This window comes from Bufo bufo, chromosome 3 (assembly GCF_905171765.1).
Source record: "Bufo bufo chromosome 3, aBufBuf1.1, whole genome shotgun sequence".
In the NCBI taxonomy this organism is placed as follows: domain Eukaryota; kingdom Metazoa; phylum Chordata; class Amphibia; order Anura; family Bufonidae; genus Bufo; species Bufo bufo.
In genome coordinates, this window is record NC_053391.1 from 446,942,675 (window position 1) to 447,014,763 (window position 72,089).

Here is a 72,089-nt window from a genome sequence, read left to right on the forward strand (position 1 = left end):
CTCTGAACCTACTGCATACTATATACTAAACTGTGGACATGCTCTGAACCTACTGCATACTATATACTAGACTGTGGACATGCTATACTAACTCTGAACCTACTGCATACTATATACTAAACTGTGGACATGCTCTGAACCTATGGCATACAATATACTAAACTGAGGACATGCTATATACTAACCCTGAACCTATTGCATACTAGATACTAACTCTGAACTGTGTACAAGCTTATACTAACTTGTGATTCCTGTAATACTGGGAGACCTTCCTCTCCAGCAGTAATACTAAATAGATGGATAGCGGTAAATGATTTTGTTACCCCAAACTCTCCGCCCAAGACTGAGAGAGACGCCTGGGGTACATACTGAGTAACCGCGAATCCCACAGCCAAGAACAAGGGCAGTGGGATAATAGTGCATGTCCATTGCTTCCGCAGTTGAGATCCTAACTGATCAACTAGGTGCGTTACAGCAGCCTATCATTTTCTGCACTTTATATATGTTTTCCCCTCTCCAATCAACTTTTTAATCAAGGTACGCTGTTCCTCTGAACAATGTCAGGAACAACCCACTTTTCTCAGAATTTCAGAGAGAAATACACTGTAACCAGCATGTACAACATTTGCAGCCTTCCTTCCTTAAATAAGGGCAATAATTGCCACCTGTTTTTCAAAGAATAAATGACCTCACTCATTAACCTCCACACTGCTATTATTTTGAACATGCCCTTTAATTAAGTGATTGAATTACACAGAATCAGCAGCATGCATGTCATGACTGTTGGATTTCTATTAATTTACTAGCAGGTGTAGTAGAGTATTTGCCATGTAGAAATATCATTTCTACCAAAAACAGTGATTGACCAGGTTAGTGATGTCTGACTGCTATTATTTTGAACACAACTGTATATCCCCTTCTTCTTTGGTCCGGACAATTGCAGGAATTTCTTTAGTAAAACAGGATCATCAATATTCTCAACTAGCTCCCAAGATCTCTCCTCAAAACTAAACCCTTTTAAATTCATCAAGAATAAGGTTTTACCTCTAATCCTTTCCTTGTTCTTAACTTAGTACACACCTTCAGAGCTGATCGCGGAGGCAGTAGAAGCAGCCACTCTGAAAAAACGATCGAAGACAACCGGCTTAAGGAGAGACACATGAAAAGGGTTAGAAACACAAAAGGAAGAAAGGCGGCGCAGCGTATTGCAAACCTGGTTAAACTGCTTCAACAATTCAAAAGGACCAATGAAGTGAGGTGCCAACTTGTACGAGGGTACCTTACATGTAATGTTTTTAGAAGAGAGCCATACCTTACATCCGGGAGAAAACTGCGGTGGAGCACAGGCTACAGGCAGGGATGTTTTTGTTTCTTGCTAGATCTGAGAAAAATTACTGACAGTAGTCATCTGCTAGAAATCCAGACAAGACGGATACTGGAAGAGGGATCATTAAAGAGGACCTTTCATCAGTTTAGCCCTAGTCTAATTATGGTCTTACCTTATAGGGCAGCCCCCACTGAGGTCATGGCACTTTTTTTTCTTCCAAAGACCCCCCTGTTTGTCCGCTGTTGGCCGCGTTGATTTCGGCACCTTATATTATAATGAGCTGACTCGGTTATACTAGGCGGAGACTCGCAGTTTAGCTTGGGGCGGTTCTCTTCTCCCTGGCTGTGAGCGCATCGCTCTTAGCCAGGGAGAATGAGCTCCGAATATAAGGCGCCAAAATCAACGCCGCCAACAGCGGACGAAAGGGGGGGGGCGCTAAAGTGCCATGGCATCAATTGGGGCCACCCTATAAAGGTAAGACCATAATTAGACTAGGGCTAAACTGATGAAAGGTCCTCTTTAAATGACCGCCATAAACAATAAAAAAGGAGTTTTACTTTTACATGCAGCGTTTTCCTGTTGGGCCCTATCAGTGTATACATGCCAGACCTGTGCACTGATGTGCAGTACACATATATCAGTTGTGTCCGGATCCCATACTGAAGTAGTTGGTCGGACATAACTGATATATGTGAAGGGGGCCTTAGAGTTGCACGATGTGCAAGGAAAACCCATGAACATGAAAAATGTGTTCCATAAACAATTTAGCTAGCTGACTGGCCGGTGAAAGACCAGGCAGGAGCAATTAGTAGCCATGAAAGTTTTTCTTCCCCCCCGAGAAAATTTTATGCATCAGTCCAGCTCCATTTGGACCTGGAGCCTTGTTCACATTGAACTTATTTAACTTAGCATGGACCATGTCTACAGTTAGCCAATTGAGTACAGTGCTCCCTCAAGATACAATGGCCTCAGGATACAATATTTTAAACACAGGATGGGTCAGAAAAGACCATTGTAAGTTGAAACTAGACTCAACATACAATGCCTCAGACTCAGACCCAACCAATCAAGGTCACTTCTCTGATAAAATAGCTGTATTAGTTGCTAGTTAGCAGCTATTCATGACTGTTATATGTAAGGACTTGTTTTATCTGTCTTAGTTATTTGCTTATTTTTCATAAATCTTAATTTTCTCTCATCTTGGATGACATTTTAGGGCTTAGGAACAGATTACTCAAGTTGCAATGGTTTCAACGTACAATGGTCATCCTGGAACCATATAATATTGTAACTTGAGGGACCACTGTATATTCCTGGATGTACTAACAGCATTATTTAGGGGACATACCCGCTCTGACCTTGTTTTTTTTTAGTATTTATATTTTAAAAGAATTTTGGGTGATTTGTTTTGCTCTCTTTTGCCACCTGCTGTTTGTTTTGCATTTTTACAGATTTTATCTCCCCTCCCCTCTCCATCCCAATTAGATTCCCATGCTTCTATGGCAGCCCAATGCCTTGCAGAGGCATTGGAGCCCAGGTTGGGTATCTGGGTCTAAGATAACTTGATTTTCACACTAGCATACACTGGGACAGTGGGAAATGGCACATTTTTGGAAAAATTTAAATTTTTCTCTTTGAACCATTTCCTGTGAATTAATTTTGCAAAACACCTGTTGGGTCAAAATGCTCACTACACCCATTGGCAAATACTGTGAGGTGTGGTTTCTAAAATAGGGAAAAAATTTTGAGAGTTTGTTTTTTATCTTTTTAATTTAACCTCAGAGCCTCTGTAGTTATCGGTCAATGCTGTATAAATCACCAAACTAGGCCTCAAATGCACATGGCACTCCTTCCCATCTGAGCCTTGCGGTGTGCCCATACAACACTTTACGACCACATATGGGGTGTTGTCATATACAGGAAAAAATGGGTAACAAATTATGGCTTGATTTTCTCCTGTTACCAATTGTAAAATTGAAAAACTTGGGCCTTTCTTGTAAAAAAAAAAATATATAATTATTTTCCATTTTCACAGCCAAGGCTTTCTAAATTCTATGAAATGCCTGTTGGGCCAAGGTGCTCAATTTCCGAAATGAGGTTACTTTTGGGGGTTTCCATTGTAGGGGTACCTCAGATTCTCTACAAATACAGCATGCCTCCTGAAAATTATTCCAGTAAAATCTGTGATTTAAAAGCCATATGGTGCTCCTTGCCTTCTGAACTTTGTTGTATGCCAAAAAGCAGTTTATTACATGTGGGGAGTTGCTGTATTCAATACAATGGGTAACAAATTTTGAAGTTCTTTTTCTCCTGTTAATCCTTGTGAAAATGAATAAATTGGACCTAAAGCGACATTTTCTTGTAATTGTATATATAAATTCAATGAAACTCCTGTCGGCCAAAGTGCTCACTACACCCCTTGAAAAGTTCCATGGGGGGTGTTAGTTTCCAAAATGGGGTCACTATTTGGGGGGTTTATACTGAAGGGGTGCCTTGGGGGTCTTCAAATGCGACATGGTGCTTGAAAATTATTCCAGTGAAATCTGCCCTCCGAAAGCCATATTGTGCTCATTCCCTGCTGACCCCTGCCATGCGTTAGCACAATAGTTTATAACCACATATGGGGTGTTGCCGTATTCATGAGATAATGGCTAACACAAGGTATTTTATGAAGTATCACTATCAATCCTAAAAGCAGAGAACTTCAGATTTAGAAAATTGCTATTTTTTCAAATTTTCCGTAAATTTTGGATTTGTTTTTTAAATAAATAAGGGCGAAACATATAGACTCAAATTTACCACTATCATGAAGTACAATGTCACGAGAAAATCTCAGAATAGCTTATATAAGTAAAAGTGGTCCAAATTACCATAATTATATAAAGTGGCACATGTCAAATAAAAAAAAAGGTGAAAAATGGCAGGGTCCTGAAGGGGTTAATGAAAGTGCAACCTATGTCTGGATGGTTGACAGCGAAACTGTGGGAGCTGCTTGTGCTTGTCGACAGATCAGACAATCCTGTCTAGTGGGCCGCCTGTTTACCATGTGTATGTGCCCTCACGTAACCACTGCTCACAACACCTCCTAATAGCTAGGTCTGAATGGCTAGATGGCAAGCAATTCGTCAAGATAGCCATCTTGCTACTATCAGTCAACAATCTCTCACCAAGAGGTACACTGCCCAAAAGTAGCCGTTCAGAGCCTTTTTATAGGGCAGTGGGGAAAGCACTTTTGCGCCCTCTTGTGCCTAGTTAGACCACAACTGTAATTATTTACATATGTGACTGAGACATAAATGCATGCTGAGTTTTGCAGCAATCTGACATTTCTATCTGGGTGTATTTTTTTGGTCAGTGGGTGTAGTACCCTCATACTGAGAGTTTGATAAGGAATAACCTGACTATACAGAGCCATGACACTTTTCAAAAAGTTTTTTGTCATATAAAACAAATCATGAATGGCATGAGAATGAGAAAAATACAGTACTTTTCACCCTATAAGACGCACCCCCCTCCCCAAAAGTGGGGGAGTGTGTCTTATGTGGCGAATACTAATGTGGGCTTCCATTCTGGAAACACTCATTAGTACAGGAGGACTGGCAAGCAGTGAATGCAGTGCTCCCCGTGTGAAATCTGTGCTCACCGCTTCCTTGCCTTCCTCGGCCACACGCAGTGTTGTGATCTGCGCAAAGCATGAGAACGTTGGCAAGCTCTCTGACCCCACGCTGTGCGACGTCGGTTCACAGCACCCAGGAAGACCTAGAAGAGAGCTGAATCTCAGAAGTGCCAGTGGCATCTGGAGCGGGAGAGGCAAATTGAATATTTTTCTTTTGTCTGCTCTAAGCAACACGGGGGTCGGATCTAAGGTCTGAATGTGGGTCTTATTAACATTGGGGGTCTGAGCTGACGTCTCATTAGGGATCATTCACCTTGGGGGTCTGAGCTGAAGTCTGTTTGGGGGTCTTATTAACATTGGGGGTCTGAGCTGAGGTCTAATAAAAAATATTTTTTTTCCTCCTCTAAAACCTAGTTGCGTCTTATGAACAGGTGTGTCTTATATGGTGAAATATGTTAAATTATTACTAGATAAAGTAAAATATACACAATATGAAGTACAGTAACTGAGGTTATACATTCACTAAAGTAAAAAAATATATATATATATATTGTCTATCCAAGCATTTATTGTAGACACTGAACAAATTTGGTGCAAATTGTACATTTCAGAGTAAAGCAATTTCACATTATCAAACCAGAGTGGTCTGTGGACAACAAATGCTCTTTCCGATGTAACATATTAAAATATTTTTTTTTTCTACTGGTGATTAATTATACATCAGTGAAATTATAATCATAAAGGCAGTCCACAGTACAATGTTAAAAAAATAAGTGAAATACATTTTACAACACTAAAAAAACGTAAAACCTCTTGAAGGTATCATACTATGAAATAGTTTCCAACAACGGAAACTAGCAGTTCATTGCTCATCATGCATCCCTAGCAATTCTGTGACAAAGCCAAGGCTTCTCTCCCAGTTCAGCCGATAAGTGGAGTGCCAGTTCACTTTCGAATATCTAGATTTCAGGGTGCAAAACGTCTCAAGTAGTACAAGCAGCCTTGGTGCTCTACTACTTATGAGCTGTGGTCAGACATTGAAGTCTCTAGCATCATATCACTTTCATTCATCTCAATCTCAAGAGCTTCTTCCACTGGTGATCTGGCATCAGAGGATTTAGGTAGCAGATGAGTTGTCTCTAAGGCCATGATACCACTTTCATCAAGGGACTGCCGCTCAAGATCAAATTCCCTTTCTTCCCAGGGAGGTGAAATTATGTTCTTCAAGGTTTTCATTGTATGAACGTCAAAGTCATAACATCTTAACTTGTCTTTAATCTCTGTTCCTAGAGAGAATGTAATGATGGTTGAAATTTTAAGGGAACCTGTCACCTCAAAAACGCATATAAAACCGCCAGCATTGCCTCATAGCCCCAAGTCTGTTAATAATCATATGTTTGAGCCGGTAGTCTGATGCTCCATAGATTCAAAAAACAATGTTTTAAGCGCCATCAGCGCCATCTTGCCCGTCAGCTTGAAGTCAAGGGGGCAGTGGCTTCCTTGCTTCAAGTCAAGGTAAGCACGCCCCCTAACTGTCCCCTCTATTGTTAGATTGACAGCCTGCAGTGCGTCCGGGATCGCATAAGCCTCGCGCATGCGCAGTGCGCCGCTGAAACGCGGCCAACAGCGGCAGCCGGAGACAGGATTGCGCTTAACCAAGGAGCGCACCCCGCACATGTGCGAGACTTATGCGATCCCGGCTGTACTGCAGGCTGTCAATTTAACAAAAGAGGGGACCGTTAGGGGCGTGCTACACAGAATAATAACTACTGACAGATACAAATATACAGTAAGTGTGGAATTGCTAGAAAAGCTTTGAGTTGTGGGCACACTACATGAATGTTACCCAGGCTGTATTAAAGGGCCATCTGCACTTCACTGGTGGGAGTTTAGGACAGGTGCAGGTGTTAGAATAGAGGAGGCTAAGAGATGCGTCTGGTCACATAACTCTCCATCATCAGCCATCTTAGGGCTCATTCACACGACCGTGGTTTGCATCCGCATCTGAGGCACATATTTTGCTCGGGTGCAGACCTATTCACTTCAATGGGGCCACAAAAGATGCGGACAGCACTCCGTGTGCTGTCCGCATCCGTTACTCCGTTCCGTGGCCCCGCAAAATTGCGGACCGCAAAACACGGCACGGTCGTGTGAACAAGCCCTTATGGAGAGGACATCTATGCGGACAGCACAGGAGATTTTCCTGACAAGGGGGCACAGCTTATGAAATATGGTAAACAGCACAGAATATAAAAGGCTATATTAGTAAGTGAAATATCGTCATCTTACATTCACATTGGTCACAAGTAGTCAGAAAGTAGCCAACTCCTTTAACTTGGATCATTTTTTACTATCTCCAGTTTTCATAACGGTGAAAGTATCTACAGTTGTAGTGACATACATGTCTTTATACTGAACAGAGCATTAAAGGTATATGTTGACACAACTGAATTCTCACAGATTTCGCACGTATTCTGGGCAAAAATCTAGGTGAAGTCTGCCGGTAATCAAGCTCTCTTATTTACTGCTGAGGACAGGAACTAGCTGCATTGGTCATGTGCCATATACCTGCATGTCACCTCTGCAGTCTGTAATCAAACAACGGCAAGGGGGCTGGTGGTGCCAAAGGCATTCAGGGACACGTCCAAGATTGTTAATTATCTCGGACAACCCCTTTAAATGTCAAATCAACCGCTTTAAATGTTAAATCAGGAACATCCTCATTAACTAAAACCTCTTTCTGATATAAAAACTAAACATTTGGAGCGACTGCATACTGTAATTATAAGAGAAGGGGGGTCCGATTGGAGAAAAAAGTACATTTACATAAATCATCAGAGGGAAGGGAAAAAGACCCAAAACAGGTAAAGTATTTTGGTATTTGGAACATCTTACCAATGTATGCTTCTGAATCACCAATGTACATTTCTATGCAGTGTCCAAGCATTGTAACAGAAAAGGTATCATCTCTTCTTAGACCAAGTGCCTAGGGCGGAAAAAAAGTTCTCAGCACATATATATAGATTGATATAATTTTATATATGATCTGCACAAAATTAGCCTGGACAGATCTATACAAAAGCACTGGCTTTTGACAAGAGAAAATATTGTAGGTTATGGGGCTGTCTCAGGACATTACACTATCAATATAAGATTAGCATGGGGACAACCTCTGCTAATCAATAGGACAAAGTGCTTAAACATGAGCCAAATTTAACAAATGCCCAACATTTGTTAAATTTGCCGCAAAGTACTCCAATGCCAACTCAAGAACAACTGACTTCAAATATTATCTACCTGCCTGAAAACAAGCATTTAAAGGGACTCTGTCACCACTTTCTAACCCCCCCTTTTCAAAGTATTGTTATCTGCATGGCGCCCCTGTGATTATAAATGTGTTGTTAGAAGTTAAATTCGCCGTCTCCTTTTGATAAAAAGAGCTTTTATCTAACCTGTCAATCTTCTTGATAAGGTGCCCAGGGCGTTTCTTTTCGTCTCAATCTGCCGCCCGCCGCCGCCACCGTTGGTGCCCAGCTCCTCCCCTCATGCTTTCAGCGCCGCCTGAATGTAATCAAATACGCCTCCGGCTCTCTCTCAGTGCCCCCTCCTCCTTTTCAAAGATCCCGCGCGTGCGCACAGGGCTGTGCCTGATGCGCCCGTGCGGACATTTACAATCAGCCTCATTGAGCGAAGTGCGCATGCGCGCACTTCGCTCAACCTCCTCATCAGACGAGCACTGCAGCCAGCCGGCTGCAGTGCTCGTCTGATGAGGAGGTTGAGCGAAGTGCGCGCATGCGCACTTCGCTCAATGAGGCTGATTGTAAATGTCCGCACGGGCGCATCAGGCACAGCCCTGTGCGCACGCGCGGGATCTTTGAAAAGGAGGAGGGGGCACTGAGAGAGAGCCGGAGGCGTATTTGATTACATTCAGGCGGCGCTGAAAGCATGAGGGGAGGAGCTGGGCACCAACGGTGGCGGCGGCGGGCGGCAGATTGAGACGAAAAGAAACGCCCTGGGCACCTTATCAAGAAGATTGACAGGTTAGATAAAAGCTCTTTTTATCAAAAGGAGACGGCGAATTTAACTTCTAACAACACATTTATAATCACAGGGGCGCCATGCAGATAACAATACTTTGAAAAGGGGGGGTTAGAAAGTGGTGACAGAGTCCCTTTAAAATAAACACATTCACTTATCTCACATCAGGTGGAGGTGACTGGGGGGATAAAGTATTGGGAATACATATAGTCTCCTATCCCTCCAGTAATATACAGGAGAGATCTCGCTTGTGTCTCTCAGCAGTAGACCGCTCTGCATGTATAGTTCAGTATGCAGCACTGCGTCGCTCAGCATAACACATTTTCTGGAGTTGAATCACACCAGTGTACTACTTCAATTATCACCTTTCTCTTAATCCGCTGATATCTCTCTGCGTCATAATACTAAGTATAATCTGGACACTGGCACTGTTTGCAACCAGCGCCCTAATACTCTCTATGTCTCCCTGCACTTTGTCTGCTGATATGCCTTGGGGTTATTACCCCCGGCATTGTAAACAATCAGCGTACTTCTTATTCATCTCCCTGCACCCCCACCATATATTGGCTCATCGTTTTATCCAATACTTATCATGCCCTACTAGACGCATTTCTATTCCGCATAAACCCAGATAACGTTTTTCTGTCAACCCTGACTTCAAACCCTCATGATAAATTTCCTTATTGCCTTTAAAGGAAAATTTGACTTACAATAACCAGGGCCCTTTAGTCTTTTGGGTTATATGCTTCTAATATTGACACTTGTGAAATAATTCCCAAACAAAAGACCCTAAGATTGATCTCTTGTATGTTTTTGGTTACAGCGCAGGGTGGATAAAAATCAATGATATGAAAAAAATAATAATAATCTGATTTCTTTTAATTAAATCAGATTTTTTTTTTAGCTGCGTCCGCTACTTTTGCTTTATATTTGTCTTAAAAAAATTAATAAAAAACTATTGGATTTAAAATGCTTTTTGAGGAAAATATATTACCATCCAAAGATTATTCCATCATGAAATGAAGATTAGTTTTTTAATTATGTAGAATAAGGCTGTACGTGGACTCCCATATTGTTGAATGGATTAGGCAGTGGCTGAGGGACAGACAACAGAGGGTTGTAGTCAATGGAGTATATTCAGACCATGGTCTTGTTACCAGTGGGGTTCCTCAGGGATCTGTTCTGGGACCCATATTGTTTAATATAAATTGCAGAAGGCCTCGATGGTAAGGTGTGTCTTTTTGCTGATGACACAAAGATTTGTAACAGGGTTGATGTTCCTATAGGGATACACCAAATGGAAAAGGATTTAGGAAAACTAGAGGAATGGTCAAAAATCTGGCAACTAAAATTTTATGTTGATAAGTGCAAGATAATGCACCTGGGGGGGTAAAAACCCAAGAGCAGAATATAAAATCAGTGATACAGTCCTAACCTCAGTATCTGAGGAAAGGGATTTAGGGGTCATTATTTCAGAAGACTTAAAGGTAGGCAGACAATGTCATAGAGCAGCAGGAAATGCTAGCAGAATGCTTGGGTGTATAGGGAGAGGAATTACCAGTAGAAAGAGGGAGGTGCTCATGCCGCTCTACAGAGCACTAGTGAGACCTCATTTGGAGTATTGTGCGCAGTACTGGAGGCCATATCTCCAGAAGGATATTGATACTTTGGAGAGAGTTCGGAGAAGAGCTACTAAACTGGTACATGGATTGCAGGATAAAACTTACCAGGAAAGATTAAAGGACCTTAACATGTATAGCTTGGAAGAAAGACGAGACAGAGGGGATATGATAGAAACTTTTAAATACATAAATGGAATCAACAAGGTAAAAGAGGAGAGAATATTTAAAAGAAGAAAAACTGCTACAAGAGGACATAGTTTTAAATTAGAGGGGCAAAGGTTTAAAAGTAATATCAGGAAGTATTACTTTACTGAGAGAGTAGTGGATGCATGGAATAGCCTTCCTGCAGAAGTGGTAGCTGAAAATACAGTGAAGGGGTTTAAGCATGCATGGGATAGGCATACGGCCATCCTTCATATAAGATAGGGACAGGGGCTATTCATAGTATTCAGTATATTGGGCAGACTAGATGGGTCAAATGGTTCTTATCTGACGACACATTCTATGTTTCTATATGTGTAATTTTTTTGGTAAATAAATTCCATTAATCCATTCACAATGTCATGCTCTTCCAGAGGTTTTTGTAAGATTATTGGGCAGTTTCTCTGCCTACAAGATATTATGACAGATGTTTGGTTTACTTTTGCAGTTCTCAAAACTGAATTTGACTCAGCAGAGATCACATGCCTCTTCTTCACAGCAAAAATGTGTTAAGAAAAATACCTTAATCCTAACTTCTACAAACCTATAAATGCAGATTCAACCTAATCAAACTAATATGAAAAGTTGTTATTCTAAAAATCTTCATCTACTTGCATATTATAAGTTATATGAGCAAGATTTAGTCTTTATGTAGAAAACTATGATTTAAATCAAATCCACCCTGGTTACAGGTCAAGCTGCATACATAGCTATCAACCTGTAGAAGCAAGACATCACTATGTGAAGACCACCTCCACAGCTGCGATATCGGATATGGGATTCTCAAAAGAACAAACCATTAAAGCGGCTGTCCCAAATCTTGGGCAGCCTTTATAACTAGTCTAAAATAACTAACTAAAGAAGTATCCCTTTTCTTCCCTGCCACTTCCAGCGTTGTGCTCTGGTCCTGCATTGCGGACATCGTCTTCTTGGCTGCAGTGGTGATATTCTGTGCACACAGGTCACTGTGCAGACAATCAAAGGCCTCATCAGTATACGGGACATCACTACTGAGGCCAGTGATTGGCTGTATAGAATGCCAGTGCTGCAGCCAGGAAAAGTGAGCGGTGGGGAGGACAGAAGCACAGTGCAAGAAAAAGCAGGGGAGAAAAGGGGTAGGATTCATTTTTGTTATTTTAGACCATTTACATCAGCTGCCCTGGTTAATATTTAACTCCGACAACCCCTTTAATACTTCTCATGCCTAGCACAACGAGTCCTGGTGGTGAAAAATGAAAATCCAATTTAATATTTTAAATTACCATTTTTTAAAATATATCTAATCTGCTACAACTATTTGAACATATGAACCTTTATTTTACATGGACGTGTGTGTTGTACATCGGTTACCTCCTATCCGTTCCTGGTTTAAAGAGATATCCCAACAAATTATATTTATTAGGGGTGCACCGAAATGAAAATTCTGGTCCGAAACCGAAAATTCAGGATGCCCTTGACCGAAAACCAAAACCGAAACTGCCTTTTTGCCCAAATACTTTTAAAATACTTTTTTTTTAATGATTTTATTAATAATTCTTTTTCATGAATGAAATTCATCTGTGGGTGGCGCTGTTATGGAGAGGGGGATCTGTGGGTGGCGCTGTTATGGAGAGGGGGATCTGTGGGTGGCGCTATGGAGAGGGGGATCTGTGGGTGGCGCTGTTATGGAGAGGGGGATCTGTGGGTGGCGCTGTTATGGAGAGGGGGATCTGTGGGTGGCGCTGTTATGGAGAGGGGGATCTGTGGGTGGCGCTGTTATGGAGAGGGGGATCTGTGGGTGGCGCTGTTATGGAGAGGGGGATCTGTGGGTGGCGCTGTTATGGAGAGGGGGATCTGTGGGTGGCGCTGTTATGGAGAGGGGGATCTGTGGGTGGCGCTGTTATGGAGAGGGGGATCTGTGGGTGGCGCTGTTATGGAGAGGGGGATCTGTGGGTGGCGCTGTTATGGAGAGGGGGATCTGTGGGTGGCGCTGTTATGGAGAGGGGGATCTGTGGGTGGCGCTGTTATGGAGAGGGGGATCTGTGGGTGGCGCTGTTATGGAGAGGGGGATCTGTGGGTGGCGCTGTTATGGAGAGGGGGATCTGTGGGTGGCGCTGTTATGGAGAGGGGGATCTGTGGGTGGCGCTGTTATGGAGAGGGGGATCTGTGGGTGGCGCTGTTATGGAGAGGGGGATCTGTGGGTGGCGCTGTTATGGAGAGGGGGATCTGTGCACTGTTATGGAAAGGGGATATGTGCACTGTTATGGGCATAACAGTGCACAGATCCCTTTCCCCATAACAGTGCACAGATCCCTTTCCCCATAACAGTGCACAGATCCCCCCTCCCCATAGCAGTGCCATAGACCGATCCCCCTATCCATAACAGCCCCGGCCCTGCTGCTCACAGCATCACTCACTGCATCTTTATTTTACCTTACAATCGTGACGCTCCGGTAACAACTCTGCAGGCAGAGCGGAGGGCGGCGTAACGTCACTTACTCACGTGACGCACCTGCTCCGCCCACTTTATGAATGAAGGAGGCGGAGCAGGCGCGTCACGTGAGTAAGTGACGTTACGCCGGCCTCCGCTCTGCCTGCAGAGTTGTTAGTTACTGGAGCGTCACGATTGTAAGGTAAAATAAAGATGCAGTGACAAAGTAAACCGCCCGCCCGCAGATGGTGGGTGACAAATCCCACACCCCATATTTTCGGCCGATATGTAACAATATCGGCCGAAGTGGATTAGGTGCATTTTCGGCCGATATTTTCGGCTGCCGGAATTTCGGTGCACCCCTAATATTTATCCTTTATCCACAGGACTGCTGGGGGTCAGACCCCCATAATACTCTCTGTGATATAACCCCTTTAAAAAAACAAAACACTTTCATCGCAACATTTTTATCGCATATGAACGACCTGTATGTGAATATTCTATCCTGAGATTAGGTCATCAATATAAAAAGGACCAGAAAACCCCTTTATATGTTTAAACTGGTTTTCCGAGGTTTATTAAAAGTGCTCTGTCAACATAAAGCAAAAATACCAAACTTTTTGAGTGTGAGTAGAAGAGTTAGGTGCCAATAGGAAATAAGTAGCAATAGCTACCTGGCTGTAGGCACTTTTAGGGTCCTGAAGTAAACTGATACGATTTATATATTTTTTTTCTTACTAAAAATGTAAATGCTAAAATCTTACCGTGTGAAAGTAATCAATGGCGCTTTCAAAGTTTCCCATTAAACTATGTATGTATCCAATGGCAGAATAAGTGGATGCATTTTGTGGTATTAGAACCAGGGCCTGGCGATGATATTCCAACGCATCCTCGTACTTTCTACAGTTAAGGGGAAAAACAAATTACACATTCAGATTACATTTAACTTAATATTTACAGTCATGTCACCACTGAGACCAGTGAACGGCTGCAGCGGTGCATGTGATGACAGACAGGACATCACACTTCCAGCCCACAGAGGACAGGAAGCTGCAAGCACAGGGCCTTTGTCCCTGGAAACAAAGCGCAGGTAGATATGTAAGTGGCTTTGTTTTCTTAGCCTGAGCACTGTGGGGGCCATAACTAAAAGTGCTATGACTGTCTGACAATGCCTTTAAAGGGCACAGCATGTGTTTTTTTTTTGTTTTACAACATAAAGGGATTTGTACCATCATTCTATTAAATCTTGTGGGCCAGGGTGTAATAGAGGCAGTAACATGGCAGACCTAGAGGCCTTCAGAAGGCCCCTAGCTGCTCTGTTCTTTCATTTCTAATGTGTTTTTTTCCAATCTTCCATGACACCATCTATAGTTAAAATACTTTGTAGCTTTTACAATGTCCATAGAGCCTTATAATAAGCTGTCACTTCCTGATATGTAGAGATCACTTTTCAACAGTCATCTCATTATCAACACAGGACAAGATTGCAATGGTATTATCTCTACTATAAAGCTGGAGGCAGATAAAACACAGGATCCATCTTTGATAAAAGGTTATGTGGAACACCTACACCCCTCCCTGCCCAGGTCATAGAGTATCTCCAGACTCCAGTTTATGTCCATGTGGCTGCTATAAAGCATAACTCTGAACAGCTGTTAACAGAGCACAGCAGCTCAGACAAGATGGCCGCCTCGTATTAAAAATTGAAGAAAGGTAACCATAGAAAATAACCAGATTCAAATAAAAAAAATGTTTCTGTGTCAGTATCTGTTTCTAATTAGTAAAAATGAGAGGTGATACAAGTCATTTACTGTCAGAAAAGTCAGAGCCGACATCGTTCTGCTACAGAGTATTCTTCTATAGTGAATGAACAGAACATGCATTGTAACATTATAATGGAAAGTTCTTGTGCACCCAGCTTACAGTCGCCCCAACATAAAGCTTACATGATTAAGCATTTGGTTCCAATTTGATACAGCTATAAAGCCCCATCTGAACTGCAACTCCAAAAACCAAGATACGCACTCGCAAGGCAGTCACCGAATTTACTCACTTAAGTTTTCGTCGGACATGACCCAAGTTGTTCAGCAAAGGTTCCCATTTGTCAACTGTAACCTGTAAAAATACATTGTATACTGTGATTCAACGTGATATAAATGCGTCTTATCAACACAAGCTTCCCAATTGTCTGTGCAGGGACTCACATCGACACCATTCTGACTGCCTTTATAGTTATACTATATAGTTTACCTCGTTGCCAATTGCTCTGATTTTTTCTAGTGCTTCCAGGAACCATTTCTCAGCAGTTTTCCAGCTGGAAAGCAGAAATGGGGGTGAAAATCCAGAAGTACAATCCAAAAGTGAACATTCTAAGGGTGACCTGAAACTCTCACACTTACTCTCCATTTTGAAATGCCACCACGCCAACTTCATGCATCACAAATGGATCTTCTGGTGCGATACTCAATGCTTGGCTGAAAAATCTTTCTGCTAACTTTGAATTATTAGTAAGCCCATACTCCAGACCAATATACAACATTGGCAAATGACATCTAAAATATGGAAAAAATTTAATTTTTTATTTTATATTATAACACAAATATATGAACACCAATCTTAAAGGAAAAATGTATTGATCTGCATTAATCACATATTATTATATATACACACACACAATACATTAAAGGAGTTTTCCAGCCTTCTTTAGATGATGGCCTATCCTCAGGATAGGCTTATCATTAGGTGATCGGCCAGAATCCAACACCCCGTATCCCCACTGATCAGTTGTTCTGTGTAGCTCCATCACCAGAAGTCGGCACAGGAACTACCCAGCACAGTTATTATTGTTGTGGACAGTATAGCAATCCAACCAGCTAGTAATGGCCTATCCTGAAAATGGACCATTACCTAAAAATGCTGGACAACCTCTTTAGGGTCCATTCACACGTCTGTAGTGTATTGTGGATCCGCAATACACCCGGCCGGCACCCCCCATAGAACTGCCTATTATTGTCCGCAATTGCGGACAAGAATAGGACATGTTCTATTATTATGCGGACCTGCGGCCCGGAAGTTCGGGCTGAAGCTTCGGAAATGCGGATGCAGAGAGCACACAGTGTGCTCTCCGCATCTCTTCCGGCCCCATAAGGAATAAATAGGTTCACACTAGGGCTGCACGATATATCGCAAAAATATTCGAATCGCGATAATCGGCAAATGCGACATGGCGATTCGGCCGACCCGAAAATGCTGCAATTTTATATGAAGGGGCCCCTATTGATAAAATGTCCTCTGTCCTATTGATAAAATGGCCAGCCTCTGTACTTACTTTCGCGATGAATGCACTGCAGCGAGCGGGAGCGAGCGAGGCGGCCGGCCGGCGCGTGACTGACGTCACTTAGTCACGTTCCTGCTTCCTTAATTAAGTGGGAGGAGCGTGACATTGACGTCAGTCACGCGCCGGCCGGCTCGCTCGCTGCCGCTCTCTGCTGCCACATAACAGCGCCATCCGCAGATCCCCCACATAACAGCGCCATCCACAGATCCCCCACATAACAGTGCCATCCACATATGGGAAAATCCAAGCAAATAGACCTCTAGCACAATTTTTAGGGCCCTAATCGCAATCGCACAAAATTCCCATATCGTGCAGCCCTAGTTCACACCCGTTCCCGATATTGCGGAACGGATGTGGACCCAATTGTGGACGTGTGGATGGACCCTTAAGGTGGTTTTAAAACTGAAGGGATTATCCAGGACTTTGATACTGATGATCTATCCTAAGGATGTATCAGATGGTGAAGGTCTGACACTGATCAGCCGTACTGATCAGCTGCTAGCAAGCCATGCTAGTAGCTAATTGGAGGGGATGCCAGACCCACACCAATCTGATAACAATGACCTAACCCCCTTAAACTATAGGCTGAATCTCACAAGTAACATACCCTTTCATCAGTTGTGCAGCTGTGAAGTAAGCAGCCATTGCCTGGTCATGTTCACTCTCCACTGCAAATGAGTGACCGTAAGCAATCCATGCAGGACCGTAGCTTCTCTCCAGTGTGGTGGCTTTGCTACAATACAGCACACAGCATTATTTCATTATTAAAGTGTATCATTAATGAGAATAATTAGAGTGAAATATATTAAAGGCACACTAAAACTCTCTCTTCTATTTATACAAGTGAGGCTACATGCACACGACCGTATGTGTTTTGCGGTCCGTATGCCATCCATTTTTTTTTGGCGGATCCATTGTAACAATACCTAAAACGGACAAATATAGGACATGTTCTATTTTTTTTGCGGGGCTATGGAACGGATATACTGATGCGGACAGCACACGGTGTGCTGTCCGCATTTTTTACGGACCCGTTGAAATGAATGGGTCCCCATCTTATCGGCAAAAAAAACGGAACGGACACGGAAACAAACGTTCGTGTGCATGTAGCCTGAATGAACTCTTTTGTTCTCCGTTATCTGCCATGTTAGCCTTGAGAAAAAGTTACTGGTGAGGTTCTTTAATGGAAATCATGTCCGGAAAAATGTACCTTAGGTATCGTCTGGCATGTTCATTTTTATGCCCAACCATAAGATAGTAGCATCCTACAGCAAACCAGGAAACCTGAAGCAGTGAAAAAAATAAAATAATAGTTACCATACAAAAACATTACAGAACAAATACATGATGGGAAGAATAATCCAATGATATTATGGCATAACGCTAGGATGTGCTATAACATTATCAGCTGTGGATAAAACCTCTGGGATAATGAGAATGAAGGCTTATTTTCTGCACTGGAACGGTGTTGCCTAAAAGAGGAACAGTTTAACCTGCAGATCCTGTCATTCTCAGTTTATGGTGAAAATTCAGCTTTTTGTCACCGAGTGGCTGAAATCACAGTGATAACAGAGTCATCTGATGGTCTCACAACTTGGCCACAATCAAGATCTCAACTTCCAAACTTGCTACCATGCATACTTAAAGGGGTTCTATGGGCTAAAGACATTGATGACCTATCCTCAAGACAGACAGTGTATGGAGCTGGAGACACAGCTCTTTACACTGTGTAGTGGCTGTGCTAGGGGTAATGCAGCTTAGCTCCCATTCATTATGCTGGCATTGGAATCTACACAATGTATGGAGCCTTCTACTTCCGTCCAGTACACTGTTCTGAAACAGCTTATCGGTAGGGATGCTGGGTGTAGGACTCCGACAAATCTGATATTGATGACCTATCCTGCGGATAGGTCATCAATATCTGTAGCCGGACAACCCCTTTAATGTAGATATAAGAAAGCTGTAGACAAAAGGTCACTCCACAGATACAGAGCTGAAATAGGTATTATACAAGAGAAAAAGAACATTATCATAGCTAGAGAACGCCACTTAATAAGTGAAAAGTAAATACTTACTGGGTTATTAGGATATAAATCAACCAGTTTGTGAGAAAGATAAAAAAGTTCTGGAAGATAAACCATAGTTTAGTATACCAACTTCAACTAAGAAAATACTTCATTCATTTGGCAAGTGTAACGCATTCTCACATGTGATTATAAAGCTTACCATTGGCTTTGTTCAGCTCAACTAGAGTGCCTATATGTACAGGTAAACAATTTGCATGGAAGGGATCTTTCTCCATTACTCTGAAAAAGCAAAGAACATAATAAGACAACGCAAGACTGAAAATGCCACACAAGCTTTATGGAAATTCTATAAATGATATTCAACATTCAAACAAGAATCCCATAGCCTTCAGTAAGGGTGCATTCAAAAACATAAGACATACCATAAATGCAAACAATACAAATACAATCTAATATTTATCTTTTTACATTATGGGCACTTCATGCTGCTATCCGTATTCATTTCTATAGCTCAAAGCGAAGAAAAAAAAAAACACCTCTAGTCTATGAACACCATGTGCTTTTTTGGACAAAATGTGCACCTCGATTAAAAATGGACATGTATTCATATTTAACATCATCATCACAAGAAACTGTTGCCCCCTGAAACATAGCTATATTTCACAAGCATTATGACATGGATGGCTAGGCAAGTAATGTGATAGATATTCTTCTAAAGTGGCAGCATTAAAGGGGTTGTCTCGCTTCAGCAAATCGCATTCATCGAGTAGGCAAAGTTAATACAAGGCACTTACTAATTAATGTGTTGCGATTGTCCATATTGTCTCCTTTTCTGGCTTGACTCATTTTTTCATTGCATTACACACTGCTCGTTTCCATGGTCATGACCGCCCTGCAATCCAGCAGCAGTGGATTGCAGGGTGGTCGTAACCATGGAAATATAAATCAAGAAAAGGAAGCAATATGGACAATAACAATACATTAGTAAGTGCCTTGTATTAACTTTCTCTACATGACAAATGCCATTTGCTGAAGTCAGACAACCCCTTTAAAGGCAGCATGGGGGTTGGTTGTCTCCCTAAAGTGAGTTTACATATCAAAAATGACCATTAGTCCTTGGTGCAAAACCAATGGATTTACTTACGCAGATGTAAGTTTATAGCACATCTTGAAGTCACAATTGTAGTAATGTCGTTCTGCTAAAGAAACTACTACATCAAGGTTATCCTGAAGACCATCTACAGATTCTGGTATCACTGTTTCACTTGGCTTGTTGTACTGAAAAAACAGGAAGTTTTAATGATTAGAATATGCATACATTTATATGAAACTCTGCATATCCAAAGCTATTACATCTATCTATCTAGTAGACAGAACAGCTACCTTTTTCAGCTTGTTTTCAAAGAGGAAACGAAGGAGTTCTTGATCTTCTGGACATTTCTTACTAAGAGGTAGAGAATCAAGAAGCTCTTTCTCTGTGTAAAGAAGAAAAACATGTTCAGGATATGTGAGCTGCCCTTATCATGCCTTACAGGACTGCTAAAACTTAAAGGGACACTGACAGGCGAAATCAGCATATATAGTTAGATATATCACATTACAGGTCTTATACAGTCTTTTAAAAGCATATAACTATCCCCCCTGTCCACCTTATAAAGAGCGAAATATAAAGTTTTATAACCTGCTTCTCCGTTCAGCAATCTGCCCAAGGGGCGGCGTTTCATGTGAAAATGCGCCCAGCCAGCCTTCCCAACTGCCGTTCTTAAGCCCCTCCCAGCTCATCATTATTCACTTCGCTGGGCGGCGGCTAGAACTCTCCCCAGTCCCGATCCTGCGCCTGCGCAATTCAATCCTCCCGGCATCGTTCATGCCCAATCTTCTGCGCCTGCGCCCCACCGTGCCGTTAGATCGCGCCTGCGTACACACACCAGCCTGCGTCTTCGAGGCAGCTGCAGCCTCAGCCATGCACTGTTCAGAGCAGCGCTTCAGAGCGCTGCTCACTCACATCATATAAGGGGTTAATTATAGTGCGTCCGACGGCACGGCGGGGCGCAGAAGATTGGGCATGAACGATGCCCGGAGGATTGAATTGCGCAGGATCGGGACTGGGGAGAGTTCTAGCCGCCGCCCAGCGAAGTGAATAATGATGAGCTGGGCGGGGGTTAAGAACGGCAGTTGGGAAGGCTGGCTGGGCGCATTTTCACATGAAACGCCGCCCCTTGGGCAGATTGCTGAACGGAGAAGCAGGTTATAAAACTTTATATTTCGCTCTTTATAAGGTGGACAGGGGGGATAGTTATATGCTTTTAAAAGACTCTATAAGACCTGTAATGTGATATATCTAACTATATATGCTGATTTCGCCTGTCAGTGTCCCTTTAAGTACTAAGCAGCTTAAAGGCTATGCGCACCATCTGAGGCAATTTTTTTTATAATTGCATTTTTGCCTAAAAATCATTTTTTCAATTGGCCTTTACTAAAAATAATATTGAGCTGTTCTGTCACAAAGGGTTAACTGGCTTTCTACCAGCGTGACTGGTACTTTTACTTTGTGCAGTCATCTAATAAACCTTATCTCTAAACTACTAAGAGGTCATAAACACTTATTTAAGCCACATTCTTATCAGTAAGGTAAGAACTGAGCTATGATGAGTGTTTATGAGATCAGAGGGCAGAAATAAGGAGTCCCTCTGTTCCCCAGGTGACGGAAAAGACAGAAAACTCACAGACTGCCACTACAGCATCTCAGCTATGTACAGAAAAAAGGATGCCATATTTTTGATAAAGACCAAATTTAATTTTCAGCTTAAAATGAGTGCAGTGCAATAATTAAAAAAGTTGTTCCTAAAAGGTATACATAGCCTTTAAATTATATGGGTAAAGTTTTCACTGTACATAGTAACAGACTTGGTCATAAACTGAGTTTATAATCTGTCTAATGTCTAGAATTAATTTTTCTTCAAGAGATACCATTTTTGTAATTCTATTTTAAAAACCTGTAAAACATAATGTTTGACTATTTTTCCTCCCTAGGCCACGATCACATCTACACAAGTCATTGCCATTATCCAGCAAATAACTGAAACAAATGGAGCCAAACAGACCCCAATGACTATGATCTGTCTCTGTTTTTTTTAAGCAGGAATTTTGTGAGCCTAAGCCAGAATTAGATCTAACTCGAAGGAGAAGTCCTTCCTTTATATTTCACATTTCCTCCCAACACACTTCTGGCTTTGGTTCAAAAAAACTGCCACAAAAATCTGCATGTGACACCATCCTAAAATATAAATGGTAACCGCAGATGAAATGATTTGTCACATGAACTCCAGGAGCAATATAAGAAGCACGTGGCTGGTACTCAATGAACTCTGAAGTGATGAAGGAAGAAGCCTTTGCCTTCTCTGTAGGGTGTCTGGCTGTGTTTTGCCATCTAAAGCCCCTGCATGATAATTTGTGCAGGAACTTTAAAGTTTTTCAGAGGAGGATTTGAAACATAATTTTACTGCAGGTTTTTCTGACAAATATAGAAGTGGATTAGAAAGGAATGAAAAATATAAAGGAAGGACATATACTTCTATTTCCTGCTGGATCCATTTTTGGTGTTGGCTGAAGAACCTGCAGGAAAATCTTCCTCAAGTCCTTGTCCATAAAACTGCAAATCTAACCAGCCTGTAAATTTACAATGCTAATTGTTTAAAGCAAAGAACCACAGAACGCAAATTTACACTGCATCTTATGGTTCTTAAGGGTACATGCACACGTTCAGGATTCATGTGCGGAGAATCCGCAGGTGTTCGCAGGCAAATCTGTGCGGTCAATCCGCATTAATTGGTGCGGATTTGCATACGGATTTGCGTGCGGATTTGGTGCGGATTCGGTGCGGATTTTCCGCATGCGGATTTCACTAAGTGAATGAAGAAAATCCGGTCAGGAAAAAAAAAATTTATTGACATGTCGCGGATTTTAAAATCCGCACCGCAGGTCAAAATCCGCGCGGAAAAAATCCGCATTGTGTGCATTGAGAATTTCAAATTCTCATAGAATACAATGGACATGACCTACGGTGCGGATTTTCCGCACGCAAATCCGCGCGGAAAATCCGCACGCAATCCTGATCGTGTGCAGGGGGCCTAACTGGTATGAAAAACTGAGGTTGTATTCACATAAAGGGATTTCTTCCAGCTGACCTGCTATCTTCAAATTGCCGTGTCTGCTAAAGATACTGTAAAAGCACTTGTTAATTATTTAGATGCAAAGGTTTGAATGCCTTTGGAAATACAGTATGTGCTTCGTCAGCTGCTCTAATGTATAATGCACTACAACATTAAATATCAGAAAAGACACTACATGTAGACACAAAAGACAGGTCCATGCCCAACCTTCCTGAGCGGTCAGCATATGGTGCGCTGTTAGTAGGTCAAATGCTTCAAAGCAGTAAACATCAAACTTCAAGGCCTCTTTGTAGCTATAGGTTGCCAGGGTTCGGTTATCCAGAGCATCATAGATCTTTCCACGTAAAAGGCAAATAGAGCTTTTGATCTGTAACAAAGGAATTCAGGCATCCCATTATTCCCAATGTGACACTCTCGATATACCACAAATTAGGGATCGACCGATATTGATTTTTTAGGGCCGATACTGATAATTTGTGAACTTTCAGGCCGATAGCCGATAATTTATACCGATATTGTGTGAAATTTCTTCTTTTTTAAAAAAAATCCTACACAAATCTGCTGAAAATGAATATTTTTATTGTTAATATGTATTTTATTTATTTTTTTTGTAAATCTTTCTTTTTTATTTATACTTAATATTTTGGTGTTTTTTTTTTTACTAACCTTTAGCCCCCTTAGGGACTAGAGCCCTTGTCCTATTCACCCTGATAGATCTCTATCAGGGTGAATAGGATCTCACACTGTCCCTGCTGCTCTGTGCATAGTGCACACAGCAGCATGGAGCTTAGCATGGCAGCCAGGGCTTCAATAGCGTTCTGGCTGCCATGGTAACCGATCGGAGCCCCAGGCTTACACTGCTGGGGCTCCGATCGGAGGAGGAGGGGAGAGGGGACCCTGTGGCCACTGCCACCAATGATTACAACTGGGGGGGGCTTGGGTGGGGGGGGCACACTGCGCCACCAATGTTTTGAATACTGGGGTGGGGGGGGACGCTGCGGCACCAATGTTTTTAATACGGGGGTGGGGGGCACACTGCGCCACCAATGAACATAAATCTCTCATTTATTCATATACAGGAGGTGGGAGCTGGCTGCAGAATCACATAGCCGGCTCCCGACCTCTGAGCGGTAGCTGCGATCCACGGCACCTGAGGGGTTAACTACCGCGGATCGCAGCTACCACTCATAGAGGTCGGGAGCCGGCTATGTGATTCTGCAGCCAGCTCCCGCCTCCTGTATATGAATTAATGAAAGGCTTATCTTCATTGGTGGCGCAGTGGCCACAGCCCCTCCCCTCCTCTTCTCTCCTCTCATTGGGGGCAGTGGCAGCAGCAGCACAGGGGGAGGGAAGACACTGCTTCCTTCTCCCCTGTGCTGCTGAGGGAACACAAGAGAGCGCTGTCAGCAGCGCAAAATAGATGCCGATACCGATAACTGTCAAAATCCTGAATATCGGCCGATAATCGGTCGATCCCTACCACAAATATTCTGTTTTCTATTGGTTCACTGAAACGTTCAGTAGATACACAAAGGTAACAGCAGGAAAGAAACACCAGAACCATGAAAGAAGAAAGGCGAGGAAATCAGGTGGCCAGTGAACTGTCGAGGACGTATGCCTGTCACTAAATATATAAAACAGTTTCGGATTTATGGCAGTGGAGAACTTTATGTATCTAACACTTTCATGAAACTGGTGGTTCCTCTATGTTTTTCTATTTCAGAATTTGTACAGAAATGTTTCCATTAGAGCTCAAAGGAAGTTGTCCGGTTCCCATAATTCTGATGGGCAGAATAGCATAGTCTGCTTCTCTAGAAACTGAAAGAAGCTCCTGTAAAATGTACAATTCAAAACCTAGTTTCATATAGTATATGAATAACACAAAACGTTACCGAGGACTGCGAAATCTGCCATTCCTCAGAACCATCTTTTAATAATTTTTCATCCTTTGCACTCTTCTCAAACAGCTTTTTACTAATCGGTTCTTCCATGTCCAGGATATCTAGGGCTTGCTGGTACTCTTTGGCAGCATACTTCATAGAAAAAAGAAAGAAAATGACGTCATCCATCTGAATGCAGTGGAGCTGCAGTACACAATGCAGCTGTAAAGGGGTTATACCACAATTAATGTCAAAAATAAAAATCTGACATCATATGCTACATGACAACCTCTTTCTAAGGGGTCAGGCACAAAAATATGGGTGACATCCGTGTTGCATCCATTTTTTTCCGGATCCATTGTAACAATGCCTGTCCATGTCTGCAAAACAGACAAGAATAGGACACGTTTTATCTTTTTTGAGGAACAGACATGCGGACATACAGACACGGAACGCACACTGAGTAATTTCCGTTTTTTCCCCAAGCCCCATTGTATGGTTCCGCATATGGACCTGTAAAAAAAACGGAAGGAAAGAAAAATACGTTCGTGTGCGTGAGCCCTTACAGAGCTAGAACCAGCCATGTACCTCACATGGATCCAGAGCTCCCCCTATTCATTGCTCCAGTTGCTCCGCTAGATTTATCTCAAGTCGGCAGCTCAGGTGGCATGAACTTTTCAGGGGGTATGTTAGTTTTAGTTTTTTTTTTAGCTCTTTCACTGTAGCTTTCATAGCTTCTAACAGAACATATGTCTAGTGCCAGTTAAAGATTTACACTGAGCGTGTGCATCCACCAAAGTGAGGTGGATGGGGAAATAAGCAAAACAATAAACAGCAGGTGGCGCTATTCAGATACCACGACCTCTACTGATCCCACAATGATAACGTATCCAAAAAGTAAGCAATTACACTGACTGCAAGGAAAGCTATACAATCTAATAAATAATGCATGTCTGTAGCAGTGATCTATACTATGCTCACCTCATAATGTAGACTCTCTGATAATCTGGCACCTATGTAGTCCTAATGATAATGTCTTACAGTTGTTTTAAAAGACTTTTACAGTAAAAAGAATGGAAATCAGTCTGTACTTTGTGCCAGATTATAAAAATAAAAAAAATCTAATGTGTGGGGCATTAATAGAAAGGATTGTATGATTCATTTATGATTTTAAAGCCCACATTGTATCATAGCCCTGAGATGGAAATTAATGCATGAAAATGATACTTTCTGAAATACTGAATGCAGGATTACTATTGTATATTAGCGTTAGGGTACTTTCACACTAGCGTTTTTGTTTTCCGGTATTGAGTTCCGTCACAGGAGCTCAATACCGGGAAAAAACTGATCAGTTTTATCCTAATGCATTCTGAATGGAGAGCATTCTGTTCAGTCCCTCTTACGTTTTTTGGACGGAGAAAATACCGCAGAATGCTGCAGTTTTCTCTCCGGACAAAAATACTGATTACTTGCCGGAATGCCAGATCCGGCATTAATTTACATTGAAGTGTATTAGTACCGGCATTAAGTGTTCAAGCACAACGGATCCAGCTTTCTGGTCTGCGCATGTGCAGACCTTTAAAAATGCAAAAAAACATTAATACCGGATCCGTTTTTCCGGATGACACCGGAGAGACGGATCCGGTATTTCAATGCATTTGTCAAACGGATCCGCATCCAGATCCGTCTGACAAATGCCATCAGTTTGCGTCCGGATTGCCGAATCTGGCAGACAGTTCCGGCGAAGGAACTGCCCCCCGGAATCCTCTGCCGCAAGTGTGAAAGTAGCCTTATATACCATTTACTTGCAGTCAGCATGGTGGATATTCAGAAGACATGATTCACTAAAGAGGGTCACAGACATAAAATAACTTGACCTCCCCATAAACACGACCACCTTGCTGAGTCGGTATGTTTGCCTAAATGGGAAGAAACCCTGCTGCCAACTGGGCATTGAGGTCAACCGTGAGTCAAAGGCCAACAGGCACATCGTCACTTACACATACAGTTCAGTCCCAAAAAAAAACAGATGTGGCACCATCTTTTTTGAATCACCCTCTCCAAAGCTCTGATCTGATACTACTTACATGACATCGAGCTGCCAGGTATCGACATGCCTCATACGCCTATTGAAGGAAAAGTACACAATTTAAGGGCAAAAAAACACAACCAGCATCAAGTACTACCAGTATACTAGCTACAAAGAAAACGTTAATTTTGTATAGCAGAGAAAACAAATGAAATCGTCAATCTCATAAACTGTAATCCTTAGGCCTCTTTCACACGGGCGAGATTCCAGCACGGGTGCGATGCAGGAGGTGAACGCATTGCACCCACACTGAATCCGGACCCATTCATTTCTATGCGGCTGTGCACACGAGCGGTGATTTTCACGCATCACTTGTGCATTGCATGAAAATCGCAGCATGTTCTATATTCTGCGTTTTCCACGCAACGCAGGCCCCATAGAAGTGAATGGGGCTGCGTGAAAATCGCAAACATCCGCAAGCAAATGCGGATGCAGTGCGATTTTCACACACGGTTGCTAGGAGACTATCGGGATGGGGACCTGATTGCTATTATTTTCCCTTATAACATGGTTATAAGGGAAAATAATAGCATTCCTAATACAGAATGCATAGTACAATAGGGCTGGAGGGGTTAAAAAATAATAATAATTTAACTCCCCTTAATCCACTTGTTCGCGCAGCCCGGCTTCTCGTCTGTCTTCATCTTTGCTGTGCACAGGAAAAGGACCTGTGGTGACGTCACTGCACTCATCACATGGCCCGTCACATGATCCATGACCATGGTAAAAAAGATCATGTGATGGACCATGTGATGAGCGCAGTGACATCCTCAAAGGTCCTATTCCTCAAAGAAGAAGACAGAAGAGAAGCCGGGCTGCGCGAACAAGTGGATTAAGGTGAGTTAAATTATTTTTTTTTAACCCCTCCAGCCCTATTGTACTAAGCATTCTGTATTAAGAATGCTATTATTTTCCCTTATAACCATGTTATAAGGGAAAATAATACAATCTACACAACCCCAAACCCGAACTTCTGTGAAGAAGTTTGGGTACCAAACATGCCGATTTTTCTCACGCGTGTGCAAAACGCATTACAATGTTTTGCACTCGTGCGGAAAAATCCCGCATGTTCCTGCAACGCACGTGTGAAACAAGCATTTAAGGTTTTATGATCTCACACGCATTGGGGCAGATTTACCATACCTTAACTCCAGAATTCTGGCTTCAAAAAGTCACTCACCCCAGTTTTAAAATGTGGTGGGAAAGTGGGCGTGGTTAGTTATGTTAATGAGTTTCACTCCAGATTTATCTTTTTAAAAAGCCGCAATCTCACTCCGGGAGGAGGGTGGAGTAGGAAAACTGGAGGTGCTTCTCTAGACAAAAGTGTTAGGTTTAGGCCTTATTCACACGTCCGTTGTTTCTTTCCTGATCTGTTCCGTTTTTTGCGGAACAGATCTGGACCCATTCATTTTCAATGTGTCCTGAAAAAAAAAAAAAATCTGACATTGAGCTGTCTGTTTTTTTTCAGGACCCATTCAAAATGAATGGGTCCAGATCTGGTCCAGATCTGTTCCGCAAAAAACGGAACAGATCAGGAAAGAAACAACGGACGTGTGAATGGACCCTTAAGGAGAAGACAAATTTATCAAACAACAGACTTCATATATTCTTCTCCTGATAAATTCCCCCCATAGGCTACTAACAAACTATTAATCTAATACCAGCACAATCAAGTCCTCTGCATGACTACATTTCAACAACTGAATAATAGATGGGATTTACAGGAGTGTCCTTGTGTGCAAAAATCTGTTAGCAAATAGTGTAACTTAGGTAGAGTCCTGCGGCTTGTACTCAGTATAACTTGTATTTCATTCTTATATCTGTGCTTATTTTGGACTTTGAAGTCCAGGAGGTGGTCCTATCAGTGATTGACAGCTATCTCTGTATACACAGTCATAGAGGGAAGGCTGTCAATCACTGATAGGACCTCCTCCTGGACTTCAAATCCCAGAATGAGATGGGATATAAATGTATAAACAACAGGTTTTATCTAATCTTTTCCCAAAAAACTATATATATCAATCTGCTCAGCTCTTCCTGCTCTAAAATATGCTGCTGGCAGATTGCCTTTAACAACCACATTAAAAGAACACTAAACCAAGAAATCAATGTTAAAAGTAGACAGGAAATATAGATGCCGCCGCTGTTTGTGTCAGGCAGAAAATGCTGCAGACTCACAAATACCGTATTTTTCGCCCCATAAGATGCACTCCCCCCCCCCCCCCCCCAAAAAAAAATGGGGGAAAAATGCCCCTGCGTCTTATGGGGTGAATGCTGACATTTTTACATCGCAGGCTGCGATGTATATGCGAGCGGGGAGGTACTGGGAGGAGGAGCTGGGGGCCGGTGCAGTCACTGTAGTCCAGCCCCGCCGCTCCAGTATACAAATATAAAATGTCTCATTCAATTAAAAGTGATTAAACATGCCCCCCCACTTTTAATATTACCATACATCCTAACCGCTTCAGTAGAATGCAGGCAGGCAGGCCTGATGTCACGTGCCTGCGCTGCCTACTTTATGAATGAAGCAGGCAGCGCAGGCAAGTGACGTCAGTGAGTGACGTGCCGGCCGTCCGGCCTGCCTGCATTGTACAGAAGCTGTTAGGATGTACGTTAATATTAGGAGTGAGGGGGCATGTTTAATCACTTTTAATTGAATGAGACATTTTATATTTGTATACTGGAGCGGCGGGGGGGGGGGGGGGGGGGATCTGTGGATGACACTTTTATGGGGAACATCTGTGGAAGGCACTGTTATGGGGTGGGGGGTCTGTAACAGTGCCACCCACAGATCCCCCCTGTAACAGCAGATCCCCCCCCGTAACACTGTGCGTCATCCACAGATCCCCCATAACAGTGTGTCATCAACAGATCCCCCATAACAGTGTGTCATCAACAGATCCCCCATAAAACAGTGTGTCATCCACAGATCCCCCATAAAACAGTGTGTCATCCACAGATCCCCCATAAAACAGTGTGTCATCCACAGATCCCCCATAACAGTGTGTCATCCACAGATCCCCCATAAAACAGTGTGTCATCCACAGATCCCCCATAACAGTGTGTCATCCACAGATCCCCCATAACAGTGTGTCATCCACAGATCCCCCATAAAACAGTGTGCCATCCACAGATCCCCCCATAACAGTGCCATCCACAGATCCCCAGTATTAGTGCCATCCACAGACCACCATTAGTTCCAAACCCACCAAAAGCACACCTTTTGGTTAAAAATATTTTTTTTCTTATTTTCCTCCCCAAAAACCTAGGTGCGTCTTATGGGCCGGTGCGTCTTATAGGGCGAAAAATACGGTAGTTTTTTTAGAAATCCTGCAGAGAACAAAGGGGTTTATCTCCTGCTGATTGGCTCCATCTTTGGCTGACTGGAGGGGCGGGGCTTAGGCAAGGGGGCAGTGCTTAACAAACTTTTGTTCTTCAGACAGGACACAGCAGGGAGGCTCCTGTTCCAGCCAGCTGTCCTACAGCTAGTCACGGGACTGTGAGGAAGACAGCAGTGAGGCATGAGTAAGCTTTTGGGACACAGATTTATTTTCATATTTCATCCATGGAAAAGGAGAAGATAATGGAGGAAGTGCTGGGATATTTTTGGGGGCATTTTGCTGTGTTTAGTAATCCTTTAAGATAAGTTTCTAGGGAGCTAATTAACCAAACAGCATGTTTTTAGAATGTGGGAGGAAACCAGCTTACCCAGAGCAGACCCACACAAACACGTGAGAACATACAAGCTTCAAGCAACTGTTGTCCTTGGTCAGATTCAAAACTAGGACCACAGCTCAGCAAGGTGACAGTTCTAAGCACTGTAGGATCATATGTCATTTTGGCACAGATTTCCAGTAACTGCAATGTAGTCTTATAAGAAACCAATTTCCTGACAATTAGGCCTCATTCACACATCAGTGTTTGGTCAGTGTTTTCCATCAGTGATTGTGAGTCAAAACCAGAAGTTGAGCCTCCACAGACATAAGGTATAAGGGAAAGATCTGCACCTGTTCTGTGGTTAGACCCGCACCTGGTTATGGCTCAAAATCAGTGATAGAAATAACTGACCAAACACTGACTGTGTGAATGAAGCCTTAGAAAGCCATCAACGTGATGCATAAACTTGCCTTGTCCAGTTTTCTTGACCTCAGGGCATGTGAAGCTCTGTGATACTGAGCAGTCAGATACAGACATTGTGCAAGCCAATAAACATCTTGTGGTTCCTCTGCAAACAGAAAAAAAGAGTTTTCAAAATGAATCCAGTTACATTGTGGATCCAGCAGATAATACAAATTAAGTATCCAAAAGCCAAGAGAAACTAAGCACATGCTTGTAACGTAGACCAGTTCAGGTTGCTGCTGAAAGGGACTATACAACACACTGCCCAAAACACGCTTTTATATAGCCCATCTTATGTCACCTGGCTATATGGTCCCACAATAAAAAATACCTATCTACAAATGTTGGCACAGGGGGGCATAAGGGGTGGAGAGGGAGCCTACATATATAAGGGCAAGTTCACATCTGCATTGGAGGCTCCATTTGAGGCCCCCTTTACAGATTCCATCCAAAAGACCAGATGAAAAAGTCCTGTGTTCAGGACTTTTTGTCCGGTAAAAAACAAACAAAAAAAAAAACAGGATTCGGAACGGAAACTGCTCAGCTAAGTTTCGGTTAGTTATGTGCAGAATCCGTCACTTCCATTATTTCCGTTGTTCTGCTTCTCTAACAGAGCTGAACAATGGAAATATAAACCATTGGTCTGAAAGGGGTCCTAAGCTGCCCATACACATAAGAACGTGATGGATCAACTGTGTTGAAGGTTCCAATTCATCCAATCTATTGCCATTTGCCCTTGAAACCATTAATAATTATGTAATTGCTGATTCACACTACCACACTGGAAGGCAGAAGCAACATTTCTGGTGAGTTACCCCCACTCTTCAGGGAGGAGGCAGAACCCAGCAGACCGTATTCTAAGTCATTGGGATGTCAGGTGCCAGTGGGGTCTGTCATGCAATGGATCCAGCTCTGTGCCAGTTTATAATGGAAATCATTCTATATTTTAGGCCTCATAGACACGACCATACTTTGTATCCGTGTCCAAAAAGCTTTTTCTATTTTGCAGATTGCACACGGACTCCACAAAAAACACGGATAGCACACAGATGTTATCCATGTTCTGTCCGCAAATTATAGAACATGTCCTATTAGGGCTCATGCGCACAAACGTGTGTCGGCCTTGCGGTGCATTGGGGACTGCAAATTGCGGTTCCCAATGCACGGGGCACCGTCCGTGTAGCCTGCGCTGGCAGAAGCAGACCCAATAAACTTGAATGAGTCCGTGTTCCGTCCGCACGGCAAAAAATAAAGCATGTTCTATTTTGTTTTGCGGTGCGAAGGCACAGACCGAAATGCCATGGAAGTGCACCATAGTGCTTCCATGGGCTTCCGTTCTGTATCTTCTGGATTGCAAGTGTCTGTTTGCGGGCTGCATACGTTCATGTGGATGAGCCCTTATTATCTATAATGCAGACCAGAATAGTTATTTCTAGTAATAGGAGTGAGAAAAATGCATGACAATGAATGGGGACAAAACTGAAGCGTTTTCTTCCGCTATTGAGATCCTTTGACGGATGTCAATAGCGGAACTGAAAACACTAGTGTGAAAGTAGCCTTACTGTAAGACAACGGGACCTTGGTCACAGTGTACTACCCAAATATACCAGGATGGGCTGTAAAGGACTGGTAAAGCGTAATAGATTTACTAACATAACAGACACAATAGCGAACATCCTTACCACGTGATAACGAAGCAACCTTATCCGCCCAAAATAAGGCACTCTGGTACTGTTGCTGCAAGACACAAAAGGATGCGACATGTTCACCCGTGAAGATACAGTCCATGATACGCACATTTCATCCATGTAGGGAGCAGCACTAGAAGTAATTCACAAAGATATCCCGGGTTTTCAGGGAATATAGGCAGATAGCCTATGACCCAAGACCCCCGCTGATCGGGGTACAGCGCTCATTGCATTCAAGGTTTTTCCACACAGAGGCTTGTCTTAACGCAGTTTGTCATCTCCAAAATCAGTTTCGGGCCATGTTCACATGGCAGAAGAAAATTCAGTAGCTAACAGCGGGTGCTTTTTGGTGGCAGCTTTGTAATTTGGTGCTGGTTTCAGATACGTTTTTACAGGAGGTTTTTCTGCTTCCTCATTGACTTCTACAGATATCCACAATCAAATCCATGACAAAGAAGTGACCTGCCACTTTGAAATCAGCGGTGGAAAGAATCGCCATCATGTGTTACCCACTGCAATCAGTGGGAAGCCGTTGGGTGACGTTCTGATTACACCATGAAAACCAACCATTTTTGGCTGCAGATCTGGGTTTATCTGTGTGAACGTAGCCTCAAAGTAAACACACCTCCATGTTGGGTAGGCTATTCTGAAACATAACCAGAACCCAGTCCTCTAACCCCGAGAAAAGCTTATTTTTATGAAAATAAGGTGTTCAGTGCACCGTGGGCAGGGCCACTTCATTTGGTGCACCAGGCATGCCCTGTGTCGTCTCTGGGACTGCCAATCAAACAAGAGGAGCGGTGCAAGATTATGTTACTGGTGGAGCAACGGTGCAACAAATGGACCGGTACTGCCCACAGTGCACCGAAAACCTTACTTGCATAAAAATAAAAGGAAACATTTCTGAGAGCACCGGATTTCACAAGAAAGGTATGTTAAAGGGTTTGTCCGGGCTTTTACTATTAATGACCTATCCTCAGGATAGGTCATCAATATCAGATCGGCGGGGGTCCGGCCGATCAGCTGTATGAGGAGCGCGCAGGGTGCACGTGCCGACTCTCTTCCTGTCCCATAGACATACAGCGGAGAGCAGGAAGAGAGAAGGCAGACGGCACGTGAACACAGGCTATAGGCTATCCTGAGGATAAGTCATCAATAGTGAAAGCCTGGAGAACCTCTTTAATGTCTTGGGGAAACCGACTGTAGACTACACGACTGTCTGCTTACTTTGAAACTGATTTTGGAGGCAAGAGACTCCCTAGCAATCAATGCTTTCCCCCATCAACCCTCATACCAGAAAAGCTTAGGTATACAGAAGAGCTCCGACCAGAGGACCCTGCAAGGATGGCTACTGAGATGTCTCCTAGGAGTCCAGACTCTGCAGTGAACTGTAATCACCTCTCAGCTGTATTAGATTCATGAGAGGTTTCCTGCCCTTCAATGTAGGAATGATGCTATTCACACGCAGCAAGCAGAGATCATCCATAAGATGAGGAATGGAAGCCAAGTATCTTACAAAGTCGGACTTTCATACAGTCACTGCTCTGTATCTGCTCATCACGGCAGCCTGTCATCTGCACACAGGCAGAATACAAGCTGCAGGCTGTGGATGATCCCAGCTAATAATGGGTAGGGGTTCAATAACTGGACCCCACATGTCAATGAGATGTCAGATCATACAGATGACCCCAGTACACGCTGTGAAATGCTGCTTTCACTATGCAGGTCATATGCCATGTGCACAGGTATGCAGGGCTGACAGGATCCACTGCCATGTGCACACACTGGCATAAAGTGATGCCCTGTCACGTGACGGGGCAGCGATCACGTGCTCCTCTTACCTGCTCTATATACTGCTGTACTCTCTTCCTCAGCCGATCTAAATTCATGATTTCTGTATTAGTAATGGAGACGGCCAGGCGCGCCCACGATGCAGGAGCGCGCTCCCGGCCCCCGCTGCTCAGTGGGTGCCCGTGCCCCCCCAATCTGCAGCACCGGTTTCACCTCCTATTCCTCCCGGGTGCGCCGCGGCTGAAACAGAGCTGTATTAGGGTGGGTGTTACACACATCATCCGCCGGGCGGAAACAAAGCGAGAACACGGAGGTTCCGGGTCAACTACTGACTGCGGGAAATGTACAGTGTGGGACTGCTGTATGCTAGATATCGTTCAGCAAAATATAAAACGAAGCTTGTCCTGTCCCTTGTGTGGTCAGACAGGATTGTATCGTCCTTCCAGGAAATCACTGCCAGGAGAAATGGCTGACATTTATTTCACAGATTTCATATGGGATCCTTTAAAAATATTTGGATAAATAGGTGTGCATGATCACAGTATCTTTTGTCATATAATATTTGGTTGAAGAGATTGTTTTAGGTTGAGTTCACAAGCGTCTCAAAATCCAACAGAAAAATCCGCTGGGGATGTATTACATGCGGTTTTCATCACGGAAAAGCCAGGAGATTTCATCATCTCCATTGGGTGAAATCCACGAGAGAAATTCGCTGTATAGGGCCTCATGCACACGACCGTTGTTTTGGTCCGCATCCGAGCCCATTCACTTCAATGGGGCCGCAAAAGATGCGGACAGCACTCCGTGTGCTGTCCGCATCCGTTGCTCCGTTCCGTGGCCCCTCAAAAAAAATATAGCATGTCCTATTCTTGTCTGTTTTGCGGACAAGAATAGGCATGTCTACAATGGGCCTTCCGTTTTTTGCGGATCCGCGGTTTGCGGACCTCAAAAAACAGCACGGTCGTGTGCATGTATCCTAAATTGACATGCTGAGGATTTCAAATCCACAATCTCGCACTTTTTCTGCTGCTTTTTTTGGACACATCATGAGGATGAGAATCCAGAAATTCTCATCCACCTTGCTGGTGGGGTACTGAGGAAACCATCTTTCCTCCACAGCTCAGAAGGCTGCTGGATTTTAATTCCACACCATTTTTTTCAGTTCGTATATATAGAGACGCCTGGAGGTGTATAAACTCCAATTTAAATGTGCCTGCTTTCCATCCACAGGCTACATTTAGGTGCACATGTGAGGCCTGGGCCATATCAGCCAGTCTTGAGTGGGACTCGCAGACTCCTCTCTCCTCCCATTGCTAGCATAGTTACATGCTGGAGGTAACTGGTGAGTTGTTTGTGAGTCGGACCTCACGATCCTGTAATTTGCCCACTGGCTCCTGGTATTGCCCATACGGCCCAGTTAGGAGAGTGTTAGGTCCCGAGCTACTTGAGAAACCTTTGCGCGGTGCTCGGGCTCAGATATGTCCTCCTAGTAGGACATGTTGGCTAATCTCTCAATTTTATCATCAGTTTGAGGGGTTTAGCAAGTCTGCAGAGTGCACCTGTGTTTGCTATTATTATATTGTTATATTGATTATCACATCCACATAATTGCCATCCTGTGTAGGATGTCTATTGTGGTACTTGTGGTTCGCTGCGGGCATCCTCCACTGTATGCATTTTTGCTGGGGATCGCCATTAGCAACAGGCCACAAGTGCAGGATTTGCTCCCCTATATATATGCACAACTGCATGTGGGTTGTTTGAGCACTTCCTGCCTGTTTAACACCATGCCTTTTTTTTTTCATTTGTTTTCATGTTTTTTTTGCCTTCAACATAGCCATAATAAGCGTTTCTTTTGATTGGACCGCGCTACCTCAGAAATCACAGAGAATCCACAATCGAAGCCAGCAAGATAATCACAAGCATGGGGAAGCAAACAGGCCAGTCAAAACCTCTCCTCCTCTCCTTTCCAGGCTGTGTGAACTGTACCCACTTCACCGTCGGGACCTGCGACACCACCAAGCAACGTACTTTTTGAGGCTTATTTATTTATTTTTTATAAATAGCCATAATAAGGGCTTTTTTTTTGCAGGAGTACTGTACATCTAATCTATCGCGTAACAAAAAAAAATTGCAATTCCACAATTGTTTTTAGGGCTTAGTTTTTACTGTTCACTTTGTGGTAACAATGACATACTAACTTTTTTCTGCGGGTCAGTGCGGTTATGGAGATACTAGATTTGGGCTATGTTGGCATATGGGTGGGAAGCTCTGTTAAGGGCCTCTATTGCGGACTCCGATAACCCACCTTAGCCAGTGATTGGCTAAAGAGCAATCCCAGCCACTTCCTGCTATGTCGAGGATATGGAATAACTATTAGATAGGTGGGGGTCCTACCAATAGGACCCCCACCGATCACGAGAACAGGCGGACCGTACCCGCTGCAGCCACCCTGAATTGATCAGAGCAGCCGATCGCACATGCGCGTGGACGCTGTATTCGTTTCTATGGAAGTTCCAGAGATAGCCAAGGACAGGGGATAACTTGAAACAACCAGAATACCCCTTTAACGATTTGAAAGCCATGCCCAAACTTTTTATTGTGCTGGAATACCCTAGTTATATCCGATCGAGGCAGTGAGAGAAGGGTGGCAGCTGTATAATACAACTAGCACCCACAAGTGATGGCACAGGCACAGTGCCAGCCTATTACATCATGTCACGTTAACTAGGTACTTGAAGCAAATTAATATTAGATCGTAAAGAGGTTAAAGGGGTTGTCCGGTTCTTGCTTTGGAGGACCTCTCCTGACCTGAAGACAACCCATTAATTATAATGGGTTTTGTGAAGAAGGTGACAGGACGAACATTGTTATATACAGTAGCTAATCTAATACTCAGCCTGAGCAGCACGACCAGGAGTGCCCCCACCACAGACAGCATAGTTGAGCCCCGCCATTCAAGTTCCTGTTTGATAAAGTCAATGTCTGGCATCCACTGGTTTCTCAAATCTCCAGCATTTGGACCATGGTTGTCTCAGAACACTTCTGTGCAGTGCCTGCTTTTTGATGCAAAGAACTTGTCTCTGACCCCCAATGGGGCTATTCCTTTTACTAAAATAAATAATATGGGCCCAACTGCAGCAGTCATAGATGGGCCCATAGAGTGCGAGCTCATTTTTAAAATTTCTTCTAGGGCCCGTGATGACAATGTCATCAGTATCCCTGTGTCACTGATCTGTCACACAACTGCCCTCCCATCTGACCAGCCTACCGGGATATCTGTCGGTAGAGCCAGTGCCTAATCCATCATAGTATGGAGATATACTTCCCTAGAAGAATATCGCATCTCACAAGGACATCTTCCAATAGCACATAGAGTGCCACTACACAGTCCGTACAAATGGTATGATGCCTGAGGCTCTTTCACACTGGTATCCTTCCTTCACTTCTTTTTGTACAGGAGACATGACAGATCTGTTCAGTTTTCTAACATATTCTAACATTTTCTGGTGATTTATAATGGGCCTGTCAGATCTTTCCTTTTCTTTATATGATAGCACAGGTCAGCATTTAACCATAAAGTGACAGTAAAAAAGAGCCTTAGCCACTTGAAACAATAGTCCCGTAAAAGCAAGAATGTATAAAATGCTCATTGTTAGAGTTGAGCGGACACCTGGATGTTCGGCAGGTTAGGCCGAACTTGAAAAAAAGTCAATGGGGACCCGAACTTTTGGCCACTAAAATAGCTCTAAAATAGCCCTGGAAAGAGCTAGAGGGCTGCAAAAGGCAGCAAAATGTGCTTAAGAGCATGACAAATGCTCTGCAAACAAATGTGGATAGGGAAATGAATAAAAAAAACATAAAAGACCTTAAAAAAATAAAAATTAGGAATGATGTAGGAGGAAGAGGTTGAGGAGGCGGTGAATGGGTGGATGTGGCTGTGTAGGCTCACGCGGCGGTCTAGGTAGAAGCGGCGTTGAAGGAGGAATAGGTAGCCAACACAGATGTGTGTTATTTAGCATTTTTACATAGGGGTATCCCCCAAAATATTGGGACATATAAAAAAAAAAAGGAATAAGTGCACTTGAGTACAAGGATGGATGGTTGAGGCTGTTAGAACTGTCTTTTCTGCACAAGGTACAGACAAGTCTTGTGGGATCCAGGCCTGGTTCATTTTAATGAACGTGAGCTTGTCCACGTTGGCTGTGGACAGGCGGCTGCGTCTGTCTGTAATGACGCCTCCTGCCGTGCTAAATACACATTCAGAGAGTACACTGGCTGCAGGGCAGGCCAGCACCTCCAAGGCATACAGGGCAAGCTCTGGCCATGTGCCCAATTTGGAGACCCAGAAGTTGAATGGGGCAGAACCATCAGTCAGTACGTGTAGTCGTGTGCACAGGTACTGTTCCACCATGTTGTTCAAATCCTGCCTCCTGCTAACACGCTCCATATCAGCAGTTGGGGCCGGTTGTTGCGGCGAAGTGACAAAGCTTTTCCACATGTCAGCCATGCTAACCCTGCCTTCTGAGGTGCTGGCGCTGACACAGCTGCGTTGGCGACCTCTTCCTCCTCCCCTGCCTTCGCCTTGTGCTACCACTTGTCCGACTTGGCGCCAGTCGGGAATGCTCTCAGGAGCGCCTCTACCAGCATGCGCCTGTAGTCGCGCATGTTCCGATCATGCTCCAGTGAGGCAATTAAGGACGGCACATTGTCTTTGTAACGGGGATCCAGCAGGGTGGCCAGCCAGTAGTCAGCACACGTTAAAATGTGGGCAACTCTGCTGTCGTTGCGCAGGCACTGCAGCTTGTAGTCGCTCATGTGTGCCAGGCTGCCCAGAGGTAAGGACAAGCTGTCCTCTGTGGGAGGCGTATTGTCTGCGTCCTCCGTATCCCCCCAGGCACGCACCAGTAATGGGCCTGAGCTGCGTTGGGTGCCACCCCGCTGTGAACATGCTTCATCCTCATCCTCTTCGTCCTCCAGTAGTGGGCCCTGGCTGGCCAAATTTGTACCTGGCCTCTGCTGTTGCAAAAAACCTCCCTCTGAGCCACTTCTAAAAAACTGGCCTGAAAGTGTTAGAGATGACCCAGCTTCCTCGTCCCGGGCCACATCGTCTTCCATCATCGCCCTAAGTGTTGTCTCAAGGAGACATAGAAGTGGTATTGTAACGCTGATAACGGCGTCATCGCCACTGGCCATGTTGGTGGAGTACTCGAAACAGGGCACACAGGTCTCGCATGGAGGCCCAGTCATTGGTGGTGAAGTGGGTCTGATCCGCAGTGCGACTCACCCGTGCGTGCTGCAGCTGAAACTCCACTATGGCCTGCTGCTGCTCGCACAGTCTCTCCAGCATGTGCAAGGTGGAGTTCCACCTGGTGGGCACGTCGCATATGAGGCGGTGAGCGGGAAGGCCGAAGTTACGCTGTAGAGCAGACAGCCAAGCGGCGGCAGGAGGAGAACGCCGGAAGCGCGCACAGACGGCCCGCACTTTATACAGAAGCTCTGACATGTCGGGGTAGTTGTGAATGAATTTCTGCACAACCAAATTCAGCACATGTGGCAGGCAAGGGATGTGCGTCAAACCGGCTAGTCCCAGAGCTGCAACGAGATTTCGCCCATTATCGCACACCACCAGGCCGGGCTTGAGGCTCACTGGCAGCAACCACTCGTCGGTCTGTTGTTCTATACCCCGCCACAACTCCTGCGCGGTGTGGGGCCTGTCCCCCAAACACATCAGTTTCAGAACGGCCTGCTGATGTTTACCCCTGGCTGTGCTAAAGTTGGTGGTGAAGGTCTGTCGCTGACCGTATGAGGAGGAGGAGGAAGATGAGGCAACAGGAGGCAAAGAATGATGCCCTGCGATCCTTGGCAGCGGAAGGAACGTGCGCCAAACAGCTCTCCGCCTGGGGCCCAGCCACCACTACATTTACCCAGTGTGCAATTAGAGAGATATAGTGTCCCTGGCCGTGCTTACTGGTCCACGCATCTCTGGTTAGGTGTACCTTGCCACAGATGGCGTTGCGCAGTGCACACTTGATTTTAACCGATACTTGATTGTGTAGGAAAGGCACAGCTCTCATGGAGAAGTAGTGGCGGCTGGGAACGACGTACTGTGGGACAGCAATCGACATGAGCTGTTTGAAGCTGTCTGTCTCCACCTGCCTGAATGACAGCATTTCAAAGGCCAGTAGTTTAGAAATGCTGGCATTCAGGGCCAGGGATCGAGGGTGGCTAGGTGGGAATTTACGCTTTCTCTCAAATGTTTGTGAGATGGAGAGCTGAACCCTTCCGTGTGACATGGTGGAGATGCTTGGTGACGGAGGTGGTGTTGTTGGTGGCACATCCTCTGTTTGCTGGGTGGCAGGTGCCAACGTTCCTCCAGAGGCGGAGGAAGAGGCTGAGGCAGCAGCAGAAGAGGCAGCAGGAGGGGCCCTTTCTTGGTTTTGAAGGTGCTTACTCCACTGCAGCCCGTGTCTCGCATGTAGATGCCTGGTCATGCAGGTTGTGCTAAGGTTCAGAACGTTAATGCCTCCCCTCAGGCTCTGATGGCACAGCGTGCAAACCACTCGTTTTCAGCAGTAGTTGGCTCAGGCCAGGCTTAAAACACATTTGCTCTAGATCGCTGAGTAAAGAAGCAGTTCTTGATAAGATTTCTCCCTGATCTCTCCCTCACAGCAGCTGCAGCCTATCCCTACACTAATCCGAGCATAGTGACGGGCGGCGCTACGTGACTCCAGCTTAAATAGGAGCTGGGTCACATGCTGCAGTTGGCCAATCACAGCCATGCCAATAGTAGGCATGGCTGTGATGGCCTTTTGGGGCAAGTAGTATGACGCTTGTTGATTGGCTGCTTTGCAGCCTTTCTAAAAGCGCCATAAAAATCGCCGAACACTGAACCCGAACCTTTACGTAAATGTTCGGGTCCGGGTGCCGAAAAACCTAAAGTTCGGTACGAACCTGAACTTTACAGTTCGGGTTCGCTCAACTCTACTCATTGTGTTATGGTTACACATTTTAAACCATAGTGGATAAAAAATGTACTTTCTTTAAAGGGAATCTGTCACCTATTTGAGCATATAAAACTGTTAACATAGCAATATTGCAGGATAGGATGTCGCACTAAGAAACCGGAACTCCAAAACGAGGTGCTCCTATCCTAACGAGAGCACTCACTCGATAAATGGAAAAATGTGTATATATATATGGATAGGGCACTCTCAGAAATCAAGGACCATGCAAAGATACAGGAAATATGTTTTATTTATGCTAAAAATATGATCAACAATCAATAATAAAATAGCAGCATAATAGATGTGTTCAAATACACCACTCCTAAAACACCTGCTTGGTTGGCAGTGAATAAATACCAGCAGAATAAAACAGTGAACGCAAGCAGTAAAAATAGCAGCAAAATACGATCGAATGGGTAAGTAGCAGTAATGTAATCGAATATGGACAATCCCAATAGTAATGACTCGATGATATAGAAATCGGGTAAGCTACAAAAGTTCGAACTGCAAGTAAATCGACCTGCAAAATAATCGGAAGTCAAAAGTGTCCACTACTAATGATCGATGAGAAAACTTCAAAGTTCTTTACTTAATTCCACCAAAACCAATCCGTCCTTAAACATTGATTATAGTTAATATCGTTATGAAAACTTTCCTGAATAAAGCAGCGTCCTGCTGAAACAGGATGGGTAGCGGGGTCCCGCTACTTAACAGCTTGCAAGCGATTATTTATTTACCTTTAATCCAGCTTCTATCGAAACAGACTTTACCGAACCTTGGGATATTTACGCTCCTTGCGTTGTGCCGGCGATGTTGTAGCACTCTGGCAGTGGCGTACCAAGGGGGGGGGGGGGGCGGCCCGCCCCCCCCCATGTGCCACTCACAAGGGGGGTGCCATGACGGAGTCACCCCTCCATCAACTGCTGCACCGCGACGCGACTCCGCCAGGCGCCGGCTTCTGTGGAAGGATTATTGCGGCGGCGCGCAACATGACGTCACGACGCTGACGCCGCGCCGCCTTCACAGATCTTTTAAAGAAGTGGAAGGATCCATTACAAGCGGTCGGACGGAGCCTGAGGCATCATCAAAATGTGAGTAAATAATTGTGTAATTAAGGGGTGTGTGTGTGTGTGTAATTAAGTGGGGGTTTGTAATTAAGGGGGGGGGTGTAATTAAGGGATGTGTGTGTGTGTAATTAAGGGAGGGGTTTGTAATTTAAGGTGGGGAGGGAGGGGGTGTAATTAAGGGAGGAGGTGACGTGTAATTAAGGGAGGGGGTGTAATTAAGGGGAGAACTTTCTTGGGGGGGCCAAACAAAGGGTTCGCCCCGGGTGCCAAATGCTCTAGGTACGCCCCTGCACTCTGGTATCAGGAGTTTCTTCTTAATGGCTTGGATAATAAAGCATCCCAAAGTTACAGATTTTTAAAACTAGGCTCTGTCATGAAGGTGAAAAATAACAGGAACTAGTGGGATTAATAATAATGCTTATTTACGGCATAGTGAAATAAAAAAAAAAATGTTTTCCTTTAACCATATGTACCTTGCTATAACCCAAAAAGTTGAGGTATTTCAGGAGAAAAAGAGCAAAAGTATGGACACTAATGGGAAATGTAATTTGCATCAACCCTACCAACACTTTGCTATCGGGGTAATAATTGGTCCTTGAATCAAGAAAATGCAGTCCACCTCACAGTCGCACACATCAGTTGTACTGCACTCAGGGCTCGGGCTGTTGTGTGCTCCTCCAGTCCCAGGCTGTAGAGAACAGAGAGCTGCTGATTGGTGGATTAGAATCTGATCAACCAATCAGCACTTCCCCTCAGAAACATGAATGATAATTGCTGTTACAAACTGTCATTCCTGGTTGCCAGCTGCAGGAGGAGGAAGATGTCTCCCAGCTTTGCTGCATCACCCCCTCTGTCTGCAAGAGAGAAGCATCCGTGTGTCTGTAGTGAAGTCTGCGACCCCTCTTTAGATCATGGTAAGTTCTCAGTCAGACATTGCAGGAGGGGGATCATTACTGTACAAGGGAACTGTATGGGATGATTTATGTGGATGAAGAGGTTCATCTAAACCACTGCATAAGACGAGCGGAGCTTGTTCATAGCAGCCAATAAGGTTCCAGTGCCTTTGGTTCATCTATTCACTACCCCCTTCATCGTACTGGTCACTTCCCACCCTAATTTACAGATCACTGCCTTATCTTACAATTCACTTCCATATATTACTGGTCACTGTCCTAACTTACTGGTTATTACCCTACCTTACTAGTCTCTATCCGCCCTATTTTACTGCTAACTGTCCTATCTTCAATTCACTGAGATTGATGATATAGAACACCAAAGAAGATATGTTGGGAATTATGGGTTATCTCAATGTCCTGTTTTTGGGTATGGTCATGAATCAGTAAAATCAGTTTTTTGATACTACAATTGGGGTTATGGATGATATTTATTGTGGGTGACTCTCACAACTTACCCATTATTAATTACTGTATCGCCCATTATCGTATGTATCAGTGGTCTTAATAGTCTGACATTTCCACTGTCCTGTCTTACTGGTCATTACCCTATCATACTGGTTATTATTCATCCTATCTTACTGGTCTCTGTCCTATCTTACTGCTTACTATCTCCCCTCTCTTCCTGGATGCTGCTCTATCTTACTGGCCAATGTTCCCCCTATTTCACTGGTCACACAAACAACTGCAACCATGATAACACCAAGGTAAGGAGAGGAGATGATTAAGGCTACTTTCAAACTGGCGTTTTGGCTTTCCGTTTGTGAGATCCATTCATGGCTCTCACAAGCGGTCCAAAACTGATCAGTTTTGCCCTAATGCATTCTGAATGGAAAAGGATCCGATCAGAATGCATCAGTATGCCTCAGTTTGCCTTCGTTCTGTCTCCATTCCGCTTTGGTGTCCGTCTGACGAATCTGAGCCATAATGTAAGTCAATGGGGACGGATCCGTTTTCTATGACACAATCTGGCACAATAGAAAACTCATCCGACCTCCATTGACTTTCAATGGTGTTCAAGACGGATCCGTCTTGGCTATGTTAAAGATACGGATGCAGATGGTTGTATTATCTGAACGGATCCATTGTGCAGATCCATGACGGATCCGCACCAAACGCGAGTGTGAAAGTAGCATAAATATTATGTCCACTGCTTTTGGTAGTCCACAGCACAAGGAGAGATTTATCATTCTTGTACACCAGAAAAATGATAAACAAAAGTTGCAAATTCTGTTTAACCACTTTCCGTCCGCCCATAGGATATAAACGTCCTATGGGTGGATCTCTATTTCTGAATGGATGTTCCATAACATCCGTTCAGAAACTGCAGCTGCACGCTAATCGTGCAGCTGCTGATCGGGTTGCCCGCTATCAGTGACAGCAGGGCAACCCAGAGAGAAGGCAGGGACAGTGCCCAGGTGTCCCTGCCTTCTGGATCGCTGCATACACAGCGCTCGCCGAGCGCTGTGTATGCAGAGCAGGAAGCGCTACGCGCTTCCTGTTCCGGCCCGACGGTCATGTGACCGCCGGGACTGGAGAGTGCAGGAGCTGTGTGAGGTCTTTCAGAGACCTCGATCAGCCCTGCACTGAGGCTGTACAGCCTCTCTGGGGGGTGCATTTCTCCTGTAACTGGGGCTAATATGTCAGCCCCAGTTACAGGAGAAATCAACAGTGAAAAAAAAAAAGAAAAGGTGAAGTAAATGTCCCCCAGAGGTCTTGTATGACCTTATGGGGGACGAAAAGTGTAAAATAAAAATAAAAAAAATAAAGGGTTAAAAAAATAAAATAAAATAAAGTTTCACATGTAAAAAAAAAAAGTCCCCAAGTAAGGAATAAAAAAAAAAATGTTAAAAATAGAAAAAATAAAATAAAATAGACATATTTGGTATTGCCGCGTCCGTACAAACCAGCTCTATAAAAATATCACATGACCTAACCCCTCGGGTGAACACCGTAAAAAAAAAAAAAAAACAACTGTGTCAAAACAAGCAAATTTTGACACCTTACATCACAAAAGGTGCAACACCGAGTGATCAAAAACGCGTATGCCCCACAAAATGGTACCAATAAAACCGTCACCTCATCCCGCAAAAAATTAGCCCCTACATAAGAAAATCTCTCAAAAAATAAAAAAACTATAGCTCTCAGAATATGGACACATTAAAACATAATTTTTTTGTTTCAAAAATGCTATTATTGTGTAAAACTTTAATAAATGAGAAAAAGTATACATATTCGGTATCGCCACGTCCGTAACAATCTGCTCTATAAAAATGTCACTTGACTGAACCCCTCAGTTGAACGCTGTAAAAATAAATAAATAGAAACTGTGCTAAAACAACCAATTTTTTGGTCACCTTGCCCCATAAAGTGTTATAATGAATGATCAAAAAATCATATGTACCCAAAAATAGTACTAATAAAACAGGCACCTTATCCCCTAGTTTCCAAAATGGGGTCACTTCTTGGGAGTTTCTACTGTAAGGGTGCATCAGGGGGCTTCAAATGGGACATGGCATCTAAAAACATGTGGAGTTCCTTTTCTTCTGCGCTCTGCCGTGTGCCCATACAGCAGTTTATGACCACATGTGGGGTGTTTCTGTAAACCGCAGAATCTGGGTAATAAATATTGAGTTTTGTTTGGCTGTTAACCATCGATGTGTTAAAGAAAAAATTTGATTAAAATGGAAAATCTGCCAAAAAAGTGAAATTTAAAAATTTGATCTCCATTTTCCTTTAATTCTTGTGGAACGCCTAAAGGGTTAACAAAGTTTGTAAAATCGGTTTTGAATACCTTGAGGGGTGTAGTTTCTACAATGGGGTCATTTATGGGGGTATCCACTATGTAGGCCCTACAAAGTGACTTCAGACCTGAACTGGTCCTTAAAAAGTGGGTTTTGGCAATTTTCTTAAAAATTTGAAGAATTGCTTCTAAACTTCTAAGCCTTCTAACGTTCTAAAAAAATTAAATGACATTTCCAAAATGATGTCAACATAAAGTAGAGATATGGGGAATGTTAAGTAATAAATATTTTATGAGGTATCATTTTCTGTTTTAAAAGCAGAGAAATTGAAATTTAGAAAATTGCGAATTTTTAAAATTTTTGGGTAAATTTGGGATTTTTTCATAAATAAAGGTGAAATATTTTGACTCAAATTTATGATTAACATGAAGTACAATGTGTCACGAGAAAACAATCTCTGAATGACTTGGATAAATAAAGGCGTTCCAAAGTTATTACCACATAAAGTGAGATATGTCAGTTTTGCAAAATTAGGCCTGGTCAGGAAGGGGGCAAATGGCCCAGATGGCAAGTGGTTAAAATGTTTGTAAATGCCATTTTACTGCCAGCCTCTCCATTTTTTGAAAGGGGTAGGCTTGGACATCAGCCCCAGAAGATTTACTTAATGTATGCCAGTTTTCTGCTGTAAATGATGACCAAAATCTATGGCAGCTGTGAGCTGGCCAAGAATTAATTCAGGGCGCATAGACTGTCAAAGGATGCACTTAATTTTTAACCAGGCATGAACTTCATGATAAATTAAATGCATCCCCCCTGCTCTTGATAAATGTCCCCTGAGATGTTTGGTGAGTGGAAAACAACTCCAAACATGTTCTGACAGTTGCTGGCTATTATGCGATGATGGGAGTTGTATTTCTACAGCACCACTTGCTGAGCCAGAGGTTGGAGACCATTGTTCTAGAAGTTGAAATCATTTCTTGCATCAATCGTTATCAGGGTTTTGGTTTATTTCTAGTTTACATCAAATTTTATATTTCTCCTCTATTGCCTCCACAATTGACTGAAAATGATTTATATGTTGTATTCTTCCTTGCAGGTGTGCACATGTCCATTTTGAAGGAAGGATGACATCACAGCTACAGAGTTGACCGTCTAATAGCCTAGCTCGACTGCCCACCTCTCCTGAAGACCCCTCAGTCAAGTGGAGGACATCATCTCTGAAAGAGGATCCCACAGATGCATCCTAGCAGTTTGAGCACCACTCCTACAAGAGTCCATGCCCTGAGTGATTTCACTGGGGAATTACTCCAGGGTGGTACTTGTGTTGGGATGCACCTCTGGCTGACTATCATCATTCTATAAGATAATGATGTAGGTGTGTGCTGTCAATAACCCATAGAGATTTGTGAATGTTTAGATGAAATGGCTACTATCAGACAACCAGGAATGGATGTCTAACATCCCATGATCTATGCAGCTTATCTGGATACTTCATGCAGTACGGGAAGTCTAGGTGGCCATTTATGGACAGGTAGGAAAGATAGTTAGCTGAGAAATGCATATATGAATGATAATGTAATGATCAAAAGAGGAGAAAATGTGGCAGGAAAGAATTAACTCTGATTTCTTGTATCAATCATTATCAGAGTTTCATGTCTGGTTTCTTTCCACTTTCCTTCTTCTCCTCTATTGATATAACATGCAATTATTGCCTGGAAATGATTAATATGTTATATTCCTAGTTGAGGGCGTGGATATGTCCATTTTGTAGGAAGGATGACATCACAGCTACAGAGTTGACCGTCTGATAGCCCAGCTCGACTGCCCACCTCTCCTGAAGACCCCTCAGCTTTTTGAGAGTTGGGTGGAGGACATCATCTCTGAAAGAGGGTCCCACAGATGCACCCTAGCAGTTTGAGCACCACTCTTACAAGAAGAGTCAATGCCCTAAAAGCGTGATTTCACCGGGGATTACTCCAGGGTGGTCCTTGTGTTGGGATGCATCTCTGGCTGGCTGTCGTCATCCTTTTAGGTAGATAATGAAGTGTGTGTTGTCAATAACCCCATAAAAAAGCGGAATGTTCAGATGAAATGGCTTCTATGAGGTGGTCAGGAAGGGATATCTAACATCCCATGATGTATACAGCTTACCTAAATACTTCATGCAGTACATGCAGTTTAAGGGGCCTTTTTTAGACAGCTAGGACGGATAGTTAGCTAACAAATCAATGAGAAATGCATATATGAGTGATAATGTAATGATCAAAAGAGGAGAAAATGTAAAAGGAAAGAAGTAACTCTGATTTCTTGTATCAATCATTATCAGGGTTTTGGTTCATGTCTGGTTTCTTTCCACTTTCCTGCTTCTCCTCTATTGATATAACATTCAATTATTGACTGGAAATGATTAATATGTTATATTCCTAGTTGAGGGCGTGGATATGTCCATTTTGTAGGAAGGATGACATCACAGCTACAGAGTTGACCGTCTGATAGCCCAGCTCGACTGCCCACCTCTCCTGAAGACCCCTCAGCGTTTTGAGAGTTGGGTGGAGGACATCATCTCTGAAAGAGGGTCCCACAGATGCACCCTAGCAGTTTGAGCACCACTCTTACAAGAAGAGTCAATGCCCTAAAAGCGTGATTTCACCGGGGATTACTCCAGGGTGGTCCTTGTGTTGGGATGCAACTCTGGCTGGCTGTCGTCATCCTTTTAGGTAGATAATGAAGTGAGTGCTGTCAATAACCCCATAAAGAAGCGGAATGTTCAGATGAAATGGTTTCTATGAGGTGGTCAGGAAGGGATATCTAACATCCCATGATGTATACAGCTTACCTAAATACTTCATGCAGTACATGCAGTTTAAGGGGCCTTTTTTAGACAGCTAGGACGGATAGTTAGCTAACAAATCAATGAGAAATGCATATATGAGTGATAATGTAATGATCAAAAGAGGAGAAAATGTAAAAGGAAAGAAGTAACTCTGATTTCTTGTATCAATCATTATCAGGATTTTGGTTCATGTCTGGTTTCTTTCCACTTTCCTGCTTCTCCTCTATTGATATAACATTCAATTATTGACTGGAAATTATTAATATGTTATATTCCTAGTTGAGGGCGTGGATATGTCCATTTTGTAGAAAGGATGACATCACAGCTACAGAATTGACCGTCTGATAGCCCAGCTCGACTGCCCACCTCTCCTGAAGACCCCTCAGCGTTTTGAGATTTGGGTGGAGGACATCATCTCTGAAAGAGGGTCCCACAGATGCACCCTAGCAGTTTGAGCACCACTCTTACAAGAAGAGTCAATGCCCTAAAAGCGTGATTTCACCGGGGATTACTCCAGGGTGGTCCTTGTGTTGGGATGCAACTCTGGCTGGCTGTCGTCATCCTTTTAGGTAGATAATGAAGTGAGTGCTGTCAATAACCCCATAAAGAAGCGGAATGTTCAGATGAAATGGTTTCTATGAGGTGGTCAGGAAGGGATATCTAACATCCCATGATGTATACAGCTTACCTAAATACTTCATGCAGTACATGCAGTTTAAGGGGTCTTTTTTTAGACAGCTAGGACAGATAGTTAGCTAACAAATCAATGAGAAATGCATATATGAGTGATAATGTAATGATCAAAAGAGGAGAAAATGTAAAAGGAAGAAGTAACTCTGATTTCTTGTATCAATCATTATCAGGGTTTTGGTTCATGTCTGGTTTCTTTCCACTTTCCTGCTTCTCCTCTATTGATACAACATTCAATTATTGACTGGAAATGATTAATATGTTATATTCCTAGTTGAGGGCGTGGATATGTCCATTTTGTAGGAAGGATGACATCACAGCTACAGAGTTGACCGTCTGATAGCCCAGCTCGACTGCCCACCTCTCCTGAAGACCCCTCAGCGTTTTGAGAGTTGGGTGGAGGACATCATCTCTGAAAGAGGGTCCCACAGATGCACCCTAGCAGTTTGAGCACCACTCCTACAAGAAGAGTCAATGCCCTAAAAGCGTGATTTCACCGGGGATTACTCCGGGGTGGTCCTTGTGTTGGGATGCACCTATGGCTGGCTGTCGTCATCTTTTTAGTTAGATAATTATATGTGTGTGTGTTGTCAACAACTCCATAAAGATGTGTGAATGTTCAGATGAAATGGCTACTATGAGGCGGCCAGGAATGGATGTCTAACATCCCATGATCTATGCAGCTTATCTGTATACTTCATGCAGTACAGGCAGTCTAAGGGGCCTTTTCTAGACAGGTAGGATAGATAGTTAGATAATAAATCAATGAGAAATACATATGTGTGATAATGTAATGATCAAAATGGTGAAAAACGTTAAAGAAATAAATTATTTCTGATACCCTGCCTGCCTGTAATCTAATTTCATTCATATTTATAATATATTCTGTTGTGCTTGAGAAAATTATACTTATATACGCATAAAAACTTTTTTAACAAGAAGACCTCATATCTTGAGGACCCGTCGAGCCTACCATCAACACCCCCACATTCCAAGAAGTCAGAAGACAAGGACACATATCTCTGGAATATGACTGCTCGCATTCTAATTAGTTGTTTACCATGTTCAATACTACATGCTCTTTGCATGCTGTATGTGACTATAATGTCATATTACAATATATTGTCATATTACTTTATTGTAATCCCCTGCGGGGACCCTTAAAATGAGTGGAGAGGCAATTCTTCTTGAACTAGATGATCGTGTCAATTGTCTTCATTAAATTGGGCAACGTTAACCAGTTGTTGACTGCCCATTTATATACATCTGGGGGGGGGGGTTGCATTTAACTCCACAAGGACATTTCTGAGTGTCCTTGCAAAGTTAGGATACTTTCACATCTGCGCTTTCACTTTCAGCTATTGAGATCCGTAATAGGATCTCAAAAGTGGGGAAAACGCTTCAGTTTTGTCCCCATTCATAGTCAATGGGGACAAAACTGAACTGAAGGGAACAAAGTGCACCAAAATGCATCTCGTTCCATTTCATTGTGTTCCAATGACGCACACAAAAACACTGCAATCAGAGCTTTTGAGTGCGTCCTGGGATGCAGAGCAAGACGAATGGAAAATAAATGGTGGCATGCACTCGTCTGGGATCCGGCTTTTGCGCATCCACCATTTACAGACAATAAAACACTTACGAACGTGTACATGAGCCCTAATATGTATATTTACTCATATTCCTATGTAGTCCTACAGCCTGTCAACCTCATGCTGTGAGTAGAGACTTTATCTTTAGACCTCCATACATTTACATGGGATTTAGTGATTTGCTTGTGTGAAGATTGGTGCTTATTTTATTAAACAATACCATAAGGGCCCAGTTGACCCAACATCTGGTATTAGCAAAATTGAATTGGATGAAAAAATAGTTGTTCCTACCACCACACAGCCTCCCAGATTCAGCGGAGTTGAAAGTCATCCTTTATCAAATACAGAAGGATCAGAACAATATGGGCTCCAAACGAAGGTTTTACCAATGCCTGGATTTTGGCTACTAGAGTTCGCGAAAGGAAAAAGCAGGAGGTAGACTGCCGAGCCATCCAGCAGGGGCCATACATCCTGGGCCAGAGGTTTAAAACAAAATCCCTGCAGAGAAAAATTGTGATCCAGAAGAAGACAAAAACCTAGACACATTTGGCCAGTTTGTGTCACAGGGAAAAAAATCCTTCTTGACCCTGAGAAAAGGCCATCGGTCGGAAGACCCTGGATCAGAGCCATTAATAATTCCACCTGGTTAGGGTCTACTTACCTGTATATCTCACTTACCTATTGTGAAGGATGGAAATATATTGAAATGTGCCCATCTGACCTCCATGTTGGATGTGCACACGGAGACGAAGACTGTTGTGATTTCTGTTGACTCTTGGTTTCTCCATCTGGGACGCTGGTCTGGGGCTTGTATCCTGAAAGCCTCTTGCCTTAACTATCAGCCTGGCGTCCACCGGCATGCCACACAGATAGGAAGACTGTTCTAACCGTCTCAGTGTGGTTGGTGATTGAACCTGCTTGGTCACTGCATCATCAATTTTGGTGATGCTATGACTGCTGTGTGTTTAATCCATAAAGTCGAGTTCCTATAGAAGCACAGAAAAGCATAGTAAATATGTGGTTGGAAACCAACTGTTTCAGATTGACAGACAAACCTGCTCTGTGGGGTAAAATATCTGCCCATTAACGGCATATCCATATATAAAATGTCACATCCGAAAAGAGCGGAGCTCGCCTACTTGGCTATTTTCTTAAGCCCCACTAAAGTGAAAGGAGAGAGCAGCACAACGTTGGCCACTTCCCCCTTTCCTGGCCGTGTGTGACAGGGTCCCGTTCTTTAGACAGCAGCAGGTGTCAGAGGTAGGAACCTAGACACTGTAACCTGGGAATGTGCCATAAATTTCCAGATAGAACAAGCCCTTTAATAACAGAGGACACAGCACCCTCTAAGCAGATCCTGGAATGTCACCTTCATTATGTTGTAGGGCTGGTAGGACATACGCACGTACACTACCAGTTCTGGCTGCTATGGCATGGCCACATGGGGGAGATTGCCCAACATAGAAATTTTACTGCAGATTTTGCTGACATTCCACAGTGGATTTCGGTGCGGATTTACCAAAGATCTAACTCTACGCATTGCAAACGGTGAAATATACAGTGGAAATCTGTAGCATAAATTAAACCAATAAGATTCCATCTTTTATTTTGGACAGCTCCTTTGGAAAATGAAATGAGGAATCTGGTTGGTTGCTATGGGCAACTAAGACAGTTCTACTTTACACCAGTTTGATAAATGACCCCCTTAATTCTTCTCTGTACCAAACATGATTCCTATTCGTTTTGAATGTGTACTCTTTGTGGAAGCTTCCATGCTGATTTTTTTTAGATGAGGTATTGGTCATTTCAAAGACAATGTATAAGAAACTGGTTATACTAAAATCTTGATAATGTGATAGTTTGGTAGATCGCTACTTATTGGCACCAAAAGAAAAGTCCACTGGAATCTGTGTAAATTTAGATGTAGCAAATGTATTTGAGGGCATGGATGTGCATATCACACCTCAAATCTGTCATTACACTCCCTAACTTACTATTGTTAGGGCAGCTTTTAAATGCCATAGTGATTAGGGGCCTTTCTAGTGACAAGTACATTGTAGAGTCTCCAGTCAGTCAAGAAAGGGTTAATACTTAGGACCACTGTGGCTGACTTCATAGTTAAAGTGCTTTAGGTAGTGTAATGACCGACGTCACGCACAGGGAGGATAAAAGGGAAAGCCCTGCCCAAGGGAGAGGGAAAGGTGGTGACCCCTAACTCACCTTGCGGCTGGCACCTGACTGCCCTGACGTCCCTAGACGGGTTCCTCCCCCGTGCGCCGATCACGTGCCTAAACCCTGGCTTTCCCTAAAATGAGCCCTAGATAGTGAACGGGCCGGTGGGATCGCTAGTCCGCACCACTATCACTAAGAGGGAAACACCAGGGAGAGGACAGACAAAACAGACAAACACATACACCCAGGTGGGCGATCACAATAGACCACAAAGGTCCAACAGGGATCCGGAGGGTAGCGTTCTGGACCAACTACCAGAGAACGCAGCAACACAGCTCCAGAAGGTCAGAATAGATGTCCAGGCAGGAAGTTCTATCTCTGGCAACCAGAGAAGTGTGAGAGAGAAATATAAGGAGGTTTGGGAGTGCTGGACAAGGAACAGCTGAGGAGAAGGAGCTATGGATCCCTGAGTGAGCCAAAAGAGTTTGCAAAGCAAACCCAGAAAGCTACCATAAGGAAAACAGCCCTATCTTAAATAGAGCGTGCAGCCAACCGCTGCGACTTCCTGACCCCGGGTATAACGGAGTCAGGCGTGGTTCTCGATACCCTCGTGACAGGTAGGTATCAATAATAAGCCCCTGTAGTAACTATGGCAATTGTGCTGCTGATGTCATAGATGCATAAGTCTAGGACATAAAGTACCCACAGATGAAGGTTCCATAGCAGAAGGACAAACGGCCATTTGCAGAGCCATGCTTGATGTGTCTGGAGACCTGGAGCTTCACCATCTGTAGAGAGAGGAAGGGGACGCCCGCATAGCCAGCCAGATCAGCCCAATCCACCTAGCCAGTCAGATCAGCCCTATCCGCCTAGCCAGCCAGATCATGCAAATTAGCCCTAGCTATCAATGGGTCGACAGATGCTGCAGCCAGATCTCCCTCACATCCAGCGCCAGCTGCTGGAAATTTACGGGGAAAAAAAAATCTAATTTCTCAGGCTTTGGTGCAGGAAAGGGAATACAGGATAAAGCCACCCTTCCATTTGCCAGTATTTCATTACACCATGGTGGGATTACTGGGTAAAGACACCCCCATGCTTTCTTTGGTGTTCGTGGCCAGAGGCCTTAGGCTTTATATGACAGCTGATTTCTGCTGTGCATGTTACAGGCTCAGCTCCTGAGTCTGCTACTTCTCAGCACTGTACATACAGTATATATCGGTTTACGGGAGTCCCTTCCCGACAGTTTCATACATACAGTATATACTGTAGCAAGTGTTGGGAAGAGGTTAAAAACATTACATTTTTGAAAAAAATAAAAAAAATCTGAGTGTTACTGTAATTCCAAAGTTAGTCAGTAATGTTTGCTTAGTGCAGTATTAGGTTCACTGGTTATACCAAGAGAAGGAAACTGTGTGTTGGACACCTTACTCTAGCTGGCAGGAACCTAGGGTAGCCGTGTTATGTTTGTCTTCATTTGTCTTATGTGTATTTCAGGAAGCCCTTTGTTTTAATTTGGGTACCCCCAGAGCTCATTCCTCTTATCCTAAGCACAAGCCGAGGACTGCTTGATTCAAAGTAAGGGGGAATGTAACATCCCAGAGTGGGGTTACTAAACGCTTTTACACCCCGCTACAATCTGCTAAGAGCATTAATATTGTCATCTGATGTGATTTCCCTCATGTCATTCACAACTGTGCAGTTGAAACCATTTTAAATGTTATATTTCCTTTGTAATGTTTCAGGTCTACAAGCAGGTGGCAGCATCGTTGGTAGGCATAGTTATGTTATGGCCTTCCAGTTCTGTTCTGTTCCCCCCTGCTCAAGGGAAGTGGAGTTTCCCACGCCCTGCAGCAAGGGAGGGAAAAAACTGTTAGAGCCAGTGTGTTCCAGCTCTCCCTGCAAGGGGAAGGCTGTGCAAGTAGGAGCTCCCAGAAATAGGGATCCCAAACCAGGATCTCGTCTCGGTTGAGACCAAAGATCACCTTTCCCAGACTGAGCCTTCAGCCTCAGCTGGTTGACAAGAAAGCAGCACCTCCAGAACTACAGATCTCCAGGACGAACCATTCCCTGCAAGCAGAACTGTGAGTAATTTATCCAGAGACCAAGAGAAGCCAAATTCCTTCTCAGCTAGTCAGGCCCACACCAAGCAGAAGATAGATAGAGCAGAAGACCGATTCCTGCCATATTCTCCAGGCATTTAGTATAGAAGCAGAAGAGATATTGATCCCTGCCATACATTGCCAAATACCTGCTGGGACGTAAGACTAATGCTGTATCTCATATGGATTCAAGCTGCAACCAGTAAAGACAAGTTGGATTATATCTCAAGTCTGGATCTCATTTACTTCTACTACAACCCTCAATTACTCCTACTAAGGCTACTTTCACACCTGCGTTTAGGTGCGGATCCGTCTGGTATCTGCACAGACGGATCCGCACCTATATGCAAACGCTTAGATCCGTTCAGAACGGATCCGTTTGCATTACCATGATAATGCAAACGGATCCGTTTTGACTTTACATTGAAAGTCAATGGGGGACGGATCCGTTTGAAAATTAAGCCATATTGTGTCAACTTCAAACGGATCCGTCCCCATTGACTTACATTGTAAGTCTGGACGGATCTGTTTGCCTCCGCACGGCCAGGCGGACACCCGAACGCTGCAAGTTGCGTTCAGGTGTCCGCCTGCTGAGCGGAGCGGAGGACAAACGGTGCCAGACTGATGCATTCTGAGCGGATCCGCATCCACTCAGAATGCATTAGGGCTGGACGGATCCGTTCGGGGTCGCTTGTGAGACCCTTCAAACGGAACTCACAAGCAGAGCCCCGAATGCTAGTGTGAAAGTAGCCTAACAACACTCAATTTATTGCAAGTGAGCCAGGATCCAGGAGTCCAGCCGTACCAAGGTAGGAGACACCGTTGACATTACACAGAGACACTATCCCCACTCTGGCATTCCTCACCTGGTACTTGAGTTATAACATCCTAAAGGGCCCTGCAACAGTACCCTGCGCAAACTGCAATTGGCGTCACGAACAAACCATAGACTTATATACACATACTCTGACCCACTGCATAATTGGCCACCGTACCACGGTCCTGCTCATTGCACATGGAGTTCCTGGAAATATTGTCTCTGACAGGGGTGTGCAGTTCGTCTCTAAGTTTTGGAAGGCCTTTTGCCAAAGGTGCGAAATTTCTTTGTCCTTTTCGTCAGCCTTCCATCCTGAGACCAATGGGCAGACGGAACGGTTGAATAAGGCGGTTGAACAATTTCTGAGATGTTATGTGTCTGACAATCAGCATCAGTGGGTGAGATACCGTCCATTGGCGGAGTTTGCCATCAACAATCGGGTGAACTCGTCCACGGGGGTGTCTCCATTTTTCTGTAACCTGGGCTTCCATTCTCATTTTAGTTCCAGTCCTTTAGTGTCCTCATCCAACCCGGAGGCAGGTACTTTTACTTCAGAACTGTGCACAGTCTGGGCCCAGGTTCTAACGAACCTGGAAAAGGGCCAGGAGAGTCAGAAGGAGCAAGCTGATAAGAGACGCTCCAAGGGAGTTAATTTTGAGGTCGGTGACAAGGTGTGGCTGTCCACCAAGAATCTTTCCTTTAAAAGGGGTTTCCAGAAAGTTTGCGCCGCGTTTCATTGGACCCTATGAGATTATTGAGATTATTAATCCCGTGTCTTTTAGATTAAAACTACCTGACTCCCTTCACATCAACAGTGTATTTCACAAATCACTGTTAAAGAGATACATTTCTCCCGTGGTTCCTTCACAAGGACCTCCTTCTCCTGTGGAGGTAGAGGGCCAAGACGAATTTATCATCTCCAAGATTATTGATGTCAGGAAGGTTCAGAACTCTTTACTGTACTTGGTCCTTTGAAAGGTATTGGACCTGAGGAAAGTTCCTGGGTACCAGTGCATAGGATGCATGCGACCAATTTAATTAAAAAAATTCCACCGTGAACACCCGGAGAAGTCGCTCCCGTGCTCCTTGGGTCCAGAGGCCCCTCGTGTACGGGGGGATATTGTCACAGGGCGTGCCTCTCCTCTCCTGCGCCGCCCGCGCCCTGGTGTAACACGACGGCAGACACGCAGAGTTGCTGGGGTAACGGGGGGCGGAGCGCGCCCGGCCGCATACTTCCTCTCTGTGCGGCCGGCATTCCCCGTTCCCATAGTAACGCATAAGGGGCTGATCGCCGAGCTGGGCACTTGGCACTCGGCGTCAGACATGGTGGGAGGTCATGTGGCACTGGCCACGTCACATGACCTCTCCTCTTCAGTATATAAACAGGCAACCTGCTAGCCACAGGTTGCCTGTGATTAATTGTCCAAGGCTATCTACTATAGAGTTACCTGCGCTATCTGGATTTGACCCGTGCCTGTTTTTGACCCGCTCCTGCTTGCTCCTTGTTCCTGACGTGACCTCTTGGCTTGACCTTCGGCTTGTGACCTGACCTGTTCTTTCTCATTCCTGTGGTACCGTATTACTCTCCTGGTATTTGACCCTGGCTTCTCCTGACTATTCTTTGCTTACTCCATTTGTACTTCGCCGCACTCTTGGTTTTGACTCGGTCCGTTCACTATCCGTTGTTCGTCTTGTCTGTCCTCCCAGCACGTATTCTAAGCTAGTGACTGCCATCCAGTTGTCCCCTGTCATTAGGACTTGCGAGGCAAGTAGGCAGGGCCAGGGATGAGGGTGGAGCACAGTGGTCCCTATCCTCCCCCCTGCGTGTGTGTGTACGTGACCGTGACAACAACACTGATCCCAAACCGGAAATTCTGTGATTCTGTGGGTACCAAACATGCCGATTTTTCTCACGTGCGTGCAAAACACTTTAAAACGCTTTGCACTCGCGAGGAAAAATCACGCATTTTCCTGCAACGCACTTGCATCTCTTCCTGCAACGCACCCGCAACGCCGTGTGAAAGAGGCCTTAGGCTTTATATGACAGCTGATTTCTGCTGTGCATGTTACAGGCTCAGCTCCTGAGTCTGCTACTTCTCAGCACTGTACATACAGTATATATCGGTTTACGGGAGTCCCTTCCCGACAGTTTCATACATACAGTATATACTGTAGCAAGTGTTGGGAAGAGGTTAAAAACATTACATTTTTGAAAAAAATAAAAAAAATCTGAGTGTTACTGTAATTCCTAAGCACTGTGAAGTGAAACTTCTTTTTCTTTCCAGTAGATGGTGCCAGTTGTTACCTAAATATTCAGTTTAGATATATACCGTACTAACAGTACAGACTAAGATCTCATGCACATGCTATGGTATGAATCTGTATGGGCTGCTGTGCCCTACACTTGGTCTATATGTACGGCTGTGCCCCCAGTTTCAAAAAGAGACACACATTTTGTTTTCAAGGATTCCGATCCAAAATTTGTAGAGAGAGTATGCTTCAGTCAGCATGAAGGGTTTAAAGGGTTTACAACATGGGTGTCAAACATGCGGCCCGCGGGCCGCATGCGGCCCGCAATGAATATCTTTGCGGCCCGGCAGTCTAGTATCTCTGAACATGAGCGCTGCTATCGGCGCGCTCATGTTCTCTCAGCAGCACGGGGAGAAGGAAGCTGTCCTCCCTCCCCCCTGTGCTGCTGCCGCTGCCACCAATGAGAAGAGAGGGGGGGAGGAGGGGCGGGCGCACTGCGCCACCAATGAGGAGAGAGGGGCGGAGGAGGGGCGGGCGCACTGAGCCACCAATGATAGGACTATTCCCATTTCCCACACAGAGCGGCGCCCAGCGATGTCTCAGCACTCACCATTAGTCCTGGGCGCCGCTCCGTTCGCCCGCAGTGCTCCATTACTGTCTCCTCTCCTGCTCCACATGCTGCTGATTACTATCGGAGCGATGGGAGGAGACATCAGCTTCACTAGTGGGCGTTCCTTCTCCCTGCGCTGCGATTGGACAGCGCTACAGCCAGGAAGAAGGAACGCCCACTAGTGAAGCTGATGTCTCCTCCCATCGCTCCGATAGTAATCAGCAGCATGTGGAGCAGGAGAGGAGACAGTAATGGAGCACTGCAGGCGAACGGAGCGGCGAACAGAACTAATGGTGAGTGCTGAGACATCGCTGGGCGCCGCTCTGTGTGGCCTGATAGTAAGAGTCAGTCTTTAACACAATACAGGAGGCGGGTGCCGGCAGCAGAATCGCATTGCCGGCACCCTGCTGCTGACAGGGAGCTGCGATCAGAGGCAGTTAACCCCTTAGGTGCCGCACCTGAGGGGTTAACTGCTGATCTGCCAGTACCAGCCTCCTGTATAAAGGGGAAATTTATCATTGGTGGTGCAGTGTGCCCCCCTCAACCCCCCATCCCATTAAAATCATTGGTGGCACAGTGCGCCAGCCCCTCTCAACCCCCCCAGTATTAAAATCATTGGTGGCAGTGGCCACAGGGACCTCTCCCCTCCCCCTCATTGGTGGTGCAGTGGCAGCTTCTGATCGGAGCCCCAGCTGTGTAAGCCTGGGGCTCCGATCAGTTACCATGGCAGCCAGGACCTACAGAAGCCCTGGTTGCCATGGTAACATCCCTGATGCTGTGTGCACAAGGCACAGAGCAGCAGGGACAGTGTGAAGTCCTATTCACCCTAATAGAGCTGAATAGGACAAGGGATGAAAGATCCCAGGTTCTCGCCCCTAAGGCTACTTTCACACTTGCGTTTAGAGCGGATCCGTCTGAGACGGATCCGCTCATATAATGCAGACGGTGGATCCGTTCAGAACGGATCCGTCTGCATTATATTGTAAAAAAAAAATTATTTTTTTGATGCGGCCCACATAAACTTACATTTTTTTTTTTTTGGCCCATGTTAGCCTTTGAGTTTGACATGCTTGGTTTACAAGGAACTAAGAAAAAAAATAAAATAATCAATCCTACTTTCTGTAAATTCACAACCAGAAAGGTTATTTTCCAAAATGATCAGTGTTTAAGAACAACTGTATGTAATTATTGGTCCATTACAGTCTTGGAAAATGCATGCAATTAAATGAATCCATTGCAATAATTTAAATTAATATAAGATTCCTCTGTCCTTCAACTTTGAAATGGAATGTGAGCTGAACTGAGTTAGAAACCAACGAGAGTAATTAGGAAAAGTGTTCAAATTTGTATTTATAATCTCATAATACTAAAAAGGTCCCAAAAGTATTCTGCTGCTTCATCTAATAATATATCTTTAAACAGATGGAAAATGCATTGTTCTTTTACAGAGTCCTAAATCTCCTGCTTTTATTCACATAACAGCTATACAGGGAAATTACAAAATTCTGGCCACCTGCACTCACCACTAGTTCGGTACAAGTGCAGACAATCAGGATAGCACAGCTTTACTGGTAAAACTATACTGAGCAAAAATATAAACGCAACGCTTTCGGTTTTTCTCCCATTTTGCATGAGCTGAGCTCAAAGATCTTAAACATTTTTTACATACACAAAAGACCCATTACTCTCAAATATTGTTCACAAATCTGTCTAAGGCCTCATGCACACGACCGTATTTTTTCACGGTCCGCAAAACGGGGTTCCGTTGGTCCGTGATCCGTGACCGTTTTTTCGTCCGTGGGTCTTTCTTGATTTTTGGAGGATCCACGGACATGAAAAAACAGTCGTTTTGGTGTCCGCCTGGCCGTGCGGAGCCAAACGGATCCGTCCTGAATTACAATGCAAGTCAATAGGGACGGATCCGTTTGACGTTGACCCAATATGGTGCAATTTCAAATGGATCCGTCCCCCATTGACTTTCAATGTAAAGTCAGGAGTTAATATACCATAGGATCGGAGTTTTCTCCAATCCGATGGTATATTTTAACTTGAAGCGTCCCCATCACCATGGGAACGCCTCTATGTTAGACTATACCATTGGATTTGAGTTAGATGGTGAAACTCAGATCCGACAGTATATTCTAACACAGAGGCGTTCCCATGGTGATGGGGACGCTTCAAGTTAGAATATACTGAGAACTGTGTACATGACTGCCCCCTGCTGCCTGGCAGCACCCGATCTCTTACAGGGGGCTGTGATCCGCACAATTAACCCCTCAGGTGCTGCACCTGAAGGGGTTAATTGTGCATATCATAGCCCCCTATAAGAGATCAGGGGCTGCCAGGCAGCAGGGGGCAGACCCCCCTCCCTCCCCAGTTTTAATTTCATTGGTGGCCAGTGCGGCCCCCCCACCCCCTCCCTCTATTGTATTATTTTCATTGGTGGCACAGTGTGCGCCCCCCCCGCCCCCCCCCCCTCCCTCCCTCTATTGTTTTATCATTGGTGGCCAGTGTGCGCCCCCCCACCCCCCCCCCTCTATTGTATTAATATCATTGGTGGCCAGTGTGTCTCCTCCGCTAGCTTCATGTTATCATGTTTCTGCCGATCAAGCTCTCTAGATTTAGATTCAATCCGACTGACTGTTTTAATAAAGGATCCTCTAAGGAAGGCCTTCATCGCTTCCCAGACGACTAACGGAGACGCAGTCCCTTCGTTTATACAAAAATATTCCCTAAGGGATTGAAGCATATCGGACGGGTCACCCATCAGTTTTAACCAAAAGGCATTAAGTCGCCAGTATCTAACCCCAGGCCTGGCTGTCAGGGGTCCTAGAAAGATATTCTGAGGTCTGTACAAACGGGAACATATGAGCATTTACCAGACCCAGATCTATACGCGACAGGGAGCCATATGTCGAGGAGCAACACGAGTATTTCCTGTCCAGGGGGTGGGTCTCTCTCCATACGTCCATTAGACCTACTTCCCTCAGTATTCTTGCAAACAAGGTTTCACCCGTATTGCTACCGCTAGGTGTGATCTGGCATCTATCAAGCGAACTGTCAAGTACATTATTGAAATCTCCCACTATCAACATTGGAAGTTCAGAAAATTCTGCCATAAACTCTATGAGCCTCCTTAAAGGCACCGAGGAAAATGGTGGGGGTATATAGATTGTCGCCAACACCATTCTCATCCCTTGGACCACACAATGCATTCCTATAAACCTTCCCTCTTCATCCACACATTCCCTGAGACATTCAAATATGATATTCTTATGAACTAGGATACTAACCCCCCTGGAATGCGAGGAGAAGACGGAATGCACCGAATACCCCAGCCACGGCTTTTGCATGACATGTATAGATTGTTTGGTCATATGCGTTTCTTGCAAGCATATTATTGCCGGCTGATATCTAGATAGGTAACGGAACAGACCGTGTCTCTTCGTAGCATCTGCCATTCCCCTCACATTCCAGCTAAGTATTCTCGTGACAGGTCCCATAAGAGTGCATACATACATAAAAGTACATTTGATATTTACACCTCTCCACCTCCCAACAGCTGCGAGGAAAAATAATGTTAATCACCAGATTGCAGACTCCCATCTCTTCTCTATTTCCCACGACAAAAAATATACAAGGACTGTACGTTTCAGCATTTTAGAATTGCCATCAATAGCACCTTTGACAGTATTAACCCCCGCTAAACCCTTCCCCCCTCCCTCCCCCCACCCAACCATCCCCCCCCAGACAATAAACATATGTTTCAGTAATGAACTCGGGGCCAACATTGTGAACCTGGCCCAACAGCGCCTGAAGCAGCACAGCACCCAACAAGATACCATACGCAGGCACATTAAGAATGTGGGGAGCAACCGAGGGCGTATGCTCTACCCACAAAATGTCTCCAGCAACCGGCTAGAGACAAAAGAAAATGTCCACAACAGTGGGTGGACAGTCCAGGGGACATCAAAGCTTCACTCAGAAGCAGGAATGTCCATCAGTCTCAGGTGTCTGTTGATGGAATCCTAAGGCGACGCTCATTTTGATCCAGCCACTTGACCGCAGAGTCCGAGTCTTCAAAGAATACAGCGGATCCAAACGCCACCACCCTGAGCCTGGCCGGGAACATCATGGAGTACTGTACTTGCAAATCTCTCAGCCTCCGTTTAATCTCCACAAAGCGAGCCCTCTTTTTCTGTACATCTGACGAATAGTCAGGGAACAGGGACACCTGAACCCCATTGATTTTTAAATCAGGATGTGACCTTGCGGCCCTCAGTATAGTGTCTCTGTCTCGATAATGCAGGATTTTAGCCAGTATTGGACGTGGCGGACGTCCTGGCGGCAAAGGCCTGGTGGGGACCCTATGCGCTCGTTCAACAGCATACAGTGCAGAGAGTCCTTTATCACGGAATTTTTCCGCAAGCCATTTCTCAATAAAATCAGTGGCCTCTGGGCCCTCAGACTTCTCAGGAATGCCCACCAGCCTAACATTATTGCGGCGAGAGCGGTTTTCAAGGTCGTCAGTTTTCGCATTGAGCGCCGCTATATCCTTTGACGCAGCCCTGCTCTCTCTCTCTCTGTAGGGTAACAACCCCATCTTCCAGATCTGAGACCCTCCTCTCCACCTCTGAGGTGCGCTCAGCCACCTTATGCAGGTCATGCCGGATAATGGATATGTCCGCTTTTAGTCTTCCAATGTTGATATTCATATTCTGGAGAGTGACGTTACAGCTGGCAATAGCTGCCATCACATCTTTCAAGGTGGGCTCAGGGGCATTAATCACTTGCAGGCTAGAACTCGCCCCCCCCTCATGCTGGACTGGGGAATGCTGGTCATCATTACAGGGGCCGTCTTGCTCCCTTACTCCTTCCTCCACTTGTGCCAGGGTGCCCTCTTCTTCTCCCCATACATGGCTGGGGGACTGGTGCGATTTATGAGTGAAGCGCTCTAGCCGCGCTGCCGCTCCCTGACTCACCGCCGCTCTCAGGTCAGGCCACTCTTCCTCCTCAGCGCCATCTTGGGATCTTGCCTCCCTGTCCTGCCGGCTCGGCGTTTTGCCTCTTTTCGCAGGCATATTGTTGTCACTTGTACCGGACCGCTTCCTAACTGTGTCCCCCGCTTCTTCAGAAGTTTTAATAGTATTTCGCCACCGTTTGCGGTATTAAAGACAGGATAATCGCCGGAGCTAGTGCGGCGTGCGTCCTACTCCATGCGCCGCTAGGCTCCGCCCCCCCCAGTATGATGCTTTTAACTCTCCGCTGCCACCAATGATCGGGGGGGGGGGGGGGGGAAGGCCGCACACTGGCCACCAATGATATTAATACAATAGGGGGGGGGGGCGCACACTGGCCACCAATGATAATACAATAGAGGGAGGAAGGGGGGGCCGCACACTGTGCCACCAATGAAAATAATACAATAGAGGGAGGGAGGGAGGGAGGGGGGGGCCGCACTGGCCACCAATGAAATTAAAACTGGGGAAGGAGGGGGGTCTGCCTCTTATAGGGGGCTATGATATGCACAATTAACCCCTTCAGGTGCAGCACCTGAGCAGGGGGCAGTCATGTACACAGTTCTCAGTATATTCTAATTAGAAGCGTCGCCATCACTATGGGAACGCCTCTGTGTTAGAATATACTGTCGGATTTGAGTTTTCACAAAGTGAAAACTCAGCTCTGAAAAAGCTTTCATACAGACGGATCTTCGGATCCGTCTGTGTGAAAGTAGCCTACGGCCACGGATCAAGGACGCGGATGCCAATCTTGTGTGCATCCGTGTTCTTTCACGGACCCATTGACTTGAATGGGTCCGTGAACCGTTGTCCGTCAAAAAAATAGGACAGGTCATATTTTTTTGATGGACAGGAAACACGGATCACGGATGCGGCTGCAAAACGGTGCATTTTCCAATTTTTCCACGGACCCATTGAAAGTCAATGGGTCCGCGAAAAAAAACGGAAAATGGCACAACGGCCACGAATGCACACAACGGTCGTGTGCATGAGGCCTAAATCTGTGTTAGTGAGCACTTCAACTTTGCCGAGATAATCCATCCCACCTCACAGGTGTGGCATATCAAGGTGATGATTAGACAGCATGAATATTGCACAGGTGTGCCTTAAACTGCCCACAATAAAAGGCCACTCTGAAATGTGCACAGTTTTGCCTTACTGGGGGTACAGTCAGGTACAGACCACGATGAGGACGACGATCATGCAGATAAGCTTCCCTGAGACGGTTTCTGACAGTTTGTGCAGAAATTCTTTATTTATGCAAACCGATTGTTGCTGCAGCTGTCCGAGTGGCAGGTCTCAGACGATCATGGAGGTGAACATGTTTGATGTAGAGGTCCTGGGCTGGTGTGGTTACACGTGGTGTGCGGTTGTGAGGCCGGTTGGATGTACTGCAAAATTCTCTGAAACGCCTTTGGAGACGGCTTATGGTAGAGAAATGAACATTCATTGCATGGGCAACAGCTCTGGTAGACATTCCTGTAGTCAGCATGCCAATTGCACGCTCCCTCAAACGTTGCAACATCTGTGGCATTGTGCTGTGTGATCAAACTGCACATTTCAGAGTGGCCTTTTATTGTAAGCAGTCTAAGGCACACCTGTGCAATATTCATGCTGTCTAATCAGCACCTTGATATTCCACACCTATGAGGTGGGATGGATTATCACGGCAAAGGAGACTGATTTGTGAACAATATTTGAGAGTAATGGTGTCATGCCCTGCTCAGGCTATGTGCGGAGGTCTGCCAGATTAGCAGCACGTGTGTAGCCTTTTGTTTTTGTCTTGGAGTTGAGCTATATCCGCCTCCCTTCAGGTGCACTGGGTGGGGTCGTTGGTTTGAGTTTAAATTACGCCCACTCCCAGTGTCCTGTGCGGGTTATAGCTTCTGTCTGGCTCAGAGGAAGGAAGGATTTGCTGTTCCTGCTCAGTAAAAGATAAGTTGATTTTGCTTTCTTGTGGTTGTATGTCTAGGCTGTTAGAGAGATGCCTGCCCCCTCCAGGTCCTGAGGGAGCAGGCTGCCTTTTTCCCCCTTTCACCATCTTAGGGATTTTAGGGTATATTCAGCCTAGGAACGGGGACACATTTATTCCCACCTTCAGGGTCTGAACGTAGGCATAGTAGTCTAGGTTGAGCTGGGATTTGTCAGGAGGTTACCCTCATCCCCAGCTTCTTGCCTAGACACTAGTTTGTTGATATTCTGTGTATCTTGTATCCTGTCCGCCGTGACAAATTGGTCTTTTGTGTATGTAGAAAATGTTTCAGATCTTTGAGTTCAGCTCATCCAAAATGGGAGCAAAACCAAAAGTGCTGCGTTTATATTTTTGCTCAGTGTAGTAAACTAGGAATCTTGTTCAGGCAAGGGGTGAGAGGGCCGCCCAGCCTTTATAGCAGAAGCTGGTTAACAGAACTTCTCGATATACTGTATTAATCCATGAGAGGTGAACTTCCCATAGTGGTGGCTACAGACTAAAATAATTTTATCATTTAATTAAATGGCAGCAGAGAAGGCTCCTTGTTTCACTCATTTTAGAACCCTTTTATTTAGGCCTAAGAAAATCAAAACCACCATCCCCATACCCCACCAAATTTCATACCAAAGTATCTGTGGCAGCTTCAAGGAAATCAGTTAAGTACTGTGTAACCTGCCACCTCAGTCCCTTTTTCTGTCTCTAGTGTTGGTGCACCACTGCTTTCGGGGGTACTATCTCTACTTGGGCAGAGAGCGCCGTGAGGAGACTTATAGGCCATACATGCTCCTCTGCAATTCTGGGAAGAAAGGGATGCAAATGAGCTCTTAACAAGCTCTGCCTCTAAATTAAGGTGCTCTCTCCCCAAGGAGAGATAGTACTCCCCAACTCCTAACTTAGCCCTCTCACCCAGTTAAGCCAGTACTCTCTGCTCTGATGAGGGGCAATCACCCTGAAACAGCTGTCTGCATATGAAATGCTAGCTTATTTATTATCCAAGTCTTGTCTCAAGACCTAATAAACCCATAGAGGACCTGTTGCGTACATGTACGGTGCAGATGTCCGTGACTTAAGGACCAGCGCTGTACATGTACGGCGCGGTGATTGGAAGGATGCAGGAGCTGCGCCCGCCCGATCCAAGGCAGGGGTCCGGCAGTCACTGATAGCCGGATCCCTGCTGCAAGCACCAGTGAAAACACCGATGCCGGCGCATTAACCCTTGATGTGCCGCTGACCGCGGCACGTGCGCTGTCCATATCCATACGGGGATCAGAGCTGCTGTGACAGGAACCCGATGGCATGAAAGGCAGCCCAATGCCTAAATAACGCATCGTGGCTGCCTTCCGGGAGAGCCTGTGATGGACCATGTGATGAGCGCAGTCACCACGGGTCCTTTTCCTCACAGATGAAGACAGAAGAGAAGCCAGGCTGCACGAACAAGTGGATTAAGGTGAGTTAAATTTTTTATTATTTTTCTTTAACTCCTCCAGCCTATTTTACTAAGCATTCTGTTTCAAGAATGCTATTATTTTCCTTTATAACCATGTTTTAAGTGAAAATAATAATGATCGGGTCCCCATCCCGATCGTCTCCTAGCAACCGTGCATGTAAATCGCACCGCATCCGCACTTGCTTGCGGATTCTTGCGATTTTCATGCAGCCCCATTCACTTCTATGGGGCCTGTGTTGTGTGAAAAACGCACAAAATAGAGCATGCTGCGATTTTCACGCAACGCACAAGTGATGCGTGAAAATCACCGCTCGTGTGCACAGCCCCATAGAAATAAATGGGTCCGGATTCAGTGCGGGTGCAATGTGTTCACCTCACGCATTGCACCCGAGCGGAAATCTTGCCCGTGTGAAAGAGGCCTAAGTGTATTACACTGGTATTACACTTACAGCCAATGTTTTACAATGCAGAAGTATTGTAAAGCATTGTAAAGGGGATCAGACCCCCAAAAGTTGAAGTCCCAGAGTGGGACAAAAAATAAAGTGGAAAAAAAGTTAAAAAATAAAGTTTTACAAAAAAATTAAAATTTTAAGTAAAAAAAAAGCGTCCTTTTCCCAAAATAAAGTAAACATTTTTTGTAAAAAATAAGAAAAAAGAAAAGTAGACATATAAGGTATTGCCGTGTCCATATCGACCGGCTGTATAAAAATATCACATGACCTAACCCCTCAGATGAACACTATTAAAAAATAAAATAAAAACTGTGCTAAAAAAACATTTTTTGTCACCTTACATCACTAAAAGTGCAACACCAAGCAATCAAAGAGGCATATGCCCCCAAAATAGTACCAATCTAACCATCACCTCATCCTGCAAAAAATTAGCCCCTACCTAAGACAATCGCCCAAAAACTAATAAAACTATGGATCTCAGAATATGGAGACACTAAAACATAATTTTTTTGGTTTAAAGGGTTTCTACCACTTAGTTTTCACATAATTAGCTTTCAGACACTAGCGATCCGCTAGTGTCTGCTCTACCAAACAATCCTAATATAATAGCTTTTGGGGCAGCCGTTTCGCTAAAAAAAGAACTTATATTGATATGCTAATGAGCCTCTAGGTGCTATGGGGGCGTCATTAGCACCTAGAGGCTCGGTCTACCTTCACAAACTGCCGCCGGCCGGCACGTCCCTCCAGCCCGCCCATCTCCTCCGGAATGCGATCCTCCCCGTGCGCATCTGTATTCGGCGCATGCGCAGTGAATGTCTGACCGCTTCCCTGCTCAGACATCTCCACTGCGCCTGCGCCGATGACGTCATAGTGCTCCGAGGAACAGGCGCAGTGGAGATGTCTGTGAAGAAAGCGGTCAGACATTCACTGCGCATGCGCCGAATACATACGCGCATGCGCGAGAATTCGTCCGCTGGCTCACAGGGAGGATCGCATTCCGGAGGAGATGGGCGGGCTGGAGGGACGCGCTGGGCGGCGGCAGTTTGTGAAGGTAGACCGAGCCTCTAGGTGCTAATGACGCCCTCATAGCACCTAGACGCTCATTAGCATATCAATTTAAGTTCTTTTTTTTAGCGAATTGGCTGCCCCAAAAGCTATTATATTAGGATTGTTTGGTAGAGCAGACACTAGCGGATCGCTAGTGTCTGAAAGCTAATTATGTGAAAACGAAGTGGTAGAAACCCTTTAAAAAATGCTGTTATTGTGTAAAACTTAAGTAAATAAAAAAGTATACATATTAGGTATTGCCGGTCCGTAACAACCTGCTCTATAAAAATACCACATGATCTAACCCCTTAGGTGAACACTGTAAAAAAAAAAAAAAAAACGGTGTCAAAAAAGACATTTTTTGTCACCTTATATCACAAAAAGTGTAATAGCAAGTGATTAAAAAGTCATATGCACCAAAATAGTGCCAATCAAACCGTCATCTCATCCTTCAAAAATGATACCCTACCTAAGATAATCGCCCAAAAACAATGTCTCTCAGAATATGGAGACACTAAAACATGATTTTTTTTTGTTTAAAAAATGATATTATTGTGTAAAACTTAAATAAATTTAAAAAAGTATACAAATTAGGTATTGCCTCGTCCGTAACGACCTGCTCTATAAAAATATCACATGACCTACCCCCTCAGATGAACATCGTAAAAAAATTAAATTAAAAACGGTTCCAAAAGCCATTTTTTGTCACCTTACATCACAAAAAGTGTAATAGCAAGCAATCAAAAATTCATATGCACCCCAAAATAGTGCCAATCTAACCGTCACCTCATTAGGTATTGCTACATCTGTGACGACCGACTCTATAAAAATATCACATGACCTAACCCCTCATGTGAACACCGTAAAAAAAAAAAACGGTGCTTAAAGAAAATATGTTTTTCCCCTTATATCACTAAAAGTTCAACACCAAGCATTTAAAAAGCATATGCCCCCCAAAATAGTACAGAATAGTACCAATCTAACCGTCACCTCATCCTGCAAAAAATTAGCCCCTACCTAAGACAATCGCTCAAAAAAAATAATAATAATATGGCTCTCAAGCTATGGAGACCCTAAAACATAATTTTTTGGTTTAAAAAATGATATCATTGTCTAAAACTTACATAAATAAAAAAAGTAGACATATTAAGTATAGCCACATCCGTAAGAACCTGCTCTACAAAAATATCACATGACCTAATCCCTTAGGTGAACACCGTAAAAAATAAAAAAATAAAAACGGTCTAAAAAAAGCAATTTTTTTGTCACCTTACATCACAAAAAGTGTAATAGCAAGCAATCAAAAAGTCATATGCACCCTAAAATAGTATCAATCAAACTGTCATCTCATACTGAAAAAAATTAGCCCCTACACAAGACAGTCGCCCCAAAAAAATAATAATAATACGGCTTTCAGAATGTGGAGACGCAAAAAAATTTTTTTTTTAAAAAATGCTTTATTTTGTAAAACTGAAATAATCAACCAAAAAAGTTGTCATATTTGGTATTGTCGCGTCCATAACAACCTGCTCTATAAAAATACCACATGATCTTACCCATCAGATGAACGTTGTAAATAACAAAAAATAAAAACCATGCCAAAACAGCTATTTTTTGTTACCTTGCCTCACAAAAAGTGTAATATAGAGCAACCAAAAAACATATGTACCAGCTTAAAATTATCCCAATGAAATCTGCTTTCCAAAAACCAGATGGCGTTCCTTTCATTCTGCGCAATGCCGCGTGCCCGTACAGCAGCTTACGACCACATATGGGGTGTTTCTGTAAACTACAGAATCAGGGCTATAAATATTGAGTTTTTCTTGGCTGTTAACCCTTGCTTTGTAACTGGAAAAATGGATTAAAATGGAAAATCTGCCAAAAAAGTGAAATTCTGAAATTTCATCTCCATTTTCCATTAATTCTTGTGGAACACCTAAAGGGTTAACAAAGTTTGTAAAATCAGTTTTGCATACCTTGAGGGGTGAAGTTTCTAAAATGGGGTCATTTTTGGGTGGTTTCTTTTATTTAAGCCTCACAAAGTGACTTCAGACCTGAACTGGTCCTTAAAAAGTGGGTTTTGGAAATTTTCTGAAACATTTCAAGATTTGCTTTTAAACTTCTAAGCCTTCTAACGTCCCCAAAAAATAAAATGCCATTCACAAAATGATCCAAACATGAAGTAGACATATGGGGAATGTAAAGTAATAGCTATTTTTGGAGGTATTAATATCTATTATAAAAGTAGAGAAATAAAAATTTGGAAATTTGCAAATTTTTCAAAAATGTTTGCAAATTTGGTATTTTTTTTTCTAAATAAAAAAAAAATTATGTTTTACTCAATTTTACCACTGTCATGAAGTACAATATGTGACAAGAAAACTGTCTCAGAATGGCCTGGATAAGTAAAAGCGTTTTAAAGTTATCACCACATAAAATGACACGTCAGATTTGCTTAAAGTGAAATATGGCAGGGTCCTGAAGGGGTTAAAGGGTCGTACAATGACTTATAGGGTAACTGCCTTATATCTGGTGGCATTAGAAACAGGGCTTATTAAGAGCTCATTTGCATCCATTTCTGCACCACTGTTCACACACTTAGGCTGGGTTCAGACCTGAGCGTCTTTGATATGCGCGTTTAACGCGCGTTTTTGACGCACGTTTTTTATGCGCGTTTTTTGCAATAGTAAACGCGCGTTTGACGCGCGTTTGTGTGATTGACTGCAATGTCCTATGGCCACAAACGCGCTGTAAAAAGCCCCAAAGAAGCTCAAGTACTTGTTTGAGCGTAGGGCGTTTTACAGCGCGTTTTTCAGCGCTGTAAAACGCTCAAGTGAGAACCAGGGCCATAGGGAAGCATTGGTTTTCATGTGTTGAGCGTTTTACAGCGCGTTTGAACGCGCTGTAAAACGCTCAAGTGTGAACCCAGCCTTAGGGCTCGTTCACACGACCGTGCCGTTTTTTGTGGTCAACAAATTGCGGATCAGCAAAAGACGGATGCC

General features: G+C 44.2%; 1 protein-coding gene across 1 annotated transcript; it reads right to left on the reverse strand.

Annotated features, from left to right (window-relative positions):
* Positions 1-5,491: 5,491 nt before the first annotated feature.
* Positions 5,492-34,581, reverse strand: CDC16 (cell division cycle 16). The gene is made up of 18 exons (XM_040425079.1): positions 34,368-34,581; positions 32,521-32,575; positions 30,847-30,944; positions 26,718-26,756; positions 24,643-24,783; positions 22,958-23,117; positions 19,962-20,053; positions 19,723-19,856; positions 18,778-18,857; positions 18,627-18,676; positions 17,762-17,835; positions 17,159-17,284; positions 15,614-15,766; positions 15,465-15,528; positions 15,268-15,329; positions 13,979-14,114; positions 7,839-7,929; positions 5,492-6,229 (listed from the first exon to the last, which is right to left on the reverse strand). The coding sequence occupies exons 1-18, from the start codon at positions 34,413-34,415 to the stop codon at positions 5,961-5,963; spliced, it is 1,872 nt and encodes a 623-aa protein (XP_040281013.1). The 5' UTR covers positions 34,416-34,581; the 3' UTR covers positions 5,492-5,960.
* Between the last annotated feature and the right edge of the window lie 37,508 nt (positions 34,582-72,089).

Coding starts and splice junctions, on each gene's coding strand:
- CDC16 (XM_040425079.1), bottom strand. CDS start 34,415: ATGAATTTAGATCGGCTGAGGAAGAGAGTACAGCAGTATATAGAGCAG. Junction 32,576..34,367: donor TACAGCAGTATATAGAGCAG/GTAAGAGGAGCA, acceptor TGTGTCTTGCAG/CAACAGTACCAGAGTGCCTT. Junction 20,054..22,957: donor TATGCTGACCGCTCAGGAAG/GTTGGGCATGGA, acceptor TTCTTTACACAG/AGAAAGAGCTTCTTGATTCT.